This window comes from Tamandua tetradactyla, chromosome 12, assembly GCF_023851605.1.
Source record: "Tamandua tetradactyla isolate mTamTet1 chromosome 12, mTamTet1.pri, whole genome shotgun sequence".
Lineage (NCBI taxonomy): Eukaryota > Metazoa > Chordata > Mammalia > Pilosa > Myrmecophagidae > Tamandua > Tamandua tetradactyla.
Window position 1 is genome coordinate 46,369,216 of NC_135338.1, and position 72,089 is coordinate 46,441,304.

General features: G+C 37.6%; 1 long non-coding RNA gene across 2 annotated transcripts; it reads right to left on the reverse strand.

Annotated features, from left to right (window-relative positions):
• Positions 1-22,110: 22,110 nt before the first annotated feature.
• Positions 22,111-46,406, reverse strand: LOC143651494 (uncharacterized). 2 transcript variants are annotated; one of them, XR_013159980.1, is made up of 5 exons: positions 46,324-46,406; positions 45,737-45,891; positions 43,949-44,067; positions 23,259-23,301; positions 22,111-22,310 (listed from the first exon to the last, which is right to left on the reverse strand). It is a non-coding gene; the product is annotated as an uncharacterized LOC143651494 (long non-coding RNA). The 2 variants fall into 2 exon arrangements; XR_013159979.1 differs by lacking the exons at positions 22,111-22,310; positions 23,259-23,301 and having other exon boundaries at positions 43,822-44,067.
• Positions 46,407-72,089: the final 25,683 nt, after the last annotated feature.

A 72,089-nucleotide genomic window follows, 5' to 3' on the forward strand; every position in this document is an offset into this window, starting at 1 on the left:
TATATAAAACGTGTCTGTATAGAACATATACATATTTATACACATATTTGATGTCACAATTTTAAATATGTTGGAAACTCACTAGTTTAGTGTTTTAACTCTGTGCTTTATTGTACTGATGAATATATCCTCATGTGTTTACAGATCATAGTACAGTATACTAATGCATCCACTTTACCCTGCCTCCCATTTATATTATTATGTCTTCCTTCATTACATTTTCCTTTCTCTGGGGATATTTTATAAGGGTCTTTCCAAGTGATGAACCTTCTGAGATTTAGTATGAATAAGAAAAATTTTATTGTACTCTAACATTTAAATAAGAGTCCATTTCTATTTCTGATATAATATACTTTCAAGGTATTGTATTTATTACTATATTGCCTCTTTTGCCTCCAGTAGTATTATTACTAAGCCCAATGCCAACATAATTTTGTTCCTTTGTTGTCTTTCAGATTTCTTTTTCCTTTGGGAGCTTGTAGAATTTATTCTTCATTTTCAGAGAGAAAAAATTAGCACTATTTAAAAGTTCTCACACATTTGTCCTTTGAACATGGCACTTGACTTTCTTTACTCCAAGTTGCCAATTTGTCTCCATATCACTTTGCAAATATTACCTATGTTAGAGTTCTTCATTGTCTTTACATGTTTCTTTTCTGAATCTGATGTTTCCCTCTTAGTTCTTTTGCTTCTCCTAGGATAGGTTTTATGCTAGGCAGTAAGGGCCAATCTATGTTTGAATGCCATCTCGCCAGCCTGATTGATATTATGCATAGTTTTAATGCATCTAAGCTTCTAGAAAGAGCACATATAGTCACCCTTTCAGCTTTCTCAATCAATTTCAGTTCAATGAAGTCTGGTTTTCTTCCTATACCTTGCAACACAAAACTATTCTTGTCATTCTCATCACTGACCTCCATGCTGTTAACCCCAACATGACTCAACTTTGTGGTCTATAACTTACTAGCTCTTACTAGCTCATATGTACTGTCAACCATGAAATAATTAAACATCACTCCTGGCTAAGATTCTTTTTTTTTTTTTTTAACATGGGCAGGCACCGGGAATCGAACCGGGGTCTCTGGCATGGCAGGCGAGAACTCTGCCACTGAGCCACCATTGCCCTCCCCTGGCTAAGATTCTTAAGCAAAATTTATACTTCGTCCATATTCTACTTCTCTTTAACCTCCGTTTCTCACCTCTTAAATGTCTATTATTCCTGAGTTTTAGATATTGCTGCTACTTGGATGTCTTAATTTTCCATGTCTGCTATGGCAAATACCATGCTGCACTTGTTGGCTTAAACAATAGGTGTTTATTACCTCCTAATTTTGTTGTCTAGAAGTTCAACATTAAAATACTGGTAGAGGTTGCCTTCTCCTAGAGTCTATAGATGCTGACGATACTCTGTCACTTGGTAAGTTATCTCTTTCTCTCCTACTTTTGGCTTCCATTTCTATGTCCATTTTATTTTGTTTATAAATACTCCAGTCATATAAATTAAGGCTCCACCTTAATTCAATTTGACTTCATCTAAATAAGATCTGTGGAGATCCTCTTTACAAATGGGTCCACACTTTAGCTATTAATAGCATCTTCAAAGGTCTTATTTACAAATGGATTCACATCCACAGGTCCTAGAATTAAGACTTGAAATGTCTTTGTGGAGATATGATTCAGTTCCCAACACAGGGCTGCACATGACATGCAAAACAGGTATGCAATGGACACTAAACCTATCTCTTTAACAGAAAAAAAAAACAAAACAAAACAAAAAAAACACTCTGTTGAGTTCCAGAGCCATATATCCATGAACTTACTCAACCTCTCCACTGGGTATCCCACAGGCATTGCAATTCAACTAAAATCATCACAGACTCCTTAAACATGACCCTGGTCCTGTGTATCCCATCTTACATTTTCATCATTTCAGATTCCTAAGCCATAAAATGCAGAATCCTTCTGGACTCTCATTGTATGGTATCCTCTTTCCACATTCCTCTTCTCCACTTACATACAATCTATCATCATTCTTTTATCTTAATACCTCTTGAGTCTATATATTTACTCCATTCTTATAATCCATATGCTAAGCCTGGTTTGTATTAATTTTCACTTGACCCATTGCAATAGTCTGTCTTCTGGCCTAATGATCTGTGGCCATATCATTATATATTCTAATATATATTCAACTCCGATAACATAATCACAACAACATAACTTCCCTACTTAAAATTTGTCTAGTTGCTTCATGATAAAAATGTAAATAAATTCAGAGTGTGAAAGTTACTTAAATGTGGTTTCTCTCTACACAATGTACCCCATCACCCCTTTAAATGTCTTCACTGAACATTTTTGTATTTCTCAGATCTCACCTCATAGTATCTCAATGTTTTTTCACATAGTATTCCTTGGTATTCTCTGGAATACCCTGGCGTTGCTTTCCTAATTTTATTCCCTTTTCAAATTTCACTTCAAATAATATCTATTCTGTAAAATTTTCTCTGAGTTCCAAAAAGCCATAGATGTTGCTGCTCATGTGCTCTACTGCATTTTGATTTAAAATAAAATATACCATAATTGTTTCCATATTTGTCTACTTGTTAATTGTTGGCTCCCATGGGAAGGATTAATAACTGACTAGAAACTACTGCATTGTGTGGAATTGAAATTAAATTACTGGAACACAGTAACAACATCATAGGTGTTACCTCTGTTGTTATATTAATACTGATTAATCCACAGATTTCCTATTCATAAAAAAATAAAACTGCTGGAAACAATACTATAGGCCATCAATAAACCTATAGTGAATTAATGAATACATTTGGAAGTATGTTGTATTCATTTATCTTAGTCCCAGTGTTATGTACTCATAGTGGTAGTCAAGAATCATGCTTCTAATTTTCAAATAAATCAGTAGATATCACAGGTATTATGATATCAAATATTATATTAAGACTTCTATGTGTTATAGAAGTCTAAGTCCAGGAAAATTGGACACAAGGATCTAGAATGAGAGTAATGCACAGCATTGACTTCATGTTCCACCTCACCCCAAATGCAGGCTTCTTGCATAATATGTTAAAAGATGTTATCAAAACTTGATGGGAATAAGATAAATTATCCCGGGAGACAGCCTGAACTATTGAGTAGGTGAGGAACATGAATTGAAATTTTTCCTCAGATCATATCCATGCACTTTTCTCTATGAAGCTACATATTGAAGATGATGATTATTATTATGACATGAAAAAAAAACAGAGGGATTGCTTTACAATCAATGGTATAAATATTCATTTCAGCATTGTGTACTTTGTTAAATTATGAAGGAAATCTGCTAGGACCAGTGCCACTGTCTCTGGCAGAGACCTGGAAATATGTGTATATGCATACAAATACACACAAACATACAATTAAACACATCCTCATAAATTGTGTCCATGAAACGACAACCAGCATTGCTGTTCTTTAAAATTAAATCTGCTTAAAAACTTTTAGTGGACGATCTCTTAAAATATAACTTGTCTTGCAACCATGACAAATTGATATGTTAAATAGTTTAGCTGTGAAATTTGAGGGGTTACACTTTGTTTCAATTTCAGTTATTGTTAATACTGATTGAAATTTTAGATTATTTCTTAATATTTGCTATCCCTGTGGCACAGCATTTCTACAGAGGTCAATTGGAGCTGAACATAGTTTTCTTCCACAATGTCAGAAAAGCAAGCAACCTCTGGATTGCTATATACCACTGACTAATCCAATGAGTTACAAAACTCCAAGAAAAAGCATTGTCCTTCTTCACAAAGAAAAACCTCTGTCAACAAATAGTTGTCTATCCAAACTGCACTCTTCCATTGATTGCTATTATTGGGAAATCTACCTGATAATTTTAAAGGGCCATCACGGCAGGTTTACCATTTTTGGTAAATTATTTTAGTAGCATTCGATTTGTTGAGACTGAAGGAGTATAATGCATCAGAGAACTACCCATTTTTTTCTCCATCTTTGTATGATGCCTTTTTCTCCATTTTTGTGAATGATAAGTATGTTACTCTCTGCTAGTTAATCTTATGATAGATAACAAAGTTTGTAAAACTGGGCAAGATAGCTAGTAAAGACAAAATACTTTTTTACTAAAAAAATGTATATTCTTTTATCTACAACAAGTGAATCTCTTTTGGATATATTGGATTTATCTACAAACCAATATCTTAATAATAGCTTATTCTTTTCCTTTGGGCTAGTAGATTTGGGGAGTATTTAGCAAACCTTTCAGTTTGTTTTTTTGGTTATCTGTGTACTCTAGATTTATGGTGATTCTAGAAAGTTCAATTATTATCTCAGTCTTTTAAATTTTATTTTATCTCAGTCACAAGCTGGCTTTGCTCATTTAACTTGTGTACCTTAGGTTCAGAAGTTTCTGCTGGTTGCAAAGCTTATATGTTTTATGCTTAATATATTGCCAATATGAGAAGAGATTTGTCTTCAAAACCAGAAGGGCACCAGAAGGAAGTAGAAGAGGTATTGGCCCATGAAACCCAAATAATACCTTTCAAACTCGTTTCATTGTAATTTACTTTTTTTCCTGGATATTAATTGGGAAAAGTAAATACTATCCATTTCCCTTTTCATTTTTCTAAAATAAACTCAGTGAATTTTTATTAAAGAGATATAAAATATGTTTGTATCATGGGTTCTTCTTTGAATTTTCTTCAAAGAAGAGAGGAAATGGTTAACAAAAAGACAAAAAATGATTGAGGCCCTAGAAGTTTATCAGGCATTAGCTTCCAATTTTCATTGTTATTATTCAAGGTTTCCTCCCAAGTTGATGCAATGATGTATGATGATCAGTACTGTGTTAAATATTGATTGCTAAAAACTGTGGGGATATAGCAGACATTAGCAAAAATGGTAACTGAACTCAAAAAGCCCTGGTAGAATTAATAATGCAATCCCTAGACTTAGCATAAACCATGGTTCTATCCCTTCTGAAAACCCTAGAACTAATTAAATGATTTTTTAAATTGATTGCTGTCTTTGAAAACAACAAGAGGAATTTTTAAGACTGAGAAAACATTAAAGTGTCCTGAGCAGCAGAGAGGGGAAGCAGGATGTTTCCTGAGTAGCCAAGGAGTACAAATAACAAAGGGAGCAGTCACCCAAAAGCTGAGCAACTGAAATAACTCCCATAGTCATACTCTTCACATCAATCTCTTCGTAAAGAGTGAAAGGACCAGAATGATCAGCAAGACACACACACCCCTTTCACGATGACACACACACACACACACACACACACACACACACACGCACTGTTCAAGGATATTCACTAGTTGACAGAACAGGAAATGTCCACTATAGAGATGAGCACAATCAGGAATTTTCAAACATTTCAGGAAACACATGTCATGAAATGAAATCCAATTGTAATACATGTAAGAACATACATAAAAGGAAACACAGAAACAGTGAACATAAGACACACTCATTTAAGTAATTAATTTAATAGTCTCAGAAAAATGTGAAAGGGTATTGGGTTCCTGCAAAATAATCAACTAGGTATCAAGAAAATTTGAATTATGAGAACTGAAAATCAGAATAAAAATCTCAAAAGAATGAACTAGAAATCTTGTCAATCAAAGAGAAGAAGGCTCAGAAAATGTAACATAAAAGGATAAGTAAACATAATAATTATGGCAGAGACATGAAGGATACATCTAGAAATTGCAAATGTATCTAAGGTGTTCTAAGAGAAAATAAAGACAGTGTTGAGGAGGAGACATATCCAAAAAAACATAATGGACAATAATTTCTCAGAATAGATTAAAGGCATTCATCACCCGTAAGGGTCTATTTAGTGCCAGGAAGAAGAAAACACAAATGTACATATAAACACCTATGAAACCCACTGTAATAAAATCTTAAACTACAAATGAAAAAAAAAATTTGCCAGAAAGAAAACAATAGTAAAAGTAACAGTCGCTGCAGCAGTAAACACTGGGATTTCATCTGGTATTAGACTTCCAGTCATCCGCAATATTCTCAGCACAATGTCAATGGAGAAACAGACATAAATTTGTGAAGGAATGTGACTTTTAATCTACCTAGAACAACACATTTAGTAAAATAAAGACATTTCAAACATTCAAAGATTCTGAACATTTACCTTGGACAGATTCTATGTGAAAATTTGATTAGAGGATCCATTCTGACAAAGTCAAGATTTGAACCTCAGAGGAAGAAAAAGCAGGGAAAGTAGTAGGTGATAATCACTATGGGAAGTTAGTTCAACTCAGCAAAAATTAAGAAATGCTAGAGAACATTCAAATGCTAAAATTCGAAAGCAAATTGTAATAAAACTGTATCAAACTTTGTATCCTCTAAAGCACAGAACAAATATTTTAACGAGCACAAATGATTACGTGCTAAGCCACAAAGGGGGCAAAATAATACTTTGAATTTGATATTCTGCTGGCTAGTCAGGGACTATAGTGCAATAACCCTAGAGAAAAATATGTAAAAGTAACTGAAATGTATATATTTGGACATTGACAAAAGCTAAACATGGAGTTTAATATAAATTTAGCTGGTAAATACAGTTATTTAAAAAAAGGCCATATGATGGCAAAAACTATTAAAAACGTATAATTCATGCTGTACAAAATATACTCATTAGAAATTTTAAAAAAACGTTAAAAATATAGCAACTAATTTTTACCTTCAATAAATTGGAAAATATACTGTCACAATTTGAAGTTGTATGGATCCTAGAAAATCCTGTTCTTCAAGTTAATCCATTCTTGTGAGTGCGAACCTTCTTCATGAAGAAAGGCTGCTGGGACTTTTCTGTCACATAGGAAGGAACATGGTGATGTCTGTTGGTCTGTCACTTCTCTCTTGGGTTTTGTCACTTCCAGCTTATTGCTTCAGTGGCTTCCTCTCTAAGAATCTGCATGTTTCTCTCTAGCTTTTTGTCTCTCTTGGCTTCTCTCTTAGTCCCTTCAAAAAAACTGACCTTTTTTTCCCTCTGTGTGTTTTCTCTGTCTTTTATCCTCTTAGAGAGGCCTCCAGCAAGAAGACCAAGACTCTCCTCAAAAGAGGGGCCTCACATCCTAACAAAATTACCGATCAAAAGGTCCCACCTACAATAGGTCCAAATCCACAGGATGGGATTTAAAGAACATGATCTTAAAAAAAAAAAGAAAAGGAACATGACATTTCTGGATTTTTGGGGTACATACAGCATCAAACCACCACACTCTCTAAATTATTTTGCAAGACATACACAAAGAAAACAGGACTACTGTCTTGGGACTTTGATAGGAACCATCAAGTTGGACAATACTAATAGCCAGACTGTCACTGTGGAACACATTGAGATATTGTGAACATTCGTGAAAGCTTTAGCCTAGCACTCAATTTAAAGCCTTAAAATTGTGGATGGGTAGATTAAAAGATGCATTCCTTAGTTAGAATTTCTTTGGAAAGGGTTATTATGCTGTGGGACCCCAGCCTTTTGGCAAAGTATCAGAGAACATGATGTGGGCAGCCTGCTGATGGAAGGACTTAATGTCTGACTCTGGAGGGGCCATAAAGACAGGCCTTTTGAGGAAGAAGAGGAATATGAGGCTGAACTAAACAATAAGAGACTATCTGCTACTACATAAAAATAACTTGGCAAGTTATGGGATCTACACAACAATCACCCCTGAGCACTTTTAGAACTTCACCCAATTCCAAGTCTAACTCCTTCAATAAACCAGTAATAATGCAAATCCTGAGAGACAAACAAAATTAGAATAGCACAATAAGAGGAGATAGTAAGAATATCTCCTAATTAAAATCATGGTAAATCAAATGGTTCTTGGATAGCACATAGTAGTAAAGTAAGCTTTTACGTAATTATCTATGTATAATAATATAATTCACTACATTAATAAATCAAGGAGAAAATATCATTAAAGTAGATGCCATATAAAGCTTAGCTAAAGTTAGACACTCAGTCATGATAAATTTATATCCAATAAATACCTTGGAAACTATGACATAAAGGGAACATCAATAGGAAACAAGTTGCTTATTATTGTAACCCAAAACCAGGTAATTAATATAATAAATAACAAAACTGAATTTATCATAGCAAGCATTTAGAACACATTGAAGTTTACAGTCACTTGAAACACTGAGAAACTGAAATGGCTTTGAATACCAGAAAGAAAAGACAAAACTAATTTTATTCCAAATGATATAACTGTCTACCTAAAAATTATGATCAACAACAAGAAATCGGAGAGGGGACTAGATAAAAATCAGATCATAGGAATCAATACTGTTTCTAAAACAAATCAACCAATAAAAAAATAAAATACTCTTCACAGAACTTGATAAGATAATTTAAAAATGCATACGATGTTGTCACCATGTAATAATAGCCAAACGAATAATGAAAGAGAGAGAGAAATCATTCTTCCAGGTATCAAAATATTTTAGTTATACAAATTTGGACAGTGTGATAGTGGTTTAGAAATGGAAAAGTAGATGTATTGACTGAAACAGAGTCCAGATACAGACCTATGTACACATATGAATTTGGCAATGGGCAAAAGGCTACAGCAGTATTATATTAGAATGAAGGCAATAAAATTAGATGCTTACTCAATTCACTAGAATTGCAAATGGAAAAAAAGCATGAAAATAAATAAAAATATCAAAATATCAAAAGAAATATGCTTATGAATTTCAGGGCAGAGGTTTTCACAAATAAAATATATAAAGCCAGTATCACAAATTAAAAGGACCATAAATTCAGCACATTGAACATACTGAAGATTCTATGAGGCAAAGCACAAATCAACCAGAGGCAGGGCAAACTGTAGACTAGAGGAATATGCTAATAACACAAATAACTCTAAAAGCTATTCTCCTGACTAGAAAAATTCATCGTGAAAATAAAGAAAATACAAGGAAGCCAGTAGAAAATTGGAAAATGGCTATGAATTGGCAATTCACAGAAGAGGAAATAAAATTGGTTAAGAATGTAGGGAAAACATCATCTTTACTAGTAGTAGGTGAATGCAAATTTAAATGACAAATGCCAAAATTCAAGTTTTAGAGAGCTTAGAGAGACCTCTATATTAGTCAGGTTTCTCTAGAGAAAAAGAGCCATCAGGAGATATCTGTAAATATGATATTATAAAAAGGTCTCATGCAACCATGGAAATGGAAGAATACAAAATCTTTAGGGAAGGCTGTGAAACGAGCAGTTCTGATGAAGTGTGTGAAAACATTCCACAGGAGAGTCTCACTGGCTGAAGAGGCAGTGAAAAAGTCTCCCTTCTTCATTAACTTTTCAACTGATTGGATTATCTCATTAGTGGGAGACATGCCTTAGTTGATCATAGTTGTAATCGGCCATAGATGCAATCAACTGACTGATGATTTAATACATGAGAATTCCGGTTTATCAACCAGCCATGGAATATCCTTGGAGCAATGATCAGACCAGTGCTTGTCTGACCAGACAACAGGCATCATGATGGCCACGCTCAAACCAGAACTTAACAATCACAGTTCACCCTTTGTCAAGTTGGCAGTTGTACACATCACATTGAAACATGCTTAATTTTCAAATAGAAGACAGCAACAGATATATGTTTCACCTAACAATACTCAACTGTCTTGAATATAACTGGAAATGAACTATATCTCTCCAGAATAGGGTGTAATCCCTTAGATGACATTCACTCTTAAACTTCAAATCCTATGACTTAAATACTATTACATGAACAATACAATTTATGTCATATGATAAGAGAAAACTAAGATAATTGTTTATGTACAAATGAAAATATACTCATAACAAAGCAGGGAGGAAACATTCATATAATCACAGTCCTCATTTCTGTAATGATCACATGGTCGTAGATCATATTTATCTCTATCCATGACCCATTCCATCTTTCCTTTACTCTTAGCAAGCATTTCAGCTGGCCGTCATTCTCTATCAAGTGGGGTGACCCAAACCTTTTGTGGTAGTTAGATTCAGTTGTCAGCTTGGCCAGGTGAAGGCACCTTGTTCTCTTGCTGTGGACATGAGCCAATGGTACGTGAACCTCAACTGTTGCTGATTATATCTGCAGTTGGCTAGTAGGCATGCCTGCTGCAATGAATGATGTTTGACTTAATTGGCTGGTGCTTAAATGAGAGACTGCAATGTAACACAGCCCAAGCAGCTCAGCATACCTCATCTCAGCACTCACAGCTCAGCCCAGGCCTTTGGAGGTACAGAAAGAAATCACCCTGGGGAAAGTTGTTGGAACCCAGAGGCCTGGAGAGAAGGCCAGCAGAGACCACCCTGTGCCTTCCCACATAAGAAAGAACCTCATTTGAAAATTAGCTGCCTTTCCTCTGAAGAACTAGAGAAATAAATCCCCTTTTATTAAAAGCCAATTCGTCTCTGGTATGTTGCATTCTGGCAGCTAGCAAACTAGAATACCTTTATTCCTGAAATTTCTAGACCATTGTTAGTACTGCCTGGATTGGGTTGTTGCAGTTTTCCATTAGCTTAAATTACAGGGCATGGTAGTACCAAGAGAAATCCTAGAGGATCTCCTGTATTCCAGGAAAATTCTTCTTTACCTCCATTGTGTAGTTGTAGTCCTATTCCCCTCTTAATAGTCATAATCAGTCACCCCAGATAGAACAATAATCCCCTTTTGTACTTGTGATTCAGTGGCATAAGAAGCCCAAAGTGGCTGGGTGGCAGTCTTAATTTCCAATTCCATGGAATCATTGATGTGTCTCCTGATAGGAGGAAACTTCTTTTTGGAACTAAGACCTGTAGACTAGCAGAGCATAAGATTTCAGGGACAGAAAGCAAAAATTTTTGAGTGGATCACTAGAGGTGATAGTGAGCATTGCCATTCTCATTTCCACCCCTTGATTCCTGGACACATGAATCCTAACTATGGAAGAAACAGCACCATAAAGTGGATGCTGACTCAGAAGATATGTTGCTGCAACCCTGCAAGGTATTACCATTTAGTTGACACCATAATTGGGTCTTCAAAAAGCCATACCACTATTTTATCAACTCAGCTGCCTCTGGATAATGGGGAATATTGTAAGACCAGAAAGTTTCATTTGCATGTGCCCATTTCCACACTTTATTTGCTGTGAAACGAGCTCCTTGATCAGAAACAATGGTGAGTGGAATATGAAGACAGTGGATAAAGCATTCTATAAGTCCATGGATGGTAGTTTTGTTGAACCATCACGCACAAGGAAGGCAAACCCATATCCAGAGTATGTGTCATTCCTGTTAGAACAAATCACTACCCCCTTCCATGATGGAAGTGGTTCGATGTAATCAACTTGCCACCAGGTAGCATGCTGATCACTTCAGAGAATGGTGCCATATTGGGGACTGAGTGTAGGTCTCTGCTGCTGGCAGATTGGGCATTCAGCAGCAGCCATAGCCAGGTTAGCCTTGGTGAGTGGAAGTCAATGCTGCTTAGCTCATGCATAACCTCCATCCATACCACCATGATCACTTGTTCATAGCCCATTGAGCAATGGTAAGAGTGGCTGAGTAACAAAGATGACTTACATACACAAGGATAGTTCATCTTATGCACTTGATTATTAAAATCTTCCTCTGCTGAAGTCACCCTCTGGTGAACATATGGGGCAGAAATATCTTCATGTTCTTTGGCCACTCAGAAAGTTCTATCTACATATGTCTTCTCCAGTCCTCTTTGTCACCAATTTTTCAATCATGTTTCTTCCAAGTCCCTGACCATCCAGCCAAATCAAGAGCAACAGTCCCTGAGTCAGCATATAAATAACCTGTGGCCAGCTCTCCTTCCAAGTAAAATAAACAACCAGGATCATTACTCAAAGTTCCACCCACTGGGAGGGTTGCCCCTTACCACTTTCCTTTAAGAACATCCCAGAATGGGGTTGTAGTGCTTCAGCTCTCCATTTCCAGATGTTCCCTGCATATCAAGTAGAACCATGTGTAAGCCAGTCCCAAGTTTTCTCTTTTTTAGTCAACTGACTGGAAGAAATTCCCCAAGAGGCCATAGCTGTGGTCTGGGAAAGAAAAATGGTAGGAGTAGGGGTCATGAACATATGAGCCACTTCCTCATGTAATTTATTTAGCCTTCAAGATCTGCTCAAGCCCTATCTCTTATATAACATTTCCATTTTATGATGACGTGCTGCTGTACACACCCAACTTTATGGCTTAGTGGGTCAGACAACACCCAGTTCATGATAGGTAACTCAGGTCTCATGGTAACTTTGTGGCCCAAGGTTAAGCATTCAGTCACTACCAAAGTCCAGTAGCAGCCTAAAAGCTATTTCTCAAACAAAGAGTGGTTATCTGTATCAAATTGTAAGGATTTGCTCCAAAATCCTAAAGGTGTACATTGTTATTCTCCTATAGGGGTCTGCCAAAGGCTCTAGTCAGCATCCCTATTTGCCACTGACATTTTCAGCACCACTGGATCTGCTGGATCATATATCTCAAGCTGCAAAGCAGCTTGCATAGCAGCCTGGACTTGTCACAGGGCCTCCTCTTGCTCCAATTCCCAGTCAAAACTGGCAACTTTTCTGATAACTTGGTAAGTGGGCTAGAGTAGCACACCAAAATGAGAAATATGTTGTCTTCAAAATCCAGAGAGGCCAATTAGGTATCTTGTCTCTTTTTGGTCATAGTATGGGCAAGATGCAACAGCTTATCCTTCACCCTAGAAGGGATATCTCAACATGCCCTACACCACTGGATCCCTAGAAATTTCACTGAAGTGGAAGGTTCTTGTATTTTTGTTGGATTTATCTCCCATCTCCTGATATGCAAATGCCTTACCAATAATAATAAACTAGTTGCTACTTCTTGCTCACTAGGTCCAATCAACATGATATCATCAATATAATGGACCAATATGATGTCTTGTGGGAGGAAGTAACAATGAAGGTCCCTACAAGATTGTGACATAGGGGCTGGAGAGTTGATACACCCCTGAGGCAGGACAGTGAAGGTATATTGCTGACTTTTCCAGCTGAATGCAAACTGTTTCTGATGCTCTTTACTGAGAGCTGTTAAGAAAAAAGCATTTATGAGATCAATAACTGCATACCTGGTACCAGGTGATGTGTTGATCTGCTGAAGAAATGATGCCATACCTGGAATAGCAGCTGCAATTGAAGTCACCACCTAGTTAAGTTTAAGATAATCCACTCTCACCCTCCAAGACCCATCTGTTTTCTGCATAGACCACATAAGAGAGTTGAATGGGGATGTGGTGGGAATCACCACCCCTGTATCCTTCAAATCCTTAAGAGTGGCACTAATCTCTGCAACCCCTCTAGGAATACGTTACTGCCACCAATTCACAATTTTTCTAGGTAGGGGCAGTTCAAGTGACTTCTACCGCAATAGTCCTCTCCCTATGAGTCAGAGAAACTGTAGGGATTCTGCCTGTAGCTGAGTATGTTGATTCCAATAATGCATTCTGGAATTGGGGAAAAGACCACAGAATTGGTCCAGGGACACAGTGGACCCATTGTGAGATGGACCAGAGTTATGACTCCATTGATCACCTAATCTCTATAAACCCCTACTCAGACTGGAGGACAAGAGTGATGTTTTGGGTCTCTTAGAATTAGTATCACTTCTGAGCCAGTGTCTAATAATCCCCGAAATAGCTGATCATTTCTTTTTCTTCAGTGCACATCACCCTGGTAAAAAGCCATACGTCTCCTTGGGGAAGGCTTGAAGGAAGGTTAACAGTGTAAATTTTAGGCAGGGTAAAAGGGTCCTTCCCTAAGGATACACAACCCTTCCCTCATTCAAGGGGCTATAAACTGTCTCAAGTCTGGGGATTGATTAATGGGCTATGGCCCTCTGGTTTGTAATTCAAGTTAGACTCTGTTCACTTGACCTGAATTCTTCAGTTTATACAGTTCAAACAAAAATTTAATAGACTGCCCATCTATTTTATTTCTAGGTACCCCACAATCTACTAGCCAATGTCACAAGTTTCTGCAAGTCAGATTATTTTGACTGCTGCATTGAGTCTGCTGTCCATTATAGTGGCCATGTCCACCTTGTCTATGGTGATTAACTGTCACCACATGGCTTCTACCAACTCAGGATCATTTCTTCTCCATTATGTTTAAAAATTATAGCTCAGTGACAGCAGTTCCCACAGTAATATCTGACCTACAGAGAAGGGCAACTACAGAACACTTTTGGGATGATGGAGCTAGTCTCATGAATTTATTTCTCAAGGTTCTGGTGAAAGATATGTGCTCTGGAAATTCCTGGGGTGTGTGAGCAGGTCTTCCACGATAAATCAACACTAAGCTTTTGGATCCCCTCATCTACATTATACTAGTGCAGTTCTGGCATATGAACTTCAGGTAATGTCAGTCACCTTCTGATCTTTTTTTCAGCCAATCATTCAAACAAACTGCTAATGTCCTTTCTAACCCCTTGAGTCACAACAATGAATACAGAATCTCTTCTCAGTAGGCCTATATAAAAAAATTCAGCTTGATCCACTTTATATTATTTCCGCCATTATCCCGCACCTTTAATATCTATTCCCGCACATATTCCCCTGGTTTCGATCTATAGAGATTGGAACACTTAAGCAGTTCTTTCGGAGTACAGCATACTTCTTCATGTGTTATACTTTGCATCTCATATTTTGGGACCTTTTGGGACTTTAGTCTAGTTATAGGTCTTGAATCATGGGGTGGATGGTGAAAAAACAAATAGAAGTATCTTTCAAACCAATTACCTCAAGGTATTCCATTGTAGTTTCATTTGGTGAAACGGGTTAGTTGCTCTACACAGAGGAGTGAGGGTCATTTCCTCAGGGGAGGTGATTACAGGTTTAGCAGGGACTGAAGGGTTAATCTCCTTAGGTGGAGGTTGGATGGAACACACCTCTGGGCAGATTCAAGTCTGGGAAGCTGTTTCCTCAAGGTAGGCTGGACTGTGAGAAGCTTTTTCCTAAGGGCAGTCCATTACAGGACTATCGATCAAAGGCTCAGCAGATTCCAGGGGCTCCATCTCTCCATCACCATCATCTTCACCTCCTATGCAATCCCATATTTCAAGATCCCATTCTTTTCCAATCAAAGCCCTTATTTTAACAGCAGACACTCTGCAAGGTTGAGATTTTAGTTTATGTTGTAAATCTACTACTCACACAATGAGGCTATGGGTCTGATTTTCAGAGATCTCAAGTTTGCAACCACAAGAAATAAGATGTTCTTTCAGGGCATGCATGGAAATTCTTACATCACTCATACAATGCTTAAGTTGCAAATTTGAAACTTTCAGTTCATCCCTTTCATTCATCACTGTATCCAGCATATCTAACAACAACCAGCCAATGCCATTATACCTCGTATTTCCCCAAAACTCCATAAATGTGCCAAAAATACTCTCACCTGGAGCCTTGTTCCATATAAGTATACAGTTAGCAGAACCTAATGGTGATTTTTTGCATATCTCTCTTGCCAACTCACCCCAAGGATTGTCAATGCCATCTTGATTATTGGAAACAAAGTCATTAGTGCCTCTGAGTTTACTTAGAGTAGAAAGTCAATTGAAAAAACCAATTTTTAAGTTTCTATTTCTTAAGAACCACTCTGGTACCAAGCTGTATTAGTCAGGGTTCTCTAGAGAAATGATCAACAAGAGATAACTGTAAATATGACACTTATAAAGGTGTCTCCCACAACCGAGGAAATGGAAGAGTCAAAATCCATAGGACAGGCTATAAAGCTGGCTGCTCTGATGAAGGGTCTGGATGAAATTCATGGGAGAGGCTCAATGACTGAAGCAGCAGTGAAAAAGTCTTCCTCTTTCATTAAAATTCTTCAATTGGTGGGAGAAGCACTTTAGTTGATCACAGATGTAATCAATAACAGATGCAATCAACAGACTTATGAATTAATACACCAGCTTTCTGGCTTATCAACCAGCCATGAAATATCCTTGCAGCAATGATCAGGTAGTGCTTGCCCTACCAGACAACTGGTCATTATCACTTGGCCAAGTTGACACCAGAACTTAACCATCTCAACCTACATTCTTGTCTGCCAATAGGAATAATTTATTCAATAACTTTGTGGAAAGGAAATTCATCATAACCCATTAATATAAATAATATGAATAACATAAATGCTTATGTCCTATCAACCACCAATTCACTTTTTGGATCACTACTTTCACACATGTATACAAGAAGATACGAACATATATTAGAACCTAAATTGCTTCATAGCTTATAATACTGGGAAAAACCTCTAAATATCTATGCTTTCAAAATAGCTAAATTAACTATAGCATACTGTTGCTATGATAATCTATTATCCACTTAAAGGGAAAAGATCAAGTGGTATTAGATATATAGTAATAAAAAAGTTCCATGCACATATTGCAAAATAATTTAAACAAAATTCATCCAACAATATTATTTATGAGGTTACATACATATGAATGAAAATGCATAGAAAAATATCTGGAGGCATATACACCAAGCAGGGGACACATTTTTCCTTTGGGAGGACACTAAGATATGATGGTGTTGGTTGTGGCCAAAATGAAGTTTAGCCTACACCCCGGTGCCAGTGGAAATGTGAATTGGATTGTTTCCATGGAAATGTAACACACTCAATTGTGGGTGTGACCTCTTGATTAGATGGAGATGTGACTTTATCCTTTAAAGGTGATTAGTTTACTGGAGTCCTCTAGAAGGGGAAACATTTTGGAGAAAGCTCAGATGCAGACGCTTGGAGAACAGTTGCTTCAATACTGACAGAGATGCATATTTGGAGATGCAACCTCAGCAGACGCAGCCAGGTGCCTTCACATGAGATGCTAAGCAAGCCAGAACCCAGAGTTTTGTCCCAGAGTTTATTAGTGAAGGCCCAAATATTCTTAGAGAAGGAAACACTGGCATTAGAAGCTGGAAATAATGGAATGGGGAATAAGTACCAGTAGATGCCAGTCATATGCCTTCTCATGTGGCAGACACTAGCCTTTCTTAAATCAAGGTAACTTTATCTGGATGCCTTAGTTTGGACATTTGTATGGTCTTAGAACTGTAAAGTTGTAACTTAATACATCCTTTCTTTAAAAAATCCAACCCATTTCTGGTATAATGCATTTCTGGCAGCATATAACAAACCAAGATAGATTTTGGTGTCAGAGATGTGGGGTGCTGTGGTTTGCAAATGCCAAACATGTTTGAACAGATTTTTAAATGGACAAGTGGAAAATTCTGGAAGAGTTATGAGGAGCTTGATAGAGAAGGCGTGGAATGCTTTGAAGAAACTATTAATAGAAATGTGGATACTAAAGATACTTCTGACAAGGCCTTAGACAGAAATGATGCATGTGTTATTGCAAACTGGAAGGAAGGTGACCATTGTTTTAAAGTGATGGAGTATTTGGCAAAATTGTGTACTGCTTTTGGATGGAAGTTAGAATGCAAAGGTGATAATCTGGGAAGCTTAGCTGAGGAAATTTCCAAACTAAATATGGTAAATGCAGCCTGGTTGCTTCTTGCAGCTTATAATGAAATGTGACCAGAAAGAGATAAGTTGAGAACTGAAGTCTTGGGCACAAAGAAAGCAGAAATTGGTGGTCTGGAAAATTCTGGGCTCCCAGGAAGTAAGACTCCAGAGATTAGTGCCCCACATGAGGATTTAACCAAGCAAGGAACCAGTCATCCATTTCAGAAAAGGCAAGCATTGAAGATGGGGTTATTCAGAAAGTATTTGTAGAAAGTCTTATTGTCTGATAGCTATAATCTCTGAATATTACATGAAAAACTAACAAACTTCTTGCAAGGTCTGTATGAACAGAAGCACTGCCAGTCTGAACTAAAGGGACATAAAATGCACACATTGAAGGAAAAATTACTTCAAAGGCAGACTCATGGTAGCTAAGCTTTGAAGCCAAGATACCTTAGGCCAAGAGCATGGACCCACCCATCTACATGAAAGGGTGGGAAGGCAAAGGTGGGTCATTCTCTTTGTTGCTAAGGAAGAGTTTTGCCAACTCATGTCTTGGAGATGGTGGAGCAAATTCTGCAGGGATTTGGGGGAGCCTGGCATTTGCCCCATTGGTCTGGAAGGGTTGAGCATGTGCCTAGGAGATGACAGAGAGACTGGTAACTGCCCCAATGCTTGGAGAGGGTGGAACTGAAGAAAGATGGGCCTCCAAATGGGCCTCAACACTGCAATCATCACCCCAGAATTTGCTGCTGTATAAGCCTTGGAAAAGGTGAAACTGCCTCTTTCTAAAGCCCTGAGGGTAAATGACTCGCAGACTTTGAATTCTGATGGAGTTTTCTCTGCAGGTTTTAGAAATTTTCTCTGCAGGTTTTAGAAACTGTTTGGACCTGGTGACCCCTGCTTTATTTTCAATTTATCCCTATGGGAAAGAAACATGTATCCTATGACTATTCCTCCTTTATACTTTGGCAGCAGATAATTCGTTTTAAGTTTCACAGTTCAACAGCCAAAGGAGAATTTTTTCGCCTTGAGACAAACATGACTGTAACTGATTTGATGAGACTTTGTACTATTTATGACTTTGTATTGCATTTGTATTGTTACTAAAATTGTTTAAGGGTTTTGTGATATTGTGATGGAATGAATACATACTGTTTATAGAAGGTGGAATGTGCTGGTTTGAAGCTGTTATGTATTCCAGAAAAGCCATATCCTTTTCCCTGATCCAATCTTGTGGGGGCAGCCATGTTTCCTTTAATTCTGATTCAATATTATGGGTGTGGAAACTTGGATTGGATTGTTTCCATGAGATATGACACAATCAATTGTGGGGATAACCTTTTGATTAGATGGAGATGCAACCCTGCTCATTCAAGATAGGTCTTGATAGTATTGGAGTCCTTTAAAGGAGAAAGTTCAGATGCAGAAGCTTGCTTCTGAGCTAACAGAGATGCATGCATTTGGAGATACCAACTTAGCAGATGTTGCCATGTGTCTTCCCATGAGATGTTAAGCAGCGAGAACCTAGAATTGTGTCCCAGAGGAAATAAATAAAGGTCCACAGATGCTTAGAGATGAAATCACTGACGCAGAAGCTGGAAAAGTAATGGAACCAGGAACAAGGACCAGGAGATACCATCCATGTGCCTTCTAATGTGGCGACCATTAGCTTTTCTTGAATTAGGTTACTTTTATCTGCATATCTTAGTTTGGACACTTTTTATGGCCTTAGAACTATAAGCATGTAACTTAATAAATCCCCTTTTTAAAAGCCATCCATTTCTGGTGTATTGCATTCTATCAGCATTTAACAAACTGAAACATTGCCATGTTTTAATTTTGCATAAGATTTAGTCTATCCCATGATAGTTACGGTAGATCAAAGAAGAAAAACTATGTAACCATTTACTTAGATCATATGGGTTTTTCTTATCACTTTTTTGTATTCCATCATTATAACTTCTATTCCATATGTAGTACATTTGTAGATCAATTGGTATTCCCATATAAAAAAATATATAGGTGTGCCTCTTAATGCTTTTAAAGGTGAAAATGGAAGGTTACACTGACATGTTTCAGAGAAGTGGTCATGTGGTAAGTTTTTGTGCTATTTGGCCATCATTGTTTTAAACGAGTCATCCAACATTGCTGTCTTAGCTTTCTGTCTGCCCTGACAAATACCACAAAATGGATTGTTATGACAAATACCACAAACATTTATTGGCTGACAATTTTAAGGCCAGAATTATCAATCCAAGGCATCAGCAAGGTCTTTCTTTCTCTCCAAAGTCTGTACCATTCTGGGGTTGTTTTCCTGCAATTCTTAGGGTACCTTGGTTTGCATATCTTCTTTGTGTCACATGGCACTCTCAGTCTCCTTGTGCTTGCTTTTCTGGTTTCTGCTGACTCGTGGCCTATGTCTCTTCTTTATAAGTTTCCATTAATGCAGATTAAGATCACCCTGATTAACTGGTCATACCTTAACTAATAATATCTTCAAAGGGCCCTATTTTCAATTAAATTCACACCTACAGGAGCATAGATTAAATTGAGAACATGTCTTTTGAGGAGATACATAACTCAGTCTAGCACAATTGCTGTTATTTTTCTTTCAAAGATGTTTGTTTGCTATATCATTAACAACATCCAACTACTTTAATTTCTTTCTTTAATATTGAAAAAAGTAAACTTATTTAGGACTGAAGTAAACCAGGTTTAAAACACACTGAGGAAATAAATGATTTTTTACCCTCTGAAGGTCAGGGTTCTTTCCATCCCACCCACTGCTCACCAGCTCACTTTCTGTCCTAGCAAGAACAAGCAGACATTTCCCAATGTTGAGATACAGCAGTGGCAAGTTGACAAGTACTTTGCCATCTCTTAAATCTCTGAGGGAGCAATTAGGAAAAGAAGTACAAGTGCTATAAGGGCAGAGCTGAGGAATATTTTGTACTTTAAAACTGACTTTAAATAATATCAGGTTGGGAGAGAATTCAGCAACTGATATATTCCAAGGCTGATTATTTTGTTGCTAATAGTTTGGGACTAATGATGGTTGGAGGATTTGGGATGGGGGTAAAATATGACAAAGAAGTATATAACCCACATAAGAGGAAAGCATGAACCTATGTCCACTATGTATAAGGTTTCATTAATTATCTAATTAATTGGATTTAACACTATACTCATTAGAATTACATATTAATGTTAATCTGAAGTGCAGTTGTGCACATGTAAATACGTACCCTATCCATGTAATAAGGGGTGTGATCAAAGAGATGAATATAGTGAAATTGACTCTATAACTCTTGGTTTCTGGGGGGCAGTAGAGATGTGATTGATGATGGTTCTGAAGGATAGGTAGGGTCAGATAAAGGGAAGCCTTGACTGCTGCATGTGGAGAATATTGGGTACTGTATTGAGATCCTCAGAATTCTGACTGGGGGCTGATAGGTACAGAAAGACTTTCCAAGAATTACCCATGCAGATAGCTTTAAGAGAATCAGTTTTTAGATCCTCAAGTTTCAAGTCCTTAGTTTCCACATAATCTCTCTCTAAAGCTTCTTGAGGAAGTGCCCATGATCTTATTAACCTTCCCCCACTTTCAAAAGAAAGGCACCACCTTTATTTTAATTGTCTAATAAGGAGATTTTCCTTACATTTTCCATTTAACCATTAAAAATTTTGGAATATTATCATTTCAAAGCACACATGCAATAGGGGTTACTGAATCTGATTCCTTTAAACATAATTTGTTTTTTTCCTAGGATGACTAGATTTCTCTAGATGCATTAAATAAAACAAAAGGATAAAACATTTACATGAGTTATTTAAGAGTGGATGTGCATTATTCAATAAGGTATCTAAAACCCATATTATCAAAGTATGAAATATTTATTTCAATTACAGTAAATCCTCATTTAATCATATAGAATGTTGAATATTTTTCACTCCTATTAAACAAAAATAAACTTCTAAAAGTGTGATGAAATGCTTGTAAATGTGAACAATTGTTTGAGGGAGAAAGAAAACAAAACATTTTGAAGACTGCTGCTGTGCTCTTTCATGGAGAATCATAGGGCAGGAGGAAGGCACAAAGGGGAGCTCCATAAGTGCAGTTTAACTTGGTGGGTCTGTGAAGTGGCAGTGGAACGCCTGAGGGGGTTCTAAGAGCAGACCAAATTCCTGCTTCTGCACTTCTAAGTACACGTCCTTCAGTCAGTGGATGGGGTAGAATATTTCTTGAGCCTCTTGTGTGCATGTGTGAGGCAACACAGTAAGGACATGGCAGATTGGTGTCTTTTACCATTAGAAGGTGGTGTAAGTCAAAGTTCAGTGTCCTTAATTAATCCTCTTAACTAGAGTACATAAACTCTGTAAGCTCTGTGGAAAACTGAAAATATACAGTTTTATAAGAAAGAACAGTTCTTTTCTGGGCAATGAGTACATTATTTTCAGGTTAGGGAAACATGCCTTTGATTAAAAGAAAGATTAGGAAACACTGTTAAAGGATATTAATTGGTAATGAAGTTAATCACTCTCTCTCTCATCCCCTGCTTCTTCTAGGTCCCAGCTTCTCATTTTTCTCCTCCTCCTTCTCTTCTTTTTCTCTCTTCTCCTCCTTCTTAAGTTCATTCTTCTTTTTCATCTTATCTCTTTCTCCATCCTCATTTCCCTCATCCTTCCTCTCTCTTTCCTTCATCTCCCCATCTCTCCTCCTTTTACTTCTTCTTCTCTTCTATTGCCCTACATGGTTGTATCTGAAAACAAACAAGGAAAACACAATACAGGCAAGACTGATTCTCTCTATTTACTTTCCCTCCATTCTTCCTCCTTGAAGCATTCACTGGAAAACTTCTCCCAACACCCACCTACAACCTGTAATATATCTAGTGTTTAAAGCTTGCATCATGACAATGCTGCAAAATTAGTTTTTTTAAGAGAAAAAGTAGCAGCACCCAAATTGAAAGGGTATGGCAATCTTTAAAGAATAGCCTATTATTGGGTATTTTAGGGAACTAGTGGACTTCACACCACATCCTGAATTACATGTTTAATCATTAAAAAAATACAAAATATAGAATCATGTCATCTGCAAATAATGAAAGTTTTACTTCTTCCTTTCCTATTTGGATGCCTTTTATTTCTTTCTCCCATTCAATTGCTCCAGCTAGAAGTTCTAATATAATATTGAGTGATAGTGGTGATAGAGGGCATCCTTGTCTTGTTCCTGATCTCAAGGAGGGTGCTTTCGGTTTCTCACCATTAAGCATAATGCTGACTATGGGTTTTTCATACATGCCCTTTATGAGGTTAAGGAACTTTCCTTCTATTCCTGACTTTTGAAATATTTTTATCAGGAAAGGATGCTAGATTTGTTGAATGCTTTTTCAGCCTCAAGCAATATGATCATATGATTCTTCCCTTATGATTTATTAATAACTGTATCATGTTGATTGATTTTCTTATGTTGAATCATGCTTGCATTTCTACTATTATTGACCCAACAATAACTCCTTAGTATATACCCTGAAGAGCTGAGGGCAATGACATGAGTAGACATTTGCGCACCAATGTTCACAGCAGCACTATTCATAACTGCCAAGAGATGGAAACAGTTCAAGTGCCCATGAAAAGGTGAGTGAATAGACAAAATGTGGTATATACATATGATGGTATATGCAGATAAGTGGACAAATCCCACTTACTTAGAACGCTGAGGATGGACGAGACTGAGGAAGTACTCCACAACTGCTGAATCAAAGAAAAAAATATCAGATAGGAAAATTCTGCCCCAGACCACCATTTGGCATCTGTCCCCCTCTTCCTCACTAGGTCCCACACAACTTGGGAGTCACCCAGAGGCACAGGCAAGGTTCCTCCCACTGCAGACAGAGATTATAGAGTAGCTCATAGCAGTGAGTCAGAGCTCCATGTATGCCCAGGAACAGGACCTAAGTCCGCAGAGACCCAGTGGCACACAAGCCACTGAAAGTGCTGCATATAAAAGCCCTCTTCCCCCAGCACAGGGTTGGGCAGAGACATTGTGATAGAACTGCTGGCAAGAGCTGTTATGCCATTACCATTACTTAATCTGGTTTCAGTCAGCTGGACCACTAAACCACACTTTTGTGAAGTGACCCACCTTTCTGGAGTGACTCACTCAAAAACAGTAACAACTGAACTATACAATACAATGGGTCAATAACAGTGGGGGGGGGCGATAAGGTATATGGGAGGATTTGAATATACTTTTCTTATATTCATTTCTTTTTTGGAGTAATGAAAATGTTCTAAATTGATCATAGGGTTGTATGCATAACTATGTGAAGATACTGTGAGCCAGTGACAGTACACTTCAGGTGGTTTGTGTGGTGTGTGAATATGGTGTGTTTATATGGTGTGTGAATATAGCTCAATAAAGTTGCAATAAAAACCCAGGACCAGATGGCTTCACAGGTTAATTCTACCAGTCATTCTAAGGAGAAGTAACACCAACACTACTAAAATTCTTCCCAAAAACTGAAAAGAAGGGAAAACTACCAAACTCATTCTATGAGGTCAACACCACACCAATATCAAAGCAAGATAAAGATACTCCAAAAGAAAATTACGAATGGATTTTTCTTCTGATTATAGATTCAAAAATGTTCAACAAAAAACTTACAAATCAAATATAACAGCACATAAAAAAATTATACACAATGATCAAGTGGGTTTTATCCCAGATGTGCAAAGGTGGTTCAACATAAGAAATCAGTGTAATATACCACACTAACATACAAAGAGGATAAAATGAAATGATCATTTCAATTAACACAGAAAAGGCATTTAACAAAATGCAGCATCATTTCTTAGTAAAAAATAACTTAGAAAAATAGGAATAGAAGGAAACCTCCTCAACATGATACACGGTATATATAGTGAAAGACTAAAAGCTTTCCCTTTGAGATACGGAAAAAGACAAGGATACCTAATGTCACCACTGTTATTCAACATTGTACTGGAAGTTCTATCCAAAGCAATTAGGTTTGAAAAAGAAGTAAAGGCATCCAAATTGGAAAGGAAGAAGCAAAACTCCACTATTTACTGATAACATGATCCTCTATATGGAAAGTCCTGAAAAATCTACATTGCTACTAGAGCTAATAAGTGATTTCAGTAAAGTGGTGGGGTGCAAGAACAACATGCAGAAATTAGCAGCATTTCTATTCACTAGTAATGAACAAACTGAGGAGGAAATCAAGGGAGAAAATCTGTTCACCATAGCAACCAAAGGAATCTAAATATGTAAATATCTAGGAATAAATTTGACCTAAGATGTAAAGGACTTGTACATAGAAAATTACAAAACATAGATAAAAGAGATCAAATAAGACCTAAGTAAATGAAAGGACATCCTGCGTTTATAAATTACAAGACTAAATATTGTTAAGATGTGCATTCTATCCAAAATGATTTACAGATTCAATGCAATCCAGCATTAAATTGAAATTCCAGCAGCCTACTTTGCAAAAATAGAAAATTATCAAATGTATTTGGTAGGGTCGGGTAATGGGCCCTGAATAGCCAAAATCATTTTGAAAAAAGACAAAGAAATTGGAAGTCTTATACTTCCTTACTTTAAAGAGTATTACAAAGCTACAGAGGTCAAAACAGCATGATACTGGCAAATGGATAGATATAACCACTAATAGAATTGAATTAATATTTCAGTAAAAAGTCCTTCACTTCTATGACCAATTGATTTTTGACGAGACTGTCAAATCCTCTAAATTGGGAAATAACAAATGGTGCTGGGAGAATTGGATATCCACATGCAAAAGAAAAATGAACTCAAAATGGATCAGAAACCTAAATTATATTCCTAGAAGAAAATATGAGGAAGCATCTTCAGGATCTCCTGTTAAGCAATGGCTACTTAGACTTTACATTCAAAGCACAAGCAACAAAAGAAAAATAGATACATGAGACACCCTTAAAATTATAAATATTTTTGTATTAAAAGATTTTGTCGGCGGGCCGCGGTGGCTCAGCGGGCAAAGTGCTTGCCTGCTATGCCGGAGGACCTCGGTTCGATTCCCGGCCCCAGCCCATGTAACGAAAACGGAGAAACAAAATACAATAAAACAAGAAAATGTTTAAAAGATGTTTCCCTTTCTTCCTCTCTTCCTTCCTTCTATCCTTCCTTCCTTCTCTCTGTCTTTCCTTAAAAAAAAAAAAAAAAAAAAAAAAAGATTTTGTCAAGAAAGTAAAAAGACAACCTACTCAGTGGGAGAAATCATTAGAAACCACATAACTGATAAGGGCTTAACATCCAGAAGAAATGAAAATATCCTTCAACTCAATAATAAAGGCAAATAGCCCAATTTTAAAATAGGCGAAAGATTTGGATAGACAGTTCTCCAAAAGAGGATACAAAAATGACTAAAAAGCACATGAGAAGATGCTCAACATCACTAGCTATTAGAGAAATACAAATCAAAACCACAATGAGATATTATTTCACAGCCACTAGAATGGCTACCATTAAAACAAAACAGAAACATGCAAGTGTTGGAGAGGATGTGGGATAACAGGACCACTCAATCACTGCTGGCAAGCATGTAAAATGGTGCGGCTGCTGGGAAAGTCAGTTTGGCATTTCTTCAGGAAACTAAATATAGAATTACCATATTAACCAGGAATTCCACTATTGGTATACACCCAGAAGAATTTAAAGCAGAGACTGAAACAGATATTTGCACAATGATATTTCATAGCTACATTAGTCACAATTGCCAAGAGATGAAAGCAAACCAAGCATCCATCAACTGAAGAATGGATAAACACAGTGTGGTATATACATGGACGGAATATTATTCAGCTTTAAAAAGGAATAGAGGCCTGATACATGCAACAATATGGATGAATCTTGTAGATATCATATTGAAGATATATCACATCACCTTGAGGATATCATCATAAAATGAAATAAGCCAAATAAAAAATCACAAATATTGTATGATCTCATTGATATGGACTAATTTTAATAAGCGAACTCATAAATTTAGAACCTAGACTATAGGTTAACAGGGGATTTATTGGGGATAGAGAATAAGGAGTTCTTTAATTTGTATGAAATTTCTATTTAGGCTGATTGTAAAGGTTTGGAAATGAATGGTAGTGATGGTAATCAACAGCATTTATGTGAGTGAGGTTGAAAAGGGAATTTTGTGTCGTGTGTTACTAGAATGAAAGTTAGGAGACAATATATGGAACTGTATAACACAGGTACCATGTCTTAGATAATGGTTTGGAGTTAATAGCACAAGTATGAGAATGTTCTTTCATGAATTATAACAAATGAAGTACACTAATACAAGATGTTAGTGAATAGGTGGTATAAGGAAAATATGCCTTATGTAAACTAGCCTATGCTTAATAGCAGTACTTTAATAATCTTTCATCAATTCTAACAAAGGTCCACACTAAAATAAAGTATCAACAGTAAGGATTTTTATGGAAATGCTGCATTCTTTTACATAACTCTTCTGTAGACCTACAACTTTTTTTTTTATGTGGTATGACAGGGGTCACATTTCATTCTTTTTCCATGTGAGTATCACTTTATTGCAGCACCATTTGCTTTGTTTTCTTACTTGCTTGTTTGTTTGGGAATGCATCGGCCAGGAATCAAACTCATGTGTCCTGCATGACAGGTGAGAATTCTACCATTGAACTACCCTTACAGCCTCCTTACAACTTTTTAAATTAAAAACAACATTTTTTTAAAAAAAAAGGTAATGGCCTCTGTCATGGTTAGGGACATGTGTCAACTTGGCCAAGTTGTGGTACCTGTTTATCTGATTGGGCAAGTGCTGGCCTGTCTCTTGCAATGAGGACATTTCATAGGATTAGGAGATCCTTATAGGATTAGGTCATGATCACGTCAGCTGCATCCACAGCTGATTCCATTTGTAATCAGCCAAAGGGGAGTGTCTTCTGCAATTAGTGATGCTAAATCTAATCATGGGAAGCCTTTTAAGGAGGACTTAGAGGAGACAGATTCCATTCCTGCTTTGGCTGGTGAGCCTCTCCTGTGGAGTTCATCCAGACCATCCATCGGAGTCGTCGGCTTCACAGCCTGCCCTGTGGATTTTTGACTCTGCGTTTCTGAGGTCACGTGAGACACTTTTATAAATTTTATATTTGCAAGTGTTCCCTGTTGATTCTGTTTCTCTAGAGAACCCTAACTAATACAGCATGGGTAGGCACCCAGGTCTCCGGCATGGCAGGTGAGAACTCTGCCACTCAGCCACCGTGGCCTGCCCTGGGCACTTTAAAAAAAAAAAAAAAAAAAACTAAACAAAAAACTTTTTTTTTCCAAATTAGAACACATAAAAATATCACAGAGAATTGTTTAAAGAGCATCAGTTTCGGAACCAAATTACATGGGATTGATTTTTAATTCTGCCACTTCTTAGTTCTGTGGCCTTGAGAAAGATATTTAAACTCTCTGTGCCTTTTCATCTGTAAAATGGGGATGATAATAGTTACTATCTGGAGGGTTCTTATGAGGAACGAATGAGTTACTCTGGAAAGTCCTTAAAATAGTGTTTTTCATATAAGAAGTACTTTATAAGTGGGTCCTACTAGCTATTATTAGAAGCCCAATATATAAAATAGCTAAAGCAGAGGACAAACAGAACCTGGACCTCTGAGTAATCACTTTTCACCTCAATTCCCAAAAACCTCCTAAGGATATATAGAGCCATGTTTGAAAAGCAAGGTTCGGTGAATAGATTTTGAAAGTTTTCCCAAGCTAGCCCAAGCCTGCCTATTCCTTATCTGTCCCTACCCTGCACCAGCAAACCAGACAACCAGTCCTGTAGGAGGAGAGATAAGGAATGTTCCAGTTTTCTACTGCTGTGTAACAAACCACCCCAAAACTTAGTGACTTAAGATAACAGGAGGCATCCATCTTGCTCACAGATCTGTGGTTTGCCAGGGTTCAGTGGCATGGCTCATCTCTGTTCCATGGGGCATGAGATGAAGCAATTCAACTGGGGGGTGGAGGAAACACTTTCCACAATGGCGCACCCACATGGTGGGGCTGTCAGCCTTGGCTCCTGTTCGTACGCATCACTGCACAGGGCTGCTCAGACTTCCACATGGCATGGCTGCCAGCTCCAAGAACAAGTGTTCTAGGAGGCCCGGGATGAAGCTGCAAAGTTCTTACAACCTAGGCTTGTAAGCCCTAGAAGAGCACATTCACCACATTTTATGGATCAAGTGAGTCACGGGAGTCAGGCAGTGTGGAAAGAGAGGGGATTGGACCCCACCTCTTAAATAGTCATCGGCGGCTATGTTTCATCCACCACATTCCCAGGGGATTTGACCAACCCAGAGACCCCACCAGGCGCTCTAATAGCCATCACCCCCAATCTGCTCAGCCCTCTGGGAAGTTGTACATCAGCTCTCTCTGTGTCACCTTGTCCAGTTTTGTGGAAGCAATCGCTGGGCGACCCAGAGGAACAGACTAGAGCAGCACAGTGGTGGCCCAGAGAGGAAATGAAAGACAGCGTGGCCATTAAGTGTGAGGAAGAGAAAGGCTTTTTTACTCACAGACTGACACAATGCCACCTACAGTAACAGGTATTTTAATGAACAGAAATAGAGGAGAGATTATCATTGGACATAGAAAAGAATTGAGAATCCTCAGTGATAGCACAGAACCATCCACATAGCAAATTCTAAGTGTGTAGCTGTGGATGTTGGTAACAAAGAGGTAAAGGGTACAGTCCTTCGCTTAGAAGATCTACAAGCTAATGTAAGAGACAGTGAGCAATAGGCCAAAAAGGCTATTGAAGTCAGGGTGTTGCTGGGGAAGAGAAATGGACACAAGCTTTGTAGTCCGACGTGTGAATACTGGTTCCATCATTTAGTAGCAGCTTAATCCTGGGGAATTCACTTACTGTCTCTGAGCTAAGGTTTCTCTGTGAAAGGCTTCAGGGAAAATGAAATGAAACCAGGTACAGCAACATGCTGAGCCAGCCCAGTACCTAATCTAAAGTAGACATCAAGCAAATGTCCCCAGTTTTGTTTATTGTGGTTATAATCACCAAGGCACCCAAAATGATGCCTAGCACAAGTAGCCATGGGGATTAAAACACCAAGATGGACACTGGAAAAATGGTGTGATATTTCCATCCTTGGAAAATTCTAGGAAAAGACAGAAAACATCTATTCTAGATGGCTCGGAGTTCGGTAGATGCACTGGAGTTAAAGGACCGCCTGAAAACCAAGCGTCCTTAAACCCCAGGTTACAAATCTCTGGATGAAACTGACATCCCACTAAAGATGAAGAGTGGACCCCTGGACCAAACTAAGTTTGGTTCCCATATTACTCTATATAGTTTCCTCTTTCCTTGTAGCTCCTAATGTACTATGATTAAATAATCATTCAAGACATTATTGGTTTAATACAGACCACCCATGCTAGATTCTAAGCCCCCACGTGAAGGTAAAGGCCAAGCTTGTCTCGCACACCACTATATCCCTCATGTCTAGCCCCACCTGCCACATAGCATGTCCTCAGTACATTTTAGTTGAATTAATTAAATGATCACTTGATGGCGCTTCCAGCTATGGATTTCTAGGCTCCCACCCCAACCATCTGACCAGAATTAAGAATATGAACTTGGTCTCAGGCAGAGGCTTCCAGACAGTGAAACATGTAGGAATAAAACCCACAGAACCAATGCTTCGCTCCCTGGCACTGCTCAGTGGTCCCATGAATTGCATGTGTTTTATATATGGAACCCCATTGACGTCACTGGGGATTTCATGGATGGAACAAATGAAAAGGAAGAGGCAGCAGTAGAAATCTGCAGCTTGAAGCTGTCAAGAAGAGGTACTTTGTGACCAGGAGACCGGAGAGTGCCAGAAAACATGAGGGAAGAGGAGATTGCTGACGAGAGGTGGGCTGCCCTTCAGAAGAAACTGGGGGTCAAGAACTTCCGCTGCCCACTTGCTCCGACAACGCTGGGAGCCTGAGTAGGTTCTGTAACAGCAGCCTGGCCCCACGCACCATCCCACGTCCCCTTCCTCAAACCCCTGGCCCTGCCGTCCACTTCCCTCCCACCCGTTCTCAGACAAAAACAAAAGACCCATCACACAGTTATTAGCGTCATCTCGCATATCCCCGGGAGTGAGACAACTGCCAACCCCACTTCAGCTTAAAATGTTTAACAGATTTGCCCACATCTAATTTCTGTCACTGTGTTTACAGTACATGGGACCCAGAGAGGAAAGCCATGGAGAAAAGTAGTAGGGTTGGAGTTGTGGGGGGACAGCGGAGGGGGCAAAAAATAAATGCCAAACTCCTTAAAAGGGTGACATTCCTCCTTGCGGTTTGCAAATACCAGACCTATTGAAATGGTGTTTTGGATGGCTAAGGGGAAGATTTGGAGGAACTGTGAAGAGATTGATGGAGAAGTCCTGGAGGGCTTGAAGAGACTGTTGGTGTAAATGGAACCACTGCCAATCTTGGCAGAGGACACAAAAGGGAGAAATTGGAGTTTGCAGAGTAAGAACCATGGAAGCTCGGGTCTGAAGCCAAGAAACCTCGGCCAGGAGAGTGGACCCACCCATATACATGGAGAGGGTGAGTTTACCCTGAAGGGCGAGGATGAATCTCCCCTCTTATTACAGTGGAAGAGTTGTGCAGCCTCAGGCCTTGGAGAAGGCAGAGCACGCTCCTTGGGGGACTGGGAGAGCCTGGCTGCCACCATGTGGAGGGGTTGAGTGTGTGCCCCAGAAATGGCAGAGAGCCCAGGGGTGGCCCTGATGCCTGGAAAGAGTGGAGCCCAGAGGTGGTCTCCTCGATGTTCCCCGAGGTTGATTTGGAAAGAGGCAGGCCACTGCATAGGCCCTTGGAAGGGGTGGGACTGCCGCTTTCTACAGCCGAAGGATAAATGACTTTCAGACTTTGAAATCCCATGACACTTGCCCTGCAGGTTTTACATCTGTGTTTCTTCCAATTTCTCCCTATGTAAATGAAAATCTGTATCCTGTGAATATCCTCCTTTGCTTATTGGCACCGGACTTGTTTTGAGATTCACATGCCCACAGCAAGAAGAGAAGATTTTGCACCTGTTTAAGGTGATGCTTGAAGTTGCCAAGTTGACAAGGGGTGGACATGTGTTAGTTAGATTCAGTTGTCAACTTGGCCAGGTGAGCATACCTAATCTTGTTGCTGCGGACATAAGCCAACGGTACGTGAACCTCATCTGTTGCCAATTACATCTGCAGTCAGCTAGGAGGCGTGTCTGCTGCAATGAGTGACGTTTGACTTAATTGGCTGGTGCTTAAATGAGAGAGCGCAATGTAGCACAGCCTAAGCAGCTCGGCATTCCTCATCTCAGCACTCGCAGCTCAGCCTAGGCCTTTGGAGATGCAGAAAGAAGTCACCCCGGGGAAAGTTGTTGGAACCCAGGGGCCTGGAGAGAAGACCAGCAGAGACCATCCTGTGCCTTCCACGTAAGAAAGAACCTCAGTGGAAAGTTAGCTGCCTTTCCTCTGAAGAACCAACAAAATAAATCCCCTTTTATTAAAAGCCAATCCGTCTCTGGTGTGTTGCATTCCGGCAGCCGGCAAACTAGAACAGCCTCCTAAAGTTGTTGGCTAAGTAATCCACCATTTCTTTAGGCTCCTTTCATAAGTTCAGTATGCCCTTCTAGTCACACCAGCAAATTTAAAGCACAATTCCATTATGACTGTGTGAATCAAAAGCAAACTTCTGGTTCAAGGTACAAATCAAAAATGCTTAGAGTTTAGACAAATCCACAAAACAGTTTCCCTGGTATGCTTAAATATTTGATTAACAATATGCTCATGTTGCATTTTGGGTATCAAGGAGAAAAATTTGGGTTTCTGACAAACATAGACCTTTATAAAATCATGCATTTGGGTATTTAGTGAAAGGTCCTGAAATATAATAAGTGATGTGGTGAGCAAATTATGGTTCTTGAATTAATGCTGCCAGGCAAAACCTCAGCCACTAATATAGTCTCTTATTCCAGGCATGTGCTATTATCAAATCTTCAACCACAATATTAATGAAAATGCTAGTGTAAATCAACAAGGTTTTAAGCTAGTATATTAATATGATACACAAAATGCTGGTTTATAAAGTATATAATACTGTGCAGTCAATTCAAAGTCTTATTTTAAAAAGATGATGATTCTGAATTATATTTTTGTCTCTCTGCTGTGACAGCTTAAACTGAATATGTTCTTAGCTTTTCATTCTAAAAATGAAACTTATGTCAATTCATCTGAGGGGAAAAGAATGGAAGTGGAAAGCAACACAGGGAGTTTAGTATTATATCATAGTCTAAATTAAATACCTATTTTGTCTCTAATGTGAGACATGGTTTCCTGGTTGCACAGAAGTGGAATTCAGCTAAAGCTGAAGCTAATTTCTCTGCTGTGTTCCTGGAACACCAAAGGCAGAACTCAGCACCCCATCAGGTAGTACTCCCGCAAAGCTAATAGATTTAGTACAATTGAAAAGTAATATGACCCTTGGGATTGAAAAACTTGATGGCAAGGTAGAAATACCATAACCCTTGGATTTCCCAGTCTTGGTTCCAAGACTTACCACATAGTAAGACACAGGTTTACAGATTAAGATTTCAAGACTCATAAGTGTTTCCATTTGTTTAGATAGGCTCACAGAGTGGTCTCTGGAACAACGAATTGCTGAGAAAAAGCAGGAAAGCTGAGAATGGTGACTACTGAAAATTCTATGATGAAGGAGAAAGAAATGTTACAGCTGATAATTTTTCACTTTTGGTTATAGGGTCCCTGCCTTTCTCTCTCAGGAAATGTGTAATTAAATGCTGCATTACTCTTCATCTTCAGAAGCTACTTTTTATTTGTTGAATAACTACAAATATTTATTGTATCAAAAAATTACCTTGAATAACCCAATATATGAGATCAAAAATGGTATTTTTGTTCTGAGAAAACCATCATCTTAAATGAAGTAGGATGTTTCAGGAGGTCACAGGTGGGATCACAAGGGAAAATGGGACAGAGCAAAGCAACTCTACCAGCTAGGACAGAGGCAAAAGGCAGGCCATCACATCTGATAAAGAGTCATTATTAAGAACTGTTTTGGAACTATGCCCCATTTCTAACTTTATGATTTAGGAAACAGATTACTAAATCAAATCCTCCATAATTTCAAGTGTGTTTGTCCATATATTATTGTTATTGCAGTATTCATGTTTGACCATAAAGACCAAAGAACTCCAGTTTTACGTATCTGTATGTGTAGAAAGAAAAGGAAATTGTGAGCTATAGCAAAATAGCTGTTAAACCCATTAGACAAATAGATAAATAAACAGAAAACACAATCCAAAGTATCTTTTAGCTGCAAGGTTCTGATAAGGTAAACCTCCTTAGACCATTTCTTTCCAAATCTAAGTCCGCATGTCATTTTTTTCAGTAGTATAGGTAGCGCAACTTCTAGCTGTCATCAAATGTTTGTCATTTTTGACAAAAAAAAAATTTGCTTCCACAATTTAGTGAACTCCAGTTTCATACATTTTAAGCTTGCAAGTATGGGCTATTTTGCCCATTGAGTACATAACTAATAATTGCAATTATCATAGAAAACACGTTGAAAAATGCTTGAGACTTTGCAGGTTAATATCATTGATGCTTGATTTAAAGAGGTCAATTTTATAAATCTACTAACCTAATGATGACTGTTAGGTAACAAAATCTCTTGATTGAAAATCCTTTCTGCTTATTCATGAAAGCATTAAAAATTTTAATTTTTTGCCAAGTCTCTGACATTTCTTGTGATAACTATCTTATTTTAAAGAAGCTAATTGTGATGTTCCTATGAGTAAATGTAATACACATGCCATATACATATATATCCTAGCCATTTAAAGAGGAAATGGATGTTAGTAATAAAATATTTTTAAGAACTACAATGAAATATAAGCATAATCATTAGAACAAAAAATTAGATATTATTCAAGTTATTAATGATCTTTCTCTGGTTATACTATGCTTCAAATATCAACTGTCATTTAATCAAGATATTTAAACTGTAGGTTGCTTAATATTGAAACAGAAACACACACAAATATACATACACAAATGCAAATACAGCTTTTTAAAATCTAAATATATTTTATCTCAAATATAGAAAAACAAAACAAAAGACTGCACAAACTGAATATTTATGGTTCACTTGTGTACTATTAAAAGATGCTTTTTTTTTTATGTGTTAAAGATGTTATTTTAAGGAAACTGCTACCAAGAGTTTTTGCTTTGAAATTTGTAAGATTAAAGTAGAGAGTTTTATTTTTTTGCAATGTCTCTTAAAAAGGTCAGAAGGGATGGAGAGTTTTATCCTCCATTCTACAAAACTGGCAAGAATATTAAAGGAAAAATGAAAACATTTTTAAAAAGCTGCATTTACATGTTAAAGTCATCCAATGACTGTATATAATTTATGTTACAATTTAGGTATGTGGGATTATATAGCTATCTGTTACTTATTGAGACCAATTCTAATAGCAATGGCCATTTACAATACCTGGGAGATTCTGAGAAGTTTATTAAAGTGCTTATTTTCACTAATAGGAAATCTGATCACTAGCTCCTTTTTCTAGTGTTATGAAATGGAGAAGGAAAACGCATTTTCTCTAGATTAGATTTGAGGGCAATTTATCTTTGTAGTAGATATAGATTTACTCTTATTGTTTTAATATATCAAAAGAACATGCTTTTAAAAAGTTGTTTAATAAAAGGATTCTGCAGGGAGTACAAAGAGGAATATGCACCCTACCAGGATATTTCCTCAGTAGAATGAATTGGAACAACAGATCCACTCATTCACATGCCCAAATAACTTGTATACTTGTCTTTTCATTCTATAAGCATAAACATTGAAATTGGAAAACCTAAGTGTCTTCAGAAATCTAAATTTCAATATCAAGCTTCCTCTGCATGGATTCTTTTGTTGTCGAGCATATCACCGAGCTAAAGGGAAATGTAACTTCATTTTTCTTTGCTAATGGGGATAAGTAGAGGCTTGTACAAAGCAATTCAGAAGGATTGTAATTTTCAATATCTTTGGAATCAAACATTGGTAGATACTAAATATACATACAATTAACCCAGGACATTCCTAAATAGCACACCATACCAGAAATTACTGTTATGTAAATTTGGATATCATATTCCTTCAAATGAATTTCTATAATGTGGGAGAGGATAAAAATTGACATCTACTATCACTAAGAATAGTAAAATAATAGTGATAATAACTATTTATTGCTCGTTTCCTTTATGCAAAGTGCTATGTGAATTGCTTTATATGTATTCTATTATCTCACACAAGCAAGAAATGTATAGATTTATTTTAATTACCTCCAGCTCCAAATTCATACTTTCACTAATTTGTCAGTCTCTTTTGCCTCATGTTGTGAGGATATCTTATCTCGCCATCCCGTGAAAACTTCAAATAGAGTCTTTTTTCTTTGATTTGTACAAAACACTATTTATAAAACCAACTATTTCCAATAGAATTTTAATCTTATTTGAGGATAATAATAGAGATTACACTGTTGTCCATTCAACAAAAGCGTGTTTGTGTAATTAAAAGATATTCCTATTCAAGGGTATATGGATTGCTTGTTTGCTGTTTTGTGTGTTTTTTGTTTTTTGTTTTCTTTCTGGGGACTCAGCCACAGGCATGCAGGAGCTGGGACTTCAATGAAGGAGGGTTTCAAGTCCCAAGGGAAACCTTATCTTGTTGATAACCACCCATGTCTGACGTTGGGCTATGGAGAGACACAGTGGGTCCCTAGTCCTGGTCTCCAAAGAATCCCTGGAGCCTCCAACCCCTGGATCACAGATGGCAGCAACAGAAAAGGGTACACATAAAATGGAAAGTGCTTCAAGATTGTTTTACTATCACTTCCCTTCTCCCTGCTCTTCTTTTGTCTCTTGCATTTTGTTGGTTCTTGGTCTCATTTCTGACTCATTTGTCCTTGATTTATGCTGGAAATGCTAATGCCCTTATAATATTTTTGTGAAGAACAAACCTACTCTCTCTTTGGTTATAATGATTTATATATAACAAGATGAACTGCCATATTTTAATTATTAAAAAAATTCCCTGCTACACTTCAAAAAATAAATGTATTTAATTCTGATTCTAGCATCTAGTGATTGGTGATTGGACAACCTTAATCTGTATCCATTGCAAAATAATCTATTTCCATATAAGTGGCCCAATTCTATCAGGCTTCAAACGTTCAGCAAAAATATGGCCTAGATGGAGAGCAATCTGTTTGGCTTCTGCATTACATGCCTTCTGAAAAGTGGGCCTTTTGAACCTCTCCACCTTGCTTGGATCTGCTGTAGTGGAACAGAATTGTGCAGAGTTCCTAAGGGTTGGGAAATTATTTCCCCCTATGATGAATCTGAGATAAATTAATTGACTCCATTGCCATTGTCACAGGGCACACCTTGAAGTTGAGTCACAATTGAACTGCATGATGTTACACAGCCTCAGAGGTAACTTGGGCTGAAGTCCAGCCACACTCATCAGGCATATGCCCAGTGTCTGTGAAGCTGTAGGCTCCCACAGGAAGCTCCTGTTTTTAATTCACTAGGGGTGTTCTCTATCTTATCTGCAGGCCTGCATGCTTTGCCTAGCATGTGTGACGCGTGTTAGCTGTCAGAGTGTACAATTCTTGTTTCTTCTATTAGTTTCTAGTTCAGGGATGGCACTGGGTGAACTCCTTATACTATTTGAGAGTTCCTCTTATTTTCTAATACCTTTGGTAAGGCTGATGCTAGTGATATACTCAAGAGTACCACAGAATATTACATTTTGTTGCTATGCCTCTATTCCTTGGAAATAACAGGCTTTTATTTTGAGGACACAGAATCACACATGAGCTTCTTCCTGCATTGAATTCTCCGTAAAATAGCCCACATTTTGTAATTAAATTCTGAGATGTGATCTGAAGATAAATTCAGATCATAAAATCATGCTTGAAAAATATGTTTCTCTCCAAAAGTCCCATCTGAATAGTCAACGATAGATTAAACAAATGTTTCCCATGACTGGACAGTCTGCTCTGAGCATAATGATATAGAACGGTGGTACTCAACCCTGGCTGCATGTGAGAAACAGTGGGGAGCTTTTACAATTCTCAATGCTAAGACCTCATCCCAGGCCAATTAAAACAGTGTTGCAAGGGAATGAACAAGAGCGTAAGTATTTTTTCAAGATTTTCAGGTGATTCCAATGTGCAGCTTAAGTTTGGTACTACTGATACAAGTGCTATTTTCTCTGTGATAAAATAAATTTTATGATAATTATATACCATTTATTAATAGAATGGATAGAACATAGATTTCACTTCTGGTACAGTTTTCTAAGAATAAATCAGTTTCTGATTAATGAATCTTGAAAGTTTTGACTCTCAAATTTATCTGAGAGACCTTATAAGCATAAGGGAACTTAACAATATCAGTTATTTATTCATTCTTATTAATTTGAAGCCATTCCTAAACAGAGTCATATGTTTAAGAAAATATGTACAAAACAAATTTTTGTAAGAAAGAGATTTTTACTCTTAACTGAGCTCAGCTTCCTGCTATCTATTTCCCATGTAATGTCATAATTTTCTATGACATCACAATTAATTCCCGCACAGATGATTCTAGTTATACAGATTTCAGGAAAGTGACAAGCAGCAGGGATAATTTTTCTTATTTATTTATTTATTTATTTTGATCTCAAAGATTATTAGCTTGGTAAGAGTGAAAGCCAGTAAAAAAAAGTGCCTGCAGAATATTATAAAATAGGAGAAGATTTGTAGATTTATTTTCTTTAGTTAAAGGACATCCATCCTTTAAACAGTTTAATGTTGATTGTACTCGCATAATTACTTAACAGCTAATGTTTTGTCTACTCAGTCATATATTTTATTATTATGGTTTTAAGTTAGGATTCTAAATGTACTTTGTAATTTAGATTTAGAAGGATCATTTTGTGAATATTGACTACCTGCGAAAGTTTAGCTTTACCTTTGACTTCATAGTAGTGATGTAATAAATCTGACCTTATGGGATGCCTTCTCTCCCATCGAAATTATCAAGAGCTGAATGATAAAAGCAAGTGATTTTTAAATTTGCATAAACCCTATTTTCTTTTGAATGAAACAACTATCAGTTTCCTAAATTCCATGAAAAGATAGTCAAAGAATTGTGTACAAAATATAAGCATCTATACTTTCACATAAACATTCATCATATCACTTGATCCAAAAATGTCTCTTGTTATCACTAAACATTCTACACATAAAGAAATTCAGTCCCATATATGAGATATGACTTGGAGACTTACAGGAAAAATGGCAGAAAAAGGAAGAGTCAACAAACTTGACATGGGTCAACTTTGACTATGAAGCAAACATCATTCTTACTTGGTCATTATCTGATGATGTTTTGCCAATGAGGATGTTTGGCTAACCACAATTTTTCAGAATTTTTGTTTGTTCAGATTGTCAATATGTAAGGGTATATAATTCAACAGCTCCATCCACTAATAATCTAAATCATTGAGGATCTTTTTCTTTCAAATTTCTCCAGAAAAGAACATGTTCCATTTATTTATTACATAAAACATTCATCTTCAAAGGATAGGAATCAGACTAAGCTTATCTGCTTTGTTTCTGAGGAATGCTGAGTGATCAGTCCTAGAAAATTTAAATGCCATAAGCAAAAAATTAATAATGCCTTCCATATTTTTTGCATTGTTCTTAAGATTGACAGTAAAAATAAAATGGAAAATTTTGTAAACACATAAGGAACGGCTAAGTTGCCATTTTTGAGGCTATTTTTTTTTAATTTGAAGAACTTCATTAATAATTTCCCAAACACAGTTTTCATTCTAAAAGTTTTCTAGTTTTGAAAATGCCCTAATAATTATTTGATTTAAATATTGTCTTGATGAAAGAGTCTAACCAGCTAAGATTAATTTCTCAATTTCTTATTCACTAAATATCTAATTTACCCAAGACGCTAATCCAAAATGTGCAGCACTCAGAGCCTCATTGATTATAATTTGTATAAATGATTTGTTTCTCTCCAAAACTACTGAAGAAGTACGACAGATACAGAAATCAGCAGACTGGTTGTAACATATGGTATAGACAATCTCTACATGGGCTGTTATGAAACATGATCTAATTATTTATTTTAGAAGTTTAATATCCAAAAAGTTAACTTCGAGAAATACTGAGACTATTGCCAGATGGCTATGAAAATTGTTTTTCATTAAATTGGACTGTACAAATTTTCCAGACCCATGGTTCCAAGAACAGTTTAATCATAGTCAAAAGGGAATCGTAACTCTGTAAAGCTAAGCAGAACCCCCTAGTCAGTGCTATAAGGATAATTATAATGAAATAATACCACATGATCAGGAATTAGCATCCAAGTAAGTAATTCTAGCCATCCGGACACTGACACAAGATTTTTGTCAAAGGTAGCCCTTGTGGAAAATTTCTAGATAGTCTGTTGAAGAAACTGGAAGAGGAATTTAATATCTTTGGGAGAGATAGAGGTACATGATATCATCTTTGGGTTATACATACTTGGAATTGGGATTATAGCTTCAAATGCAATATTCATTTACCCCATCAAAGTAACATTTATCAAATACTTCTTTCATTATAGAAAGGTTGGATACAAAGCAATGTGACTGATTTTGGAAATAAAAAGTAACGTGACTGACAGATGAGTGATAATTAAACCTATGTCATCATGACAAAATTTCTGGGATGCTCCCTAATTCTTAAACTACATTGAAAACCTTTTTTCAAAACATTTTCAGAATTAGTTCCCCAACAATCTAAGATAATACTTAATTACTTCAGATGTAGCCATCTTAAAAACACAATTGCCAAATTTTGTGGGTTGATGAACTAGCTGAGAATTTATTTACCTAAAGAGGTAAAAGTGGCTGTTTCAGCTGTCCTGACTCTAGAACTTTGAGAATCTGGATCTCCATTCAAGCTATAGATTTCTGCCACCTGGACCCATCCAACTGATACCACTGGCAGAAGGAGGGAGCAATAGGAAATTGTAGACCCTTAGGTTTTGGATCAAGAAGTTCCCAGACCCAACCTAGTGCTATTCCCAATCTGAAAGTCAACTTCTGGTGTGCTATTGGATCTTGGAATAGATTACCAAGAGCTTCCATATCTTCCTGAATCCAGAAATGCACATCATGTCCTTGGCCCTGGGTCTAGTCCCAGGAGGACTAAACATGAGAGATCTGTGATGATTTGTAGCTGTTACGTACACCAGATAAGGCCATGTTCTTTTAATCCATTCCTGTGGGTGCAGATACTGATATAGGTGGGACCTCTCGATTAGGTTATTTCAATTGAGAGGTTGCCCCAAGGTAGGTCTTACTCCTCTGGCTGGATTATCCTTTAAGAGACATGAATTTAAGACAGCCTCTTAATCCTTTGAGAAGAATTTAAGAGAGTCTCGCAGAGAAATGCCATGGTGAATCTAGGACTTCTCCTAGATTCAGAGAAGCTCAGAGAGAAAGCCACTGTAACCAGAAGTTGAAAACAATGAAACCCATGAGCGAAGGACCAGCAGACACCAGCGATGTGCCTTCTCATGTGACAGAGATGTCTTAAATGCCAGCAGCCTACAGATATCCTGCTGATGCCGTGAGTTGGGTATTTGCACAGTCTCAGGACTGTAAATTGCAAGCTAATAATAAATCTTCATTGTAAAAGTCAACATATTTCTGGTATATTGCATTCCAACAACTTTAGCAAAATGAAACAGGATCTCTTACCCTGCTTTTTTGTATATGTGACATTAATATACCTACTAATCAAAATTCAAGTTATGAAATAAAGTAAATAATAAAGCAGTCATTTGTTTAAAGTTTTCGTTGTGCCTGTGTTTCCACAGTGCACTATATGGCAACTTGCTCCACAGGGAAAAAGAAAGAGAGATAGGGAAAGGAAGGGGGAGGGAAAGTGGGGAAAAGGAAGGAAGGAAAGAAAGAGAAAGAAAGAGAGAGAGAGAGAAGGAAGGAAGGAAGGAAGGAAGGAAGGAAGGAAAGAAAGAAAGAAATGAAATGAAAAGAAAGAAAAAAGAGAGAGAAAGAAAGGGAAGGAAGGAGGGAAGGAGAGAAGGAATAAAAAAATAAAGGGAACAGAAGGTAATAGTGATTTTATACTTGTCTCTAATAGTAATTTTATATTTAGAATTGAGTAAAGCCTTGCCTTAGCTGAAAATGATTGCACCCTTTCTTGAACACACAATATGATTTCTTTAAAGGTTGCAGCAAATAGCAAATTGCATTTTAGCTAGTTTTCTTCCTGTTTCTCTCATAAGATTAGTGTGTCAGCTCCCAAAGGGAGTGATTTATTATTACGCTTCTCAACATTCTTAGAAATTATCAATGCCAAGTTCTAGTGCTCAGTGAATGGATAACTAAATGGTTGAATGAATGAATGAACACTTGAACATAGTTAAATCTCCCTTCAGCCAAGGCAAAATTGACTTCGCTTTTTTTCCATATAGTTTTTACATAATGCTTATATTTTCAAACAAAGCAGAAAGCTCGTATGTTTGTTGTTCAAATACTAGAAAGGCCAGCAAAGTACAAAAGTAAATGTTATCACCTGATTTGGGGATGATTTGTTCTGATTTGATGATTTTTTTTTGGAAACCTTCTTCAGAGACAGCTCACAGGCTAGCAAAGCTTATCATGCCCCTAGCTTCAGAAAGCACTGGGAAAAGAGTCAGGATTGAACCAAGTAAGACCTAGTCCTGGTTAAGTAAATTTCTAGTAGTTATCAGAATGGTAAGGATCTTTGACATATTCTTTGACCTACAACAGAGCCAGCTTGTCTGAAAGCATTAATTTAGACTCCATTCTTCAGATCAAAAAGCAGCAACGTCCATGAATGACTTCCACATTTGATTTTTGCACACCCAGGAAAAACACAGATCTCATGAATTCTGTTTCCAAGGCCCCGTGATGAGAAACTGTTCTCTAGTGTGAAATCACAGATATTTGATCACAGAAATAGCAGAGGTAGTTTGATCCTGAGTGATTAATTCTCAAAATATTTAAAGAAAAATTATTTTCTCTTAAGCCATTAAAAAGATTCACGACCTTTAAAGGATTTAATATTTGCAAAGATGATATTGCATAAGCTAAAGCTTCCTGAAGTATTTTGTAAATGTGAAAACCACCCACAAAACAGTCAATATATGTAAATGATCCTCAATAAAAAAAGATGGCTTGAGTTGGGCACAAGAGAGATGAAGTCAATTAACCTTATTTTGATAGAAACAGCAAACACTAATCCTAGAGAAGATTTCCTTCAGCTTCAGTTGTTTTTTCAAAAATCACTAGAAGGTAATCCCTTTTAATGTTTTTGAATACTTGATGATAAAAATGTACAATGTTAACTCTGATAGGAGATTAATCCTCAATGACTGTCTTTTCCATAAAATGATGCAATTCTTGAGCTGTTGTAGCATACCGCTCAGCAGGACCTGGTACACGGCTGCCACTTTCTATCAGCTTTGGTGATGACAAGCTGAGCGTAGTTTACTAGAGATTTTTTGTGTTTATCCTTAAGGTTGTCAATTTTCCTACAACTTTTGGTGTCCAGACTCATTCATGAGTTACGGAGGCGAGAAAAATTTGTCACACCCAAGAACTGCTTTCAGCTTGCATGCTGAAAGCCATAATAGACTAGACCAAGTACTCAAAAGTTTGGATGCTTAATTGTACTCCATTCAAAAACAATCTAAACAACTTTTGATATAATATTCTGACACTTTTCACTTAAATCTTGTATGAAAGAGCATGGGCAGAGGCAATCAAAAACAAAATTAAAATGTGGGGTAGAAAGAGTAGATACTGCAGCTTTATGAATATAAACAATTTAAATTAAATTTGTGGTTAAGGTCTATATAGTGCCTTGATGGAAACTCAGAGTTAGTAATTACTGTAGTAAGGCCATTTATTATGTCTACCTGGAAAGCAAACATATGATAAGATTAGTTGATATTCTTGTCTGTGCAGACTGAGCCATTTCTCAAGTCTCTAACTATGTGGAATATCAGAGCTCAGATTCTTTAACTTTTCCCCCCCCTTTTTTGTTTGTAAACAGGTTCCTGTTTTTATACATCAGATTAAACCAAAACAGAACTTTACTGCATGGTGAAGACAAGTAAATTCCCTCATCTTCATGACCCACCCTGACCTCCTAATATTGCTAATTTGTCTCTTGCTGTTCATACAACAATGTTCAACCTTCACTTTTGTGATGATAAAATGCACACCCAGGGCAGGGTAAAGATGAACTTGACCTTTCTTCAAATATACTCTAATGTCCAATGGAGGGACCTGGAATTAGCAGGTGAGCTCATTCTCTGAAAAGGAAAAATAACAGATATCATATGGATACACTGAAATATTGCAAGGTATTTAGCCTAAGAAGTCACATGCAAATATATCACTGGAAATGACAGGGAAAGTATTTAGCAAATGTGTGATTCTTAGTGGAGAATCAAAGGGTTTTCAATTTTTGTTTGCTTCTTAATCTTTTCTACTTACTGCTATAGTCTGGGTGTACAGAAGAGTGCTAGAGTGTCTGTCACATGCAAGTGCTCAATGACACACAGGTTGTGTTAAAAGAATGCAACAAATCAATAAAATTAACAAAAGTTGGCATCTTAATAGAATATGGGGAAACAATAGAAGGATGCAGTTAAAAAAGAAAAACAAAGAATTGGTAAGAAGAATAAGTGATTTTTGGCCTCACTGGTAATCAAAGGTGCATAAACATGAAATGTATGTTTTCCTGTCAAAGTGTTCATTAACAACAGAAATACTAGTATTTTTAGTGAGTGTGTGATAATGTGGTAAAATTACTGCTCAAAATGTGAACAGTGGTAGATATGAGTGTTCATATCTAATACCAAATCTTCAGAATATGCATACCCTTTGACACATAAATTTTACATCTAGGAACTGATTCTTTGCCAATAGCAAAACAAGTATATAAATATACTGTCCAAGGATATCCCTTCTAATAGTATTCATAATTAAAGAAAATGCTGGTAAATACCGTCTTAATTTCCATCAAAATGTTGAATATATAAAGTAGGGGGATAGGGGGGATAGCTATACATGAAGTATGAGGCACATTAATTGATATAAAAGTTAATGATCTATTGTTAACTCAAAAAGAGGCCTACAAAGCAATATGTATTTATATGTAAATTGTGTGTGTAAACAGATGGAAGTCTTCCAATTAAATATTAATTGAGCTTATATTTAAGTATTAGTAATAATACTTAATGACACTTAAATAATAATATTTAATAATAATTTTACAAGGTCTATGTGCCACATTTATAACTTGGAAACACACTATTTGTGTTTTGGAAAAGTGTTATTTCCTCATAGAAAATTAAGAATACCAAGTCCAATCAAGTTTGTCGCATTTAATGCACAATAGATATGCATTTATTTCTAGTTCTCTGGAATCACTCTGACTGACCACGTATATAATTAATTTGTCTTTGGTCCACCATGGTTGAAATACATTTATTAAGATAACTTTTTAAAATGTCTTAATCACCATGATTGCCCAATTCCTCTGTTCTGATTGCAGGCTCATGGTCAGGAGAAAACGGACAGAAAAGATGATGCGAGTTAGTAGTATTACTTTCTTTTGAGACTGATTTGCCTAAACTAACAAAATCTCTGGACAAACTAAGAAAATTGAGTTTCTGAATCTGTGAAAGTGAGAACATCGGTGTCTTATCTCCAGAAAGCAGTGTCACCTTGAAAGTTGTCCTGCTCTGTATGGTAGGGTTGGAGCCATCATTACAGCTTCGATTGTATTGGACAACAGGGAGCTTTTAAATGTATATTATCTGTAGTATGTATGCTATGAAAAGGCCTCTTTGATATCACTTTTTCCTTTCCCTCCAACCTTATGTCCCATTATTCCTAAAAAATATAACTTGCCCACCCACATAAACCACTTGTACTTCCCCGAATTTTGATAACAAATGAACTCCTCAGTCTGACCTTGTGCTGTCCATCTTTCTCTGGTAAGGCTTTTTTGATTACTTAATCCAGTTTATGGTCTGCCTTTTCGTGATCTCATAATTCAGTTGTCTGTTGCCATTTTGTGCTGGTATGTATTGCTTTCCTTGCGTCTCTTCTTTCTTTTTCTCAGAGTCCTGGGAGAAAAGATTTAAGTCTTAAAATAAAAATTAAAATAAACAGAATCTAATAAAACAATGCCAGGCATCTACAAGCCACTGGAGAGATGTTAATATAAGAATGAATAACTGAATACATAAATGAAGGATGATAAATAAAGGCATTAACCTCACTCAGAAGATAAGACAGTCTTGATAGTTTCAGCTACTACATCCAATTCTGACTTCTAGAAACAGTGCTATGATTATAATTTTAACAAGGCAATCAACATAGCCCTTTAATGAGAAAAATATAGCACTTTTCAATTGGAAAAATTTTAATAATTCAATATTTTTTACTATAGTGATATTACAAAATATTTTAAGTTCCGGAAGCAAAATAAATTAAAATAAATCATGATCAGATAATCAATGCATCATAATGCCATAGTCATTTTAACTTTATGTTACCTTTTCTTATTTTTTTATGTCATTCTCTGTGAATATTTACTTAGAACTCATTATGCACCAGGGATGATTTTAGTAGCTCAGGATATACCAGTTAATAAAACAAACAAGGTTTATGACCTCATAGTGTCCATGCCGGGAGGAGATAGGGGAAAATGGTAAATAATGAAATAAACAAACCTAGTTTCAGAACATGATAAATAATGGAAAGAACCATGTGGCATGATGGCGATAACTAGGGATAAATGGTGTGTCAGATTTAGAATGGGGGTGTTAGAGGAGGCTTCAGTAAAGGGATGATAATTAAATTCCTGTCCTGGGCAGCGACAGAGTCTAGACACCTCTTTTCATCTTGATAGAAATGACATGCCTTTCTTGGTATCAGGTCCATCCCTACCTTGATACTCTCTACTTGCCAGTTCTAGTTTGATAGCTGCTGGAATGTGATATACCAGAAGCAGAACAGTTTTTAAAAGGAGAAATTTATTAAGTTGCAATTTTTCAGTTCTAAGGTCATGAAAACGCCCCAATTAAAGCAAGTCTATAAAATGTCCAAATTAAGGCACCAACAAGAGGTTACCTTCACTCAAGAAAGGCCAATGAAGTTCAGGGTTTCTCTCTTAACTGGAAAGGCACAGTATGAACATGACACTGTCTGCTAGCTTTCTCTCCAGGCTTCCAGTTTCACGAAGCACCCTCAGGGTTTTTTTCCTTATTCATCTTCAAAGGTCTCTGTTCTCTCATGGATCTCACATGGCTCTAAAAAAAAAAAAAAAGGTTTCTTTTTTTTTTTTCTCCAAAATGCTTTCTCTTTTAAGGAATACCAGTAAACGAATCAAGACTCACTTAGAATGGGTAGAGTCACAACTCCATGGAAACCGTCTACTCAGAAGTCACCACCCACAATTGGGTGAGTCACATCTCCATGGGAGCAATCAAAAAGCTCCCAACCAGCAATATTGAATGAGGATTAAAGAACATGGCTTTTCTGGGGTCCACTGCAGATTAAAACCGGCATACCAGTGTTCATGGGCAATTGATAAAGGCTTCCCTAGTAGGGGAAAGGGAGACTACCTAGATTATACTTCCTCTTTATTTCATGGATCTTCCAAATGCTGTCAGTTTTCAAGCTTCTTTTGTCTTGACATTACCGGATGCAAGTTTTTTTCTGCTACTCAAGTGGTAACATGTTTCCTATATTTCAGGGGTGATGCCTGATTCATGGGAACAGTGGGATACTTATCTTATACATTCGCAGTTTGCAAAAATAAAAATAAAGCTGTTGCAACTGATGAAGCAAACCACTGTCTCTCTCTGACTTTAGGAATTTCCAAATTTCCAAAGACATTCAGATTTGTTACACCTCATAAATAATATTAACATGCCAGGTCTATTTTACACCCTCTTGTACCAGACATAAGTAGAACAGATAGCCAATGAAAGTACATAAACAGTCAAATATATGCCACTTAGAATAACATATGGGGTCAAGTAATTGCTTAATTTAATTCTTTTCTAATTTCATTTGCGTTTCCTATGATTGAGTTTTCCAATGAAAAGGCTATGTTTAAGGGAGATTTGTCACTGGGGTAGAAACCCTCTGAAAGTCTCTCAGCCTAACTCTTCATCTTGTCGTGATAGTGCCATAGGAGCGTTCTGGGCTGAATGATTTCAGTTACATACAAGGAAATGATATTCACTGAGTGGCAGATCTCCCATTGCTTTCAAAACACTGTCTTGGTTGTCATTCCCCCTTAGTTTCAGCAAAGCAAACAAAAAATCCATGCAAAGTGAATGACAGATAGACAGAAACACACACACATACACTACAGTGTTTTCTTCTTGTCAAGTCAGCCACATATACATATACATACACATTAATGTGCTAGCTTGAAGAGTAAAAAGCATGGCTTTTTATTTTGGCTTCGGAAACAATCATAACAGTTTTTACGCCTCTAAATGTTCTAAGATAAATAGCTTGATGCTTTCTTCTACAGCTCCTAGAACAGCCACATGCCCTCTCCAACTCAAACACTTTTTATTCTGTTTTGTTCTGTGTTGTTTTAGCCCTTTATTTGGCAATTAATCACTGATTTTGCACTGATCTCTTCAAATGTTACATAAACTGGTGGATTGTTTGCCTCAATAGGTGGAATTCCCTCTGGAGAGGCTCTCCGTATTTTCCTTCCCGCTACTCTTGTGAGCGTTATACTCCAAGACGCTCAGTTCATGTCAATTGATGTTTTTCTATTATTTTGTCAGCAATTCAATTGCTTGAAGACAAATGTTCAAATATGTATATGATTATACATTTTAGTAATTAATGACTTGCTATAAGACAGCAAAGGTCAGGGTGTTCTTATCTGAAGTATCATTTAACTTGAGATTAAATTTGGGGAATAACTGGGGGAAAGAATGTTTCAGGTATACTGAAGAGCAAAAAATGAGAGAACTCCTGTATGAATAGAGTTCAATGAGCAAGAGGAAAGCCTTGAGAGATAAGCGGGAAGGAGAATGCAGCAGCCACATTATGTAAGTGTTTGTAGGACAAGCTAATAGAATTTGAATTTTGTGGCAAGTATAATGGGAAACTGCTAAAGGGTTTATGTTGGAGAATAGAATTGTATGTGTTAAAAAGATGCTACTTTTTTTTTTCTTTATTTAAAGGTCTTATCATTCTCTACTTCCCACATTGCTTTCAGATTAACCAACATCAAGTACAGTTCCTATTTACTTTAATTATAGTCATCCTCACAGTCCTTGTTCTTTATGTGGAGTTTAACATGCATATCTCACATGTATTATCAAATTTATTCTTTACTGTCACCGTAACAACCCTGATGATGAATGAATTAATATTTTTTATTTGAAAAGTAAGCCAACTGAAGGTTGAGAAGTTAGATAGCTTTCTTTATTTACCTTAATTTTGCCTGACTACAAAGTTCATTTTGGGGTGTTGTGCACTGCCTCAGTAAACTCCTAAATTCCTCTTTTCACCAAAATCACATTTGAACTTATAAAAATATCATTTCAAGCCCTTCACAACGTACCAACATTTATATATCCACATTTATTTCCTTCAATTCTCACCAATAAAACTTTTCTTGATTTTTTTTTTCCTTTACCCAGCCAAACCCCACCCCCATTTCCTGGCTCCCACCATCTATAACTTTCTAACACCCTGGATAATGACGTACTAGCAAAACTTCTGGTCAGCAGAAAACTTCAGTTCCATGCCATGCTCATGCATTAATCGGGTCTCACTGAACCTTGAAAATGTTATCCTTAAAATCTAAATGATAATCTCCAGCTTACCTGCTTTCCAGGAATGGACTGAAATTGAAACAAAATAATGTAATATACGTGGAGATTTTCTTTTAACTCTAACGTTTTTAAACTTCTACACACTTATATATTCTATCTTATATATTACTTCAGAATCTTTCCTTAGCCATATTTTCTGCCCATCCTTCCATCCATCCAAACCCCACCCATACAGCAGGCTGAAAGTAAAGAAATGTCATGAGCACAAAAGGATTTTCTCATTGACCTTGACTGCTATTTTCCTTTCATGCATTCATACCTAATTAAGGAATTAAGGGCAACTCATTCCTCATTGTGTTTTCTTAGTTTTTTCATGCGTGTGAACCACAGTTGGCTATCACTGATGCCAAATCTGAACACAGATTATATTTCCCATTTTCTGTATCCTCCCCATGCCTACCATAGTGCTGGTAGAAAAGCAAAGTCTAGTGGTTCAGAGAACAGACCCTAGCTCTGCTACTTATTAGCTAGGTAACATTGATTAAAAATCATGAATACTCTCCATTTCAGTTTTCTCAGTTTAAAATGGGATCATTACTTTCATCTCTCTAAGTTGTTTTGAAGTTTAGGTCAGAAAATACATGGATAACAGTGGCTGTCTTTGATTCTGTTAACTATCATTACTATTATCCTTCTTATAATAAGCATTGTAATGCCTATCTTTCTGTACCTCATTACCATTATTTTCCGAAAGCTCAGTTAATGTGTGTTTGTTAAGTAGCTAAATATATCATCTATTCCTTATGATTTCTGAATGTAATATATTCGCTTGAAGCAGGTGCACTGATCATAATAGCTGTTTAAAGTAAATGGTAGTCAGGCTGTCTCCTACTTTGGACGAGAGAAATTGCTTTCTGTCTTATCAGGTGATAATGTCATTTCCCAGAGACTAAACACAGTATAGTTTATTTTTAGCAACATTTTCATTATCCAGAATTTTTAAATATTTAATCATTTAAAAGTTAATACTCTTAGTCTTATTTTCTATGGAGTATAGAAATACCATACCAGAAGAAATGGAACTGACATTTTTGTTACTGGTTAATGTGCTAGACATAAATGGTGGCCGCATGGAAAGGCAAATATCTTTCTTTGAAATTATGAAAGTGTAGTGTAATAGTGTAAAATGATTCCACATACCTATGAAACAAATGTACCTGGAAATGATTTGGGTTGCTATCCTTAGTTTCTGAAATTTTAAATTTAGATATTAATTATATTATGGTACCATATTAAATTATTCACATACTCCGCTTTATGAATATTTTGAAGCCTTCCATCATAAGTAAATAACATAGACATTTTAGGACCAATATATTAGGCATTTTAGAGAAAGAAGACTCTGGAAAACCTGTTACAAGAATCTATATTACTTTGACACTTCACTAATAAACTAGACTTAAGATGGTTTAATCATGTCAGTTCTTATTTACATTCACGGCACTAAACTGATTGCTGGATTCTAGAATGGAGGGTTTTTTAAAGGACATTGTGAACATAATTTGGCTTCTAGCTATTTTGTAATTGAAGAGTTCAGTTCATTAAGCAGATTCACCTTTAAAGCTTACCATTGCTTTAGAATTTCTCAGAACACTGAGGTCAACTTAACCAAGAAGCTCTTTGAAACTTTTAATTTTTAAGTTTCCAAAGTTATTTGGGAGTTGAGGTACAAGAGGAGAGCAAGATGGACTTAAAGTTCTCTGTTCAGTTTTCTCTTTTCATCTCCTCTTCTCTCTGTCTTCGCTTCTCTCTTTTCCTTTTTTTTCTTTTTCTTTCTTTCTTGCTATTAAACCTGGTACATGGAATAGACCCATGTAATAAACAGAGATTCAAAGCTTGATGATGGTGTCTAAATCTTCACAGTCAAAAGTCCAGTGGGGACTGGAAACTATTTACCATGTTCTTTCTAGTAACCCACATCCATGCCTGGTAGCCCAACTGATATTGCCTTTCCTGGAGAATGGATTCAGTGAAATAGTACATTGAAAGCATTTGACACTGTGCCTAGCAGGTGGTAATCACTTTAAAAGTAAAACACTTTTTAAAATGTAAAGAAAATTATGATATTCTTTCTTTAAAACTTTTTAAGCCCTTCCCATCACTGTATTACAGGGCTTTCTAAATATGTCATTTAGGTACTACGTCCACATATTTTGTCATAGGATTACAACTCCCAATTTAGTTTCCTCCTAAGCAGAAATATTCAAGCAATTACATGCTGTCCTCATTATATTTTTCTCAAATGAACACCAAAATAAATTTATAGCTATCAAAATTTAAAATCTGGTCATACGTGCACCTGGTAAATTTTTCTTTCATGGTAGGTGTTCCTCTTTTGAGAAACATCAACATTAACACATAATAGTTATTACAGTCATTGTTACAAGTCAGATCATAGAAAGTAAGGTTCTGAAAATAAGGGAGTCCAGTCTTACTGAACTCATTTATTTTGGTTTGTTTGCTTACTAAGGACGTTTACTGATTTATGCCAATCCCTGATACCTCCATAGTTGGCCATTCTAGTCCTGGAAAACTTTTCACTTAACATTTAAAGCAAATTGATACAAAAGATTTCAGACATTATGAAAATATTTTACTTATCTCATTTATTGTGCATGTGTGTATTTATTATTACTGTCACTAGTACATTTGTAGTGTGTGGATGTGTGTTTATTATTTTATTTGCACAGCTCAACAAAGTCTAGAATGTGATCACTTCAGTGTAGAACTGCAGTCTCCATGGAAAACTGAAAACAGTATTTCTAGAGGACTAACTCCTCTTTGTAATTCTTTCATTCTTTTTTTGTCTTTTCCTTTTAATACGTCTTAAAAACAGACCTAAAGTTGAATCATTCAGTTAAAGTCTCTCAGGTAATTTTCTCACCTTAACATGTCACTTTGAGTCAGAGACTGTTAATTGTTACAACTTCGGTTGGCTGGAAGAGATAAGAAAGATGTACTGAGACAAGGACAGGCATAAAACAGCTCATTAACGCACACTCATCCGCCCACTCCTCGCTCTGAGATTCAGGGAGCTTTTATTACACACCTGTGTGGTTCTCATCATTGAACTAACTGGTTCCTGCCAGACATGGACAACTCAGACCTCTCTGAAATCCCTGGGAGTTTTGGGTCAGATTTTTCATTTCACACATCATTCGACGTTTGGCTCCAGTGAGTCTGAAGAGCCAATACCCACCTGATCCTGTGGGCACATCAGTGCCAACCATTTAAATTCATACTTTGGAGAGGTGGAGATAATAATACAAATACTTAAAAAGCATACATACCTGGAACTTTTATGGTGGATTTTCTCAGAGATCACATCAGAAAATGATGAAATTTGGAGCCAAGAAACAGGATAGTCTATTTTACTGACCAATCTTCACGTTTTAAGTAATGTTTCCCTCAATATGTTTCTCTTTACATGCTCATAATGTATAATTGCACTTGGGTTTACTTGAAACAAGCATTATTTCCCTTAAACATAAAATATCTTCTCTGGTCATAATTGCTCGATGTCTGACCGCCTATTGGAGAGAAAGAAGATCCATTTTTAATTCTAAATTGACCCTTGCCTAAAAATGTCCACATGCAATAGTACTCAAAAGTGCGTAGTTTTCAAATTGATATTGAGTGTTTACATGAGGCCAACACAACTGGCTTAAAGTTAAATAGAAATAATAAAATTAATAATATTTTAAAATCAGTTAACCCAATAGCAGGAAAAGAATAGAAATGCGAACTGAATTGTGAATAGGAGGTAGGTAGGCAAAAAAGGAATGTGGGAAAAATGCATCCACACAGAAATATACATTTCCTTCATCCTGAGACTTCAATTTCTTCATTTTGTTATATGTGTGTCTTCAGACTTTCGCTTAAGCATAAATCGGAGGAAGTTTCAACAAATAGACTAATTAGCATCTGTGTGGATCTTCCATAATTATTAAATAGATAAATTCTTAGGTACCAGATATTTTATTTTCTATGAAAAGAAAGAGCCCTTTGGTTTAAAGAGAAAGAAATATTTGTAAAGTTTTATTTCTATTAGTGATGGTTTAGAAGTAGATGTGGTAGGACATAACTAGCAGGAACATACAAACTAGGGGAAGACTAGGATAAAGATGATGGACCAATTAGTGAATAACACAATGTTTATTATGCATAGTTAAATTATGGTGCACAATTGATTAGAGAAGTAGAGCATTAATAAGGACTGCTATAATAATAATAATGATAGCCCGTATCTGGATATTGCCTTTAAAAATCTTCAAAACACCTTCACACCTATTTTCTGTTTTCATCTTTATGTCAAGTCACTTAAATCTAACTCCTTAAGAATTGACATAGAAGAAAATGAATTTTGATGTCAATTCTAAATCTGTCATTAATTATTATTGTAGCCTTACTCATGACACTTATGGTCCCTTGGCCTATCATTAAATGGGAATGCTGCTCTCAGAATTATAAGGCTTGCCATGAAATGAAATCAAAAGAGTCATCCTTCTGCCCCATTATTTTTATATTTTTTTGTAACATAACTAGGTAGGAAATCTTCCTATTTATTTACCCTTTTGGCATCCCTACTGTTACACCAAGAAGTGAGTCAGAGAAGAGACTTTATAAATAGATTGGTGAATGCATACTTACTGAAGGTAAAGTTATTTAGGATGCTTTCAGCTTGAAGAAATGAGAGGTGAAGGATGTTAGAAGGAAGGAAATAAGGAAGTATGAAGAGAAGGAAGGAAGGAAGGAAGGAAGAACAAAGTAAATTTAGCTTATATTGTCTTATGTAACAGAAATCCTGGAAATAGGCTGATATGAATGTAAGGGTGGATATACCTGAGAAGAAAGAAGAAAGAAAAGAATTTCAGAATTAAGATGGTATGGTGATTCGAAGCTATTATGTACCCCAGAAAAAGGCCATGCTCTTTAAATTCTTTCCTTTGGATTATTGTTGGCGGAACCTGTGGTTAGGTTATTTCAATTGAGATGTCTTTTAGTTTGCTGAATGCTGCCAAATGCAATATACCAGAAATGGAACAGTTTTCATAAAGGTAATTTATTAAGTTATAAGTTTATAGTTCTAAGGCCATAAAAATGTCCAAACTAAAGCATTCAGAGAAAGATACCTTGATTCAAGGAAAGCCAATATCTGTCACATGGAAAGACATGTGTGGCATCTGCTGGTCCTTGTTCCCAGTTCTGTTGCTCCCAGCTTTGACACCCATAGTTTCTTCTCTAAACATCTGTGAGCCTTTACTTAGTTCCTCTGGGACACAACTCTGGGTTCTGTCTTGCTTAGCAACTCATGGGAAGGCACATCTGCTGGGTTCTGCATTTCCAAACGTTCATGTCTAGGCATCTGCTCTGTTTTGGCACTCCAATCTTCTCCATATGTCTAAAACTTTGTTGGCGCTGAGATTTTTCCAAAATGTTTCCTCTTTTAAAGGACTCCAGTAAACTAATCAAGACCTATCTTGAAATTGGCAGGGTTACATTGCTAGCTAATCAAGCGGTCATATCCACAATTGAGTGTATCACGTCTTTATGGAAACAATTCAATCCAAATTTCCACCACACAATCAGGATTGAAAGAAACATGGCTGCCCTTGCAAGATTAGCTCAAAAAAAAGGACATGTCTTTTCTGGGGTACATAACAGCTTCCAATTGGCACATGATGTGAATCACTCTTCAAGGTGGGTCTTAATCATTTTACTGGAGTCATTTATGAGAGGATAAAAGAGATGAAGCCCAGATAGCTTAGAGAAAAACCCCAGAAAATCTAAGAGAGGACCCACAATAGTTCAGAGAGGAAACCACTGGAACTAGAAGCCGAAAGCAATAAAATCCAGAAGAGAAGGATCAGTAGACTCTGGGCATGTGCCTTCCCATGTGACAGTGATGTCCCAGATTCTAGCTGTCTTTCTTCAGAGAAGGTATCCTGTTTGTTATGTTTGTTATGCCTGAATTTGGACATTTTCATAGCTTTTTAATTGTAACTTGTAAATTAATAATTTCCCATTATTAAAAGCCAGTCTATTTCTAGTATATTGCATTTCAGCAGCTTTTAGCTAATTGAAACAGATTTTCGTACTGAGGAGTGAGGGATTGAGATGCAAATACAAAACATGCTGGATTGGCTTTGTAAACCAATAAGGAGAAGATTCTGGAAGAATTGTGAGATGCTTGATGGTAATGCTCAAGGTTGCTTTGAAGAGACTGTTGGTAGAAATGGATGCTAAAGGTGCTTCTGATGAGGCCTTAGGCAGAAACAATGAATGTGCCATTGCAAACTGGAGGAAAGATGATCTTTGTTTTAAAGTGGCAGAGAATGACTTCAAATGCAGAACCATGGAAGCTTAGTTCTGGAGCAAAGACACCTTGGGCCGGGAGAGCACACCAACCTGTGTGTGTGGAGAGGGTGAGTTTGCGCCAGAGTTTATAGACGGTGGGTCTTCTGCACTGTTTGTTCAGGAAGAGTCTTACCACCCCAGGGCTCTCAGGTGCCTGTGGGGATTGATTACTACATTGTTTAGGAAGTGCTGCTACCCCAGACTTCAGAGATAGTGAAGCACATTCCCTAGGGGTTGAGCCTATGTCCTGGACATGGCAGAGATTGAGGCTGCCACTCCAATGCTTAAAGAGAGTAGAGTCAAGAACTTGGCTGTTATCCCAATGCTTGGAGATATTGGAGCCCTGACCCCAGTATTTGAAGAAGGCAGAACCTCTATGTAAGCCCTTGGAAAGGGTGGAGCTTCCATTCTACCAGGCCCCAATGACAAAATCTCATTCTATACATGACTTTCAAATTTGGAAATCTACTGAAGTTTTTTGAAACTGTTTGGATCTGGTGATCCACGTTTTCCTTTCAATTTCTCCCTATGGAAACCGGAACATCCATTCAATGACCATGACTCCTTTGTATTTTGGAGACATATAACTCGTTCTAAGTTTCACCGGTCCACAGCCAGAGAAGAATTTGTCCCAGGACAGGCCATGCTTGTTACTGATTTTAATGATTTTGATGACTGTTACTGAAATGATTTACCTTTTTATTTGTGCTATTGTGATGGAAAGAATGTATTTTGCATAGCAAAAGAACATGTCTTTTGGGGTTCCAGAGGGTAGAGCATGCTAGTCTGAAGTTGTTACATATACCAGAAAAGACCATGTTCTTTTAATCCATTCCTGTGGGTGCAGACCTGTTGTAGGTAGGACCTATAAGTTAGGCTATTTCAATTGAGATGTGACCCAGAATATTCAAGGTGAGTCTTAATCCTTTTATTGGAGTCCTTTATGAGAGTATATGAGAGATGAAGCCCAGAGAGCTTAGAGAAAAACCCTAGAGAAGCTAAGAGAGGATCCACAGAAGTTCAAGGAATAAGTCCCTGGAACCAGAAGCTGAAAGTAATAAAACCCTGAAAAGAAGGACTAGTAGATGCCAGACATTTTTCTTGTCATATGGCAGGGGTGTCCCAGATGCCAGCAGGCTTTCTTCAGAGAAGGTACCCTCTTGTTGATGCCTTAATTTGGACATTTTAACAGTCTTAGAATTTTACTTATAAGCTAATAAATTTCCATCATTAATAACCAGTCTGATTCTGGTATATTGCATTTTAGCATTTTTATCAGACTGAAGCTGATGGGTTTGTGTTGGGAAAGAGATGGTGTGTTAGTTTGCAAGGAGCTAGAATGTGATATACCAGAACTGGAACAGCTTTTATAAAAGGGAATTTAATAATTTACACTCTTTACAGATGAGCAAAGAGTGTCCACTAAAAAATAACCATGAGATGTGTATCTGTATTTGCACCTGAGCTGAATGACTGGGTCAGAGAATTTGCATTTGTATGTAAAACACTTTTTTAAAAATATATCCTAAGAAAGTGAAAATGTCCGAATTAAGGAATTAAGTAAAAGAGATTACTTTCATTCAAGGAAGGCCGATTGGTTTGGAACACGTTTGTTAACTGGGATGTCACATGCCTGGCATCTGCTGGTCCCTTCCTCCCAAGCTCTGTTGCTTTCAGTCTCCGTCCATGTGGAGGCTCTTCCCTTTGCTTCTCCAGTATGGCTTTCAGTTCTTGGCTTCTCTTGGCTCTCTCCAGATTCTAGCTTGCTTAATATCTCATGGTAATGTCTTCTGGGATCCAAGCATCTCCAAACATCCATATCTCTGTTCTCCACATGTCCATTTCTGTGTCAACCCTGCTGTGAAGTTTCTGTTGGCTCTGAGCCTTCTGTTCTGTCAGCTTTGTCTCTCTCCAAAATGTTTCCTCTTTTAAAGGATTCCGGTAAACTAATCAAGACCCACGGAATGGATGGAGTCACATCTCCATTTAATCAAATGTTAATACCCACAATTGGGTGTGTCACATCTCCATGGAGATAGCCTAATAAAAAGATTCCAACTTACATTATTGTATCAGGATTAAAAGAAATGACTGTCTCCATTACATTAGTTCAGGATAAAAACATGAATTTTTTTATGCATAATACATTCAAACTGGCACAGATGATATTACAGAAAGAGATGAGAAGTTTGGGAGGTAGTCAGTTGGATTTTCTTGATAATACATTATCCCTGGCACTTCTGTGTTTAATGGATGTCAAATCAACACTTTGATATAAATTTAAGTTTAAAATGCATTTTTATATGTTTTGTCCATAAGGAGAATACTATGTATTTACTCTCTCTTTTAAACTATATTTTATGGTATAAAACATTTATTTTTTGCCAAAAACAGAGATTTAGCTTTACTCCATTTGTAGATTGTAAAATTCTATCTTGTAACGTCTATCCTGTAAAATTGTTATTATCTGGTGCAGCCAATGTCACTAAATTGAGGGAATGTTATTATGAACATTATTATGAATGTTCTGAGGCTCAGCAGTATTGACCTTCATAATCACCAACTAATAAACTGTTCTAATTCAATAAAATTAGTGTCTTTAAGATTAGTAGTGCTCTTTGCTATTGAGAAAGCACATTTATTGAATCAATAAGCATATACTTAGAGTCTATTGTGCTGTGGAGTTCAAAGATAAATCAGTTAAGATCTCATACATACCAAATTTATAGCTAGGAGACAGATGATTCAGAAATCTCAATTTGTTATACTAAATGCTTTAATTGAGATGTATGTATGGTCCTATCATAGCACATTCAACCCTCATTGCAATCTTGTGAGTTAGTTTTGCTTAGAAAGTTTAAATAATTTGTTCATTGTCATGAGTTATTATGTGGTAGAGCAGTGTTTAAATTTTCATCTTTTACTCCAAACACTGTATCTTTCTCTATAGCTTCTCATTGCTTGAAAACATGGAATCCATGCATAACATATGCAGTGAATATATTTTTAAAAAAATGTTTTACATACAAATGCAAATTCTCTGATCCAGTCATTCAGCTCAGGTGCAAATACAGATTCACATCTCATGGTTATTTTTTAGTGGACACTCTTTGCTCATCTCTTGTTCTTTCAAACACAGCCACCACACCCAGCTGTCTCTCCAAAGGAGTTTCACAATCAACTATGTATGGAGTCATATGCAATCACTTCCATAAAGCTCTGAGAATGTATCTAAACTTGAGTCACCAGTCCATAGTCTTTCCCTCTCAAAACCAATTCTGGTTTTGTGTCCTGTTACTTTTTTACTCATATAAATTGGTCTACTTCATTCCCAGACAAATATGTGAACCAGAGCAGCCATTTTGAGGTCATAAAATGTTCCGTTGTATCTTTAGCAATTGATGCCAGCTAGCCCTAAACTTTCATAATTAAGAAGTCCAAGGGGAAGCAATCCGTTAATTTTTTTCAGCAGCAAAACTCTTTCTCAAGGTGACATGTAGTTACTAACTATAGACATAGAGATTTGGCATAATTTTATGCCTCATGGTTGGTGGACATGTTTTTTATCTCTGTCTAAAGGGAAAATTGGATATTCTTTGGTATTTTAAATATAGCTGTAATCATGAGTGCATCTCAATCTCACACTAACTCAACTGAGCAAGTTTTTAAACTGAATGAGATCATTGATAGTCATGGTGACACCTACATTTATTGCCACTGGTTATGGTCAGCGTCATGTGTCAACTTGGCCAGGTGATGGTACCCTGAAAACTTTTCTGGTTAAGCAAGCACTGGCCTGTGGCTCAAGCTTCATCAACACAGTGAATGCATTCACGGCTGATTACATCTGTAGTCAACCAGGTACCTTCCACAGTTAGTGACCTTTATTCTAATCAATTAAAGGCTTTCATGGAAAACTTAGAAGAGTGAATCACTCTCTCTGCTTCAGTCAGTGAGACTTTCCTGGGTGAGTCATTGAAGATCTTCATTGGTGCTGACAGCTTTGGACTGAATTTGGACTTGTTCATCCCCACAGTTTATGAAATCTTATATTTACAGATAACTCCAATGATTCTGTTTCACTAAACACAGTTCTAGAGAACACTGATTAATACAGCTAGGTACCAGGGGTGGTTCCTGAGAATAAGAATCTTAAAAATGGGTTTTTGCAATAGGCTTTCTACTCTGATTAGATTCAAAGACACTAATGACTCGATTTCTGATAATCGAGGTGGCATGAGTTGGCAATACAGAAACACAGAATACCACCATTTGATTATGCTGATTCTATGCTTCTATAAGGCAACACTCTGGGTGACAATGTTCTTCATACCTCAATGAAGTTTGTGGAGTCAACATATAATGATGTTGGCTGGTTGTTCTTAGATACACTGGATACAGTTATGAGAGAAAGAGAGGAGCTAAAGTTTCCAAATTTGAAAGTTAAATGTTGTATGAAAGATGTAAAAGTTTCTGGGTGGCCTGAAACTTATTTCCTGTGGTCACAGACTTGAGATCTCTGAAAACCAGACCCAGAGCCTCATTGTAGAAGTAGCAGATTCAAAAGTAAACTACATCTTCAAGCTTGCAGGGTGTCTGCTCTTAAAGTAAGGGCTTTGACTGGAAAAGAATGGGATGGGAACACATGGGTTGATATTGATGAAATCTTGGATTCTGCTGAGTTTTGGCTAGGTAGAACTGCAATGGTCTGTATGAGAAAACAATTGCCCCACCTCCAACCTGCTTTGAGGAGAAACATTCTTGGCCTCCAGCTTGCCTTGAGGAAATAGCTTAATGGCATCTAGTCTGCCCTGAGGAGTCCACCATCCAACATTCACTTAAAGAGATCAAACTTTCAGTGCCTGCTAAACCTGTAACCACTCCCCTGGGGGTAACAGCCCTCAATTCTATGACTGGGGAGATTAATCTTGTTTCACCAGATGAAACTGCATTGGCATGTCCTGAGGTAATTGGCTTGGAAGACAGTTTGAATTATTTTCATGACCACCCCCACCATTCTATTACTAAAGTCCCAATAGGCTCTGAAAGGTGAGATACAAAGTATGACCGATAAGGAGGTATCCCACACTCCAAAATAACTCTAAGACTTTTCAGATTTACAGAAGTAGAAATCAGGGGAATATCAGTGGGGATGGGTATTAAGGGTTTAGAATAATGGAAGGAATATAAAGTTGAATCAAACTCGAATTTATTCATATGGGCCTACTGCATTCAGTATTGTAGCTGGGATGGGAAGTTAGAAAGGGCTTGTGTGAGTTGTTGGCTGAAACATGGATTAAAAGTTGGCCAACATTACCTGAGCTCAAAATGCCAGAACTACCATGGTATAATGGAGAGGAATGGATACAAAGGGTTAGAGAGATGCAAATGTTAGGGTGGATTTATCATGGAAGACCTGTTCACACACTCAAGGGCTGTCATGAGGACACCCTTTTTGCTGGATTTTAAAAAATAAACTTGTGAGACTAACTCCATTATCCTTGAAGAGTTCTATAGTCAACCTTCCCTGTAGGCCGATATTACTGGGGAACTGCTGGCACTAAGCTGGAATCCTTGTACATAATGGAGATGATCAGATTCCAAGTTGGCAGAAGATACATGGCAGCACTTAATCACCAAAGGCAAAGGTGATATGGATAGCAGACTCAGTGCAGCAGTCAAAATAATCTGACTTGCAGAGACTTATGGCATTGGCTAACAGATCATGAGGTACCTAGAAATAAAATATATGAGCAGTCTACTAAATTCTTGTTTGAGCTGTGTAAGCAGAAAAATTTTAGGTCAAGGGAACAAAAGTCAAGCTTGAGTAACATGAACAGAGAGTCACTGCCCCTTAATCAATTCCCAGACTGGAGACAGTTTACAGATCCAGAGATGCTTGAACAAATGGAAGACCAGTACAGTTGGGGAAGGACCCTGCTACGCTGCCCAAAATTAACACTGTTTTACTACCACCCTTCCCCAAGGAGACCTACAGCCTTTTACTAGGGTAACTTGCATTGGGGATAAGAAAATGATCAGATATTTTGGGGATTATTAGACATTGGCTCAGAAATGACATTAATTCTATGAGACACAAAATGTTATCCTAGGGCACCATTCAGAGTAGGAGCTTATGAAGGTCACATAATCAATGGAATTTTAGCTCATATCAGTCTCAAGGTGGGCCCAGTCAATTTCACACCCATTCTGTGGATATTTCTCCAGTTCTGGAATGCAAAATTGAAATTGACATACTCAGCAACTGGCAGAATATTCACACTGGTTCCCTGATTTGCTGAGTGAGGGAAAGGTAGGAAAGGCCAAATGCAAGACACTTGAACTTCCCACCTACCTAACAAAATAGTAAATCATAAGCAATTCTGGATTCCTGGAGGGATTGCAATGATTAGTGCCACTCTTAAGGACATGAAGAATGCATGAGTGGTGATTCCCACCATATTCCCATTCAACTCTCCTTTCACCTGTGCAAACCAGATGGGTCTTAGAGGATGACAATGGATGATTATAAACTTAACCAGGTGGCAAATGCAATTGCAGCTGCTGTTCCAGATGTGGTATCATTACCTGAGCAAATGAACACATATCATTATCTGGTGTGCAGTTTTTTTCTCAATAGCTGTCAGTAAGGACCACCAAAAACAGTTTGCTTTCATCTGGCAAGGCCAGCAGTATTCCTTTTTTGTCCTACCTCCAGGGAACAACAACTCTCCAGCCTTATGTCAGAATCTTGTCTGCAGGGAATTTGATCATTTTCCCCTCCCACAAGACAGCACAAGATGGGTCCACTGTATTTATGTTATCAGATCCATTGGACCTAGTGAGCTAGAGGTAGCAACTCCTCTAGACTTATTGGTAAGGTATTTGTATGTCAGGGGATGGGAGATAAGTCCAACAAAAATATAGGAGCCTTCCAAAAAAAAATACAGGGGCCTTCCACCTCAGTGAAATTTCTAAGTGTCCAATTGTATAGGGTATGTCAAGATATTCCTTATAAGATAAAGGATATGCTCTTGCATCTGGCCCTTCTATGACCAAAAGTGAGGTACAATGCTTAGGTGGCCTCTTTGGATTTTGGAGACACCACATTCCCCATTTGGGTTTGCTGCTCTGGTCCATTTACTGAGTACTAAGAAAAATTGGTAGTTTGAGTGGGGATTGGAACAAAAGAAGGCCGTGTCACAGGTTCAGGCTGCTTTGCAAGCTGCTCTGCCATTTGGGCCCTATGACCAGGCATATCTAATAGTGCTGGAAGTCTCATGGCAAATAGAGATGCTGTTTGGAGCATTTGGAAGATCTATATAAGATAATCAAAATTCAAGCCATTAGTTTTTTGGATTAAAGCCTTACCATCTTCTGCATATAACTATTCTACTTTTGCGAAACAGCTTTTGACCTACTACTGGGCCTTTAGGGGAGACTTATGGCCATGGGCCACCAAGTTACCATGAGACCTGAGTTACCTATCATGAACTGGATGTTGTCTGACCCATCAAGCCATAAAGTTGGGTATGTAAAACAGCACTACATCACAAAATAGAAATGGTGTATATGAAATGGGGCTTGAGCTTGTCCTAAAGGCACAAGTAAGTTACATGAGGAGGTGGCCCAAATGCCCATGGCCCCCACTCCTACCACAGTACCTTCTCTTTCCCAGCCCACAGCTATGGCTTCTTGGGAAGTTCCTTACAATCAGTTGAGTAAGGAAAAGAAAACTCAGGTCTGGTTCATGGATGGTTCTGAAGGTAACACCAAATGTGGACAGTGCTGCAGCCTCTTTCTGGGATGTCTCTGAAGGATAGTGGTGAGATGAACTACTGCCAGTGAATGGAACTTTGAGCATTGTACTTGGTTCATTTTTCTTCAAAGGATGACTCACCAGAGGTATGTTTGTATAATGACTCTTGCGCTGTTGCAGATGGTTTGTCTGGATGATCAGGGACTTGGTAAGGGCATGACTACATAATTGGTGGCAAAGAGCTCTGGGGAAGAGTTATGTGGGTAGACTTTTATGAGTGGTTAAAAAACATGAAGATATTTGTGTTCCATGTAAAGGCATATCAGGTCTTTACTTTAACAGAGGAAGATTTTAGTAATCCAGTAGATAAAATCACCCCTTCTGTGGATACCAGTCATCCTTTTTCCCCAGCCATTCCTGTCATTGTCCTATAGGCTCCTGAAAAAAATGGTCATGGTGGTAGCAATGGAAGTTATGCATGGGCTCAGCAATATGGACTTCTCCTCACCAAGGCTGACCTGGCTATGGCTACTGCTGAGTGTCCAATCTGCCAGCAGTAGAGACCCTCACTCAGCCCCCCATATGGCACCATTCTCTAACATGATCAGCCTGCTACCTGGTGGCAGGATGATTACATTTGATGGCTTTTATCATGGAAGGAGCAGTGATTTGCTCTAACTGGGATAGACACATAATTTAGATATGGGTTTGCCTTTCCTGCATACTATGCTTCTGCCAAAACTACCATTCTTGGATTATGGAATGCCTTATTCACCATCATGGTATTCCACATAGTACTGCTTCTGGTCAAAGGATCCATTCCACAGCAAATGAAGTATGGAAATGGACACATGCTCATGGAATTTTCTGGTCTTACCACGTTCTTCATCATCCAGAGGTAGCTGGGTTGATAGACAGTGGAATGGCCTTTTGAATACCCAATTATGGTGCCAACTACATGAGAATACCTTGCAGGGCCAGGGTAATGCGCTCCAGAAGGCTGTGAATGCTCTGAATGAGCATCCATTCTATGGTGCTGTTTCTTCCATAGCCAGGTATGCCAGTTTGAAGCTATTATGTACCCCAGAAAAAAATATGTTTAAATCCTGATCCAATCTTGTGTGGACAGCTATTTCTTTTAATCCTGATTCAATACTATAGCACAGAAACTTTTGACTAGATGATCTCTACAGAGATATGACATACCCAACTATGGGTATGTCCTTTTGATTAGATTGAGATGTGACCCAGCCTATTCAAGGTGGTTCTTTGCTGCATATATTCAAAAACTGTCTCCTCTTATTTGCCTCGACATGACCTGACATGTCCAAACCTCTCTCGATCTTGCAAGCCCTGCTAATCTAACCCTCCACCTAGCAACTGCTGACCTCACATCGCACCACTGTCTTCTCACTCTCAGATTGGCCCAACCTTCGTCCTCTCGCTCTCTGCCTAGCAACATCTTCAAGCTATTTCATTGGACTATGTTCACACCCTCTTAACCAATCCACATACTCCATACTAGCCGTCCGTCAAAGTTTCCCAGCCTATGTTACCTCCCCTTCACCAACCCTATATATTCCCTGTGTTTCCCCCTCTCGGGAGCCTAGCCTGTAAGCCTTGCCAGCCAGCTAGGTTCCGCGAGCTACCCCCGCAATAAACTGCTGCAAGTATTTCTTTGCTCTCGGTTTATTGTGCTCGCGCGCCCTCCAGACCTTCGAGCCCCGAGGTTTCAGCTGACGCCGCTCTCCAGCCGAACCGCATCCGAGGACGAGACCCCAGTGCGGTCGGGCAAGGCAAGCCCCACGCTGCAGTTCTTGATTAGTTTGCTGGAGTCCTTTGAAAGGGGAAACATTTTGAAGAAACCTCAGAGCAGATACAGACACTTGGAGAACAGCTGCTTCAGAGCTGACAGCCAACACAAGACCCAGACATTTGAAAATGTAGGGACCATCAGATGTCACTGTGTGGCCTTCCATGAGATGCTAAACAAGCAAGAACCCAGGGTTTTGTTCTGGAGGGGCTACGTGAAGGCCCACAGATGCCAAGTGAGAGCTCCCCCCCACCACCACATACAAGAAACAAAGCCTGAAAGCCCAGGAGCAAAGGACTAGCCAATGCCATCCATGTGTCTTCCCTGCTGACAAAAGTGTTCTGGATGGCATTAGCCTTTCCTGAGTGAAAGTAACCTTTTGTTGGTGCCTTATTTTGGACATTTTCTCAGCACCAGAACTATAAACTTATAACTTATTAAATTCCCTTTTAAAAAGTGTTTCCATTTTTGGTATATTGCATTCTGGCATCTTTAGCTAACTAACACACCAGAATTCATGGGTTCAGGAATCAAGTGGTAGAAATGGGTGTGGCACCACTCACTATCACCCCCAGTGATCCACTACAAAAATCTTTGTTTCTTCTCCCTCAACCTAAAGCTCTGCTGGTCTACAGGTATTAGTTCCAAAAGGAGGAGTGCTCCTACCTGGAGACAATAACAATGATTCCATTGACTTGGAAGTTCAGGCAGCCACCTGTCCACTTTGAGCTTCTCATGCCTCTGAATCAACAGGCAAGGAAGGAGATTATTGTACAGGCTGGGGTGATTGATCCTGACTATCAAGTGGAAATAGGGCTGCAGCTACACAATGTAGGTAAAGAAGTGTTTTCCTGGAATGTGGGAGATCCTCTGGGGCGTCTCTTAGTACTACCCATGCCCTGTTATTAAAGTCAATGTAAAATGGCAACAACCCAATCCAGGCAGGTCTACCAATGGCCTAGAAGCTTCAGGTATGAAGGTTTGGGTCACCCCACCAGGCAAAGACCCATGACCAGCTGAAGTGCTTGCTGAGGGTAAAAGGAACATGGAATAGGTCGTGGAAGAAGGTAGTGATAAATACGAACTATAAACATATGACTAGTTACAAAAACAAAGTCTGTGATGGTAAGGATGTTTCTTCCTTGCTTTGTTATGAATAAGTTCGTATTTATACATAAAGCAAATATCTTATTTTCTTCACTATCTTATCCCCTTATCATATGACATAAATTGTATTGTTCATGTTACAGCATTTAAGTCATAGGATATCAAGTTTAAGAGTGAATGTTACCCAAACTTGCACCCTATTCTGGAGAATTTTAGTGCATTTCTGGTTTTACTCAGGACAGTTGAGTATTGTTAGGCAAAACATATGTCTGTTATTATGTTCCATTTAGAGCTTAAGTATGGTTTAAGGTGATACGTATAGCTGCCAAATTGATAAGGGTTGGACTCATATGGTTAGGTTCATGTGTTAACTTGGCCAGGTGATGGTACCCAGTTATAGGGTCAAGCAAGCAATTGCTTAACCATTACTGCAAGGATATTTTGTGGCTGATTAATAAATCAGACGGCTAATTTAGCAAATCATCAGCACATTGTTTCTGTCCATGGCTGATTACATCTGCTCTTGGCCAAGTGGAGTCTCTTCCACAATTAGTGATGCTTATTCTAATCAGTCAAAAGATTAAAAGGAGAAATCAGAAGATAGATTCACTCTCTCCACTTCAGCAACCCAGTCTTTCCTGGGGGATTCATTGAAGACCTTCATTGGAACGGTCAGCTTGCAGCCTATACTGTAGAATTTGGACTTGTTCATTTCCACAGTTGCATGAGACAGTTTTATAAAATCTCATATTTACAGATATCTCCTGTTGGCTCTGTTTCCCTAGAGAACCCTGACTAAAAGTTATCCCAAGGCTGTATGAGAAAAATTCAATACAGAGAAAGCAGTTTACAAAATTCCATGCAAGCGCAGGTATAGTTTTCTATCACTCTTATCTTATTAGGTCTCAGTCTTTCTCCAACTGAATATGTCATTACATTTTTCCTCGCTTTTCCTTATTCCTATTTCTTGCCTTCAGTCACATTGTGTATATTTTCTTTTGCAGTTTGGTATGCTGACTGCTTAGCACTTAAATTTATTTGGAGGGGAGAGAATTTATATTAAAGTAGCAACATTCAATAGCTTTGTAGTTCATGTGCTTGAAAACTAATTTTAGTGGCCAGAGATGCTCAGCTAATATTGATATGCTAAAGAGCACTCACATACATTTTAGTATGTATAATAACAATAATAGATATGTGAAATTACTCTTTATATTCCTGATATTATTTATTTTTCCCAAGAGATGTCCTAGTCATCTATTGCTTGAATCTCTAACCAAACTAATTATTGTGGGAAATAATTTCTTGTTAATTATAACAAAGATTCCATGACAATTTCTATAATGAGGATATATTATATGCAGTATATGTATTTTGTTTTGTATGTTGGAATAATGAATCATAGATTGTATTACAATCGCATAAAGCCCTTCCAATATTTGTCTGTACATGAAAATTTTCAATTGCACAGGGTGAGAGTGTGGAAAAGTGTGTATGTAGGTGTTAGAATGATAATTGTACATATAAAAATATATGCTTGGAAACTATAATATGTGACATGAAAAGGAGAAGAGAATAGAAGAGGAAGAAAGATATATTTATATTGTCTACCGACCACTTCTTTTTCTGAGTATTGCATCCCACCTCCACCCACCCCACCATCATTCTCATTATGACAGCAAGGGAAGCAACATTACAATGTGATTTTTTTCCCTCTACATAGTTGATTAATCTCCAAATGTGACACATGACTCATTTTGATCAATAACTTCTTCACCTTAGTCTCTATCACGGTCAGGTTCATATGTCAGCTAGGCTAGGTCATGAGGCTTGGCTGTCTGGTTGGGTAAGGGCTGGCATGTCTGTTGCTATGAAGACATTTCCTCACCTTAAATCATGACCACGTAGAGCCGATTGCATACTTAATCTAATCACTGGAAGGCTTTTAAGAAGGACTCAGAACAGATTATAACTCTTCCTACTTCAGCCAACCAGCCCCTCCTGAGAGTTTTTTGAGGACCTGCCAGCTTGTGGTCAGCCCCATGGACCTTGGACTTCACATCCCCATGGTTATGTGAGACAGTTATACAAATTTTATCTTTGCAGATATCTCCTACTGATTCTGTTTCTCTAGAGAACCCTAGCTGATAAAGCTTGGTACCGGGAATGGTTCCTAAGAAACAGAATCTTAAAAATGGGTTTTGATGATTGGCTTTCTACCCTAGCTGGGCACAAAGGCACTAAAGACTCTGTTTCCAATAATCAGAATGACATTGCCAATCCATCAGTGAGCTGGCAAAAGAGATAGTCAAAATATCACCATTGGAATCTGTTAAGGCTTTGTTTATATGAAGGCGGGCTCTGGGGGACAATGTTTTTGACACCTTTTTTGGGTTTTATGGAATTAAGAGCTATGTAGATATTGGCTGATTGTTGTTAGATATGCTATACATATTGATGAGGGAAAAGGATGAGTTGAAGGCTTCAAATGAGAAGCTTATGCACCATATGTGAGATGTGAACGTTTCTATGAGTGCCCTGAAGGAAAATCTTATTTCCTATAACTGCAGACTTGAGATCTCCAAAAATCAGACTCATTGTTAGGGTAGCAACTTTAAAACATAAGCTGAAATCTCAAACTTACATGGTCTCTGCCATTAAAGTGAGGGCATTGATTGGAAAGGAGTGGGACCCTGAAAAATGGGATGGCGACATATGGATTGATAATGATGGCTGTGGAGAGGTAGAAATCTTAGATTGTGCTTAGTCATTTCTAGATAACCTTGTAATAGTCTGCCCTGAGGACACTGCTGCCCCACTTCCAACCCTCCCTGAGGATTTGGCCACCCAAACTCCACCTGAAGGTATTAACCCTGAAGTGATTAATCCTGTTTCATCAGATTAAACTGCAGACAAATGCACTGAAGCAATAGGACTTGGAAAATACTTCTAATTACTTTCATGACCCACCCCCACCACCCCTCATTTTTTTCATACTTATAAGTAATGTATGCTATACTCCAAAGAACTGTGTGAGTTTTCCCATTTACATAGACAGAAATCATAACAATATGTGTGGCAATGGATTTTAAGGGTGTGGGATAATGGCGGGAGGAATATAAAACTGGATCAGGCTGAATTTATTGATATGGGCCCACTAAGCAGAGATTCTGCATTCAATATTATAGCTTGAAAGGTTAGAAAAGGCATTGACAGTTTGTTTGGATGGTTGGCTGAAACATGGATCAAAAAGTGGTTGACATTACCTGAGGTTGAAATGCCAGAACTGCCCTGGTGCAATGTAGATGAGGGAAACAATGGCTTAGAAAGACTGGAATGTTAGAGTGGATTTATCATGCAAAGCCTGCTCTTACACCCCAGGAATGTCCAGAGGATGCACCTTTTTATCAGAAGTATGAGAAATAAATTTGTGAGACTAGCACCATCATCCTTGAAGAGCTCTGCAGTTGTACTTCTCTATGGGTCAAATATTACTGTGGAAACAGCTGTCACTGAGCTGGAATTCTCAAGCACAATGGGAATGATCAGATCCTGAATTAGCTGAAGCCAGGTGGCAGCACTTAATCGCCAAAGACAAGGTGGATGTGGCTATCATAAAGGACAACAGACTAGCAGAGAATTGTGGTGTTGGATAGTAGATCATGGAGTACCTAGAAGTACAGTAGAAGTGCAGTGTACTAAATTCTTGTTTGAGCTGCATAAGCAAAAGCATTCTAGGTCAAGTGAGCAGAAGTCTACCTTGAATTACAAAAACAAAGAGTCACGGTCCCTTAATCAATTTCCAGGCCTGAGACAGTTCACAGACCTAGAGCCTCTTGAATGAGGGGGAGGCCAGGTCCCTTTGGGGAGGACTTTGTTACACTGCCACAAATTTATATTGTTACTCTTCCTCCAAGCTTTCCCCAAGGAGACCTATGGTCTTTTACCGGGGTAACTGTGCATTGGGGAAAAGGAAATGATCAGATATTTCAAGGATTCTTAGACACTGGTTCAGAAGTGACATTAATTCCAGGGGAAAAAAAAAACAAACACCACCCTGGTACACCAGTCAGAGTGGGAGCTTATGGAGGTCAAGTGATCAATGGAGTTTTAGCTCAGGTCCATCTCACATTGGGCCCAGTGGGTCCCTGGACCCATTCTATAGTTATTTCTCCAGTTCCAGAATGCATAATTGGAATAAACATATTGAGCAACTGACAAAAGTCCCACATTGGCTCTCTGACTTATGGAGTGTGGACTGTTATGGTAGGAAAGGTTAAGTGGAAGACACTAGAACTGTCCCTACCTAGCAAAATAGTAAATCAGAAGCAATACCAGATTCCTGGAGGGATTGCAGAGATTAGTGCCACTCTTAAGGATTGAAGGATGCAGGGGTGCTAATTCCCACCACATCCCCATTCAACTCTCCTATTTGGCCTGTGCAAAAAACAGATGGGTCTTGGAGGATGACAGTGGATTATCATAAGCTCAACTAGGTGGTCACTCCAATTACTGCTGCTGTTCCAGAGGTGGTATCACTGATTGAGCAAATCAATGCATCCCCTGATACCTGGTATGCAATTATTGATCTGGCAAATGCTTTTTTCTCAATATCTGTTAGTAAGGACCACCAGAAGCAGTTTGCTTCCAGCTGGGAAAGTCAGCAGCATACATTCACTAACCTACTTCAGTGACATATCAACTCTCCAGCCCTATGTCATAATCTTGTCCATAGGGAACTTAATCAATTCTCCCTCCCACAAGACATTATACTGGTCCATGGTATTGATGATATCATGTTGATTGGACCTAGTGAGCAAGAAGTAGCAACTACTCTAGACTTATTGGTAAGGCATTTGCGTGTCAGAGTATGGGAGATAAATCCAACAAAAATACAGGGGCTTCTACCTCAGTGAAATTTCTAAGTGTCCAGTGTGTGGGGCATGTCAAGGTATCCCTTCTAGGGTGAAGGATAAGTTGCTGCATCTGGCACCTCCTATGACCAAAATAGAGACACAATGCCTAGTTGGTTTCTTTGGATTTTGGTGACAACATAGTTCTCATTTGGGTGTGCTACTTCAGCCCATTTATGGAGTCACCAGAAAAGCAGCTATTTTGAGTGGGGACTTGAACAAGAGGAGGCTCTGCAACAGGCCCAGGCTGCTGAACAAGTTTCTCTGCCACCTGTACAGCACTTTTTTTTTCTGTTTGATAGTTTGTTTGGATATTTAAATTACATGTATCATGCATATAAGCCTGTTTTGAACCCGGAGAACAGAGGCTCAAAAGTAATGCATTCTTTTTTTTTGTTTTGGACATTGGGTCAAGAGAAATGAACATTTGCAGCAGCATAGAAATTTAAGAAATGTGGAGAGAAAAAAAATACCCTTCCTTTACTCCCCTCCACAC